Source organism: Trematomus bernacchii, unplaced genomic scaffold (genome assembly GCF_902827165.1).
Source record: "Trematomus bernacchii unplaced genomic scaffold, fTreBer1.1, whole genome shotgun sequence".
Taxonomy (NCBI): Eukaryota; Metazoa; Chordata; class Actinopteri; order Perciformes; family Nototheniidae; genus Trematomus; species Trematomus bernacchii.
The window spans coordinates 2080638-2152726 of NW_022987739.1; the positions used below are offsets into that span (position 1 = coordinate 2080638).

The 72089-nt window shown below is 40.4% G+C and overlaps 2 protein-coding genes across 2 annotated transcripts; both read right to left on the minus strand.

Moving 5' to 3' along the window:
* Positions 1-4311: 4311 nt before the first annotated feature.
* On the minus strand, positions 4312-28354 carry plpp2b (phospholipid phosphatase 2b). Its single transcript, XM_034146376.1, has 6 exons — positions 27878-28354; positions 13703-13854; positions 12716-12978; positions 11315-11372; positions 9823-9999; positions 4312-7965 (listed from the first exon to the last, which is right to left on the minus strand). The coding sequence occupies exons 1-6, from the start codon at positions 27930-27932 to the stop codon at positions 7801-7803; spliced, it is 870 nt and encodes a 289-aa protein (XP_034002267.1). The 5' UTR covers positions 27933-28354; the 3' UTR covers positions 4312-7800.
* An 8785-nt stretch (positions 28355-37139) lies between these two features.
* mier2 (mesoderm induction early response 1, family member 2) lies at positions 37140-55387 on the minus strand. The gene is made up of 13 exons (XM_034146383.1): positions 55313-55387; positions 53101-53295; positions 51632-51745; positions 51411-51534; positions 49939-50018; positions 47460-47529; positions 45633-45784; positions 44937-45018; positions 44708-44802; positions 44278-44408; positions 41746-41873; positions 41094-41196; positions 37140-39585 (listed from the first exon to the last, which is right to left on the minus strand). Exons 2-13 carry the CDS (start codon positions 53155-53157, stop codon positions 39159-39161), a joined length of 1563 nt encoding a protein of 520 aa, XP_034002274.1. The 5' UTR covers positions 53158-53295; positions 55313-55387; the 3' UTR covers positions 37140-39158.
* Positions 55388-72089: the final 16702 nt, after the last annotated feature.

Below are 72089 nucleotides of genomic sequence, written 5' to 3' on the forward strand. Positions count from 1 at the left end.
TCTGCGATTCCAAGAACACTATCCTTCAACTTTTTACTGTTTTTAAAGAGGACACATTATGTCATTTCTAGTTTCATATTTGTATGTAGTGTCTCTACTGTGACATGTCTCCATGCTTTAATGTTCCAAAAGCTCTTTATTTTTCTCATACTGCCTGTGCTGCAGCACCTCTTTTCACCCTCTGTCTGAAACCAGAGCCCAGTCTGCTCTGATTGGTTAGCTGGCCGGCTCTGTTGTGATTGGTCAACAGCTTGGAGATATCCCGCCCCTTAGCCTATCACTAATAATGTGTTGGATCGCTAGACAATATAAGCGTAAGTGTTACATAGCCCCTTTCTCATTATAACTAGTGTACTAGTTAACGCCTAATTTGCCTCTTTAATCAATATAAGTATGGTAAAGGGTCTGTAGTTCCTGAAGCTGCAGTTTAACTATCTCTGTCACTGTGGGTGTGGGACTGTGAAGCACTTAGTGACTTTCTCTTGAACAGCTTCACCCTTTAAGCGCTGAAAACTGGATGTAAACAGTTCCAGCTCGATGAAAGCCACAAAATAATAAAGTTAAATTCAACACAGGCTGAGGAACAAGACCATGCCTGTGCTTCCCGTTTATCCACTTTTAATCGTGTAAACCAGTCCAGCTCTCCTTCGTGTCTGTTTAAGTTTTACACCCTGACTCCCTACACGTCTTATATTCACTCTCTTCCTCTCTGTCAGTTTCTACAGGGACTTCAAGGAGAAACTGCCCTTAGCATGAATCTCCTGATTAATTTGACTGTTATGCTCACTAATTTCCATCCATTTAATCCTTTACTCCAACATCCATTCAATGTCAATGAATTATTAAGCTATTTCTGATCTGTTTTGCACTCTTAAACAAAGCAAAGAGGAAGTCAAGGAGTTGTCTATAAGGGAATTGGTAAACTAAGTTGGAACATGCCAGAGAATACAAATATTCATTATTTTACAAATCAGCTTTCAAAGCATCCCATGTTGTTTTGGCTGAACCCTTGTCCCACATTCTCCTGTTTCTTGTCCAGTTTGAAACCATAATGGCCGCCCACAGGGACACAGACCAAAGTGGGCTGAACGGTCAGAATATAACATCCAGCGCCGTCCACCGCAGCATCCGAATACTGGCAGTCGACTGCTTCTGTCAGGCTTTGCTGCTTCCAGTCCTGAGGTTTCTCACAAACCGCTCATCTCCAGAGCCACTTCCCAGCAGGCTCCGGGTCATTCACAGAATCTCATCCCTGCGGACCGAACCATTGATGATTTGTAAGGGTTTCTAAGGAATTATCTACTTCCTGCAATGCCAAGCAGAAATACCACATTATTTTGATATAAACCTGTGTTTATGTGGGCCTAAAACATATCTAAACTTTCTTGAAAGATTGTAAAGTGTGCTGAAAGATATTTCATGATAGAATATGATAGATATTCAGTATAACCAACAGGATGACATGATATATGGAGATAATGAGCTCATCTACTGTGAACAGGTTGCCTCTCCAAGTATTTGTTATGATTTGTAACACAGCTAGTTTAATATATAAATATTCAACAAATTGTGCCGTTACCAACATTTCTGAAAATGCAAATTTGTTTTCATCTTGTACTTACAAGATTTGGTTCTGTATAAGTACAAGTTAAAAAAACTAAACAATTGTTCGAAGCTACTTTAAGCAATGTATATGACATTTGACTTATTACTGTATGCACATTTTGCTGCAGCACCTCTTTTCACCCTCTGTCTGAAACCAGAGCCCAGTCTACTCTGATTGGTCAGCTGGCCATCTCTGTTGTGATTGGTCAACTTCTTCGAGATTTACCGCCCATTAGCCTATCACCTTCAATGTGTTGAAGGTGATAAAAACCTATAGAACACACTAGGAAAGGGAAAACCCCAAAAAGCTTAAAGTGTAAAACTTTGAGCAGCGGTGTCCTGCTAACATGTCCCGCTCACAGTGAGGCTAATAAACAAGTGACATACAAAAGAAAGTGGAGAATGTATCAAGCCAAAGAGATCATATTTTGATAAGAAGGTGGTGAAATAAAGGTGTTATTCAAAATCTCAGGGTTATGCTGATGATTTACCAAAAATATAGGAATCTATCTATCCACCCACTGCAGGTAGAGTATCTATTTCATCTGCCTCATTAACCCTCAGGAAGATAGAGGATGTGATATCTGTAAGGGTTATAGATAGAGAGATAGTGTGTACAACCAGGGGCGGATATGCTGTTTAGCAGCCTGGTTACCAAAGAGATCATCTTTCATACTGCAAACAAGGTAAATTAACTGTTAGACATTAAGTATAATATATTCAGCCATATTATGCATCTCTGGAGAAATGAATGAGAATAGCTATGTACTCACATACTGTAAATCACCCCGAGGAGGAAACAGCTAAAAGGGTGAATAGTCACGTGAATAAAACACCTTAATGTTGCCGGTTGTTTTGACATCACGGTAAAAAATAGCCCCTCGTGTGCGACAACTTTCACAACGTGCGAGTGAGTAATATTGTTTTAAATGAGGGATGACAGTGGTTTCCATACCGCTGCCATGAAACTCCCACAAACGTCCCCATGAGTCCAATGTTTATATCGTTATAAATATGTTTATTTTTATGGTACAGTAGGCTTCATTCTCCTGCCTCAACAATTCTCCTGCCCTTAATTAACCCCTCCTGATTCTCAGCTCTTGGTTTGAATTATTCTTTATACAAAAATGTCTAATGCACAAGAAAGTCATGAATCACTTAACCAAGTCTCCAGAGGTGAAACTGTAAATCTTTAAGCACTGCACGAGTACTGAAACATTCACTACATTGGAACACTGACATTTTTATTATCCAATGTTCTGTGATGGATATTGATTTACATACAATATAATCTCTCATTCAGAAGAGAAAAACATACAATCCTCAGAGTTAAAGGTTTACAAATAAATTGCCGCATTTTGCCCTAACACCCTATTGTCAGGTTGCTCACCATCCTCTTTTGAAATCAATAAAGATTATTCTGGTTTGTAAAATATGGCCTGCGGGAATGACCGCTTAAGCAAAGAAAATAAATCCCCAATTTTACAATGTTACGGCCCGTCCACACAGCAGCGTTAAAAAAATCTTGAAACGCTTCTGCCCATTCACTTTGAATGGGGTGACGTCACTTTCCCTCACTTTTCGCCGAACTGCATTGTGGGCAGGCAAGCGGAGATTTTCAGGATTTTCAGGATTCAAAGTTGAACAATGTTCAACTTTTGAGGCTGAGGTGGAAGCGTCAGCCAATCAAATCCCGTGTACGCAAATCTGACAGTTCAAGCTCTAGCCAATCAAACGGCGTGTAAGCTGGGAGAGACATACCGCAGGTCATTTCCTCATATTCCAAAACATGGAGGAGAAATTAGCGGTAGGGAATCACCCGGTGCTTTATGACCAGTCCCTATTTACCTACCGGGATATAAACCGGAGGAGCCAGGCATGGAGGGAGGTGGCAGAGACAGTGGTAGGTTTTCGCCTGTTTGGGGAGTTTATATCAGTTTACTTCGGGCTTTTTGGCTTCGTATGTCGGGGGCGGGAGATTCATGTGATTGGTTGTTGGTGCCTTGCTCGCAAAAAATCCCCAAGCTTCAGATACGCCCACCTCCAAGATTTTTTTAACGCTGCTGTGTGGACGGTCCGTTAGGGTCAGTCAGCTTAAATAACAAAAATGTGATCTGTGGATCCACCACAGGAAGGTTGACAAGACAAGGTTTCTGAAAAACCAAAATATAAAACCAATACAACATTGTGTTTACCTTCATTGTAGTAGTTTGGATAACGTTTTTTTAAAAAGGTGGATATTTCAAAACTTGTGCGGATAAAACCAAGTAAACATATTTTTTCCATATTTTTTTTAATCTGTTATTGGGTTTCGAGAACACATTCCAACATATCATTCTGCTGGTTTCACTATGCGATAAACTACCTTCAGATAACGAACACTAAATCAAACTGATAGTGTCATCCGCCCTTGCTGCAGCACTGATTTCAAGTGTTTTCTGGCTTGTGGGTTGAATCATTTTGATTGTGCATCATTAAAAATGAAATATTGCTAGCAATCAGGGTTACAGTGAACTCACCAAGAACATCTTGAAATCTCAATGATGCAACAATGTTGTTTATGACCTTTTATTTCTTAAAAAAGGGGGAAATGATGTTACTGCAGGACATGTGTTTATCATCACCATCTATTGAGCACTGTAGATATGAATGCTTGATGAAATGAAATCCATCATGAGTGACATGTATAAATTAAGACAAAATGACTGAACGTGGATTATATCTTTATTTAAAATGATCTGCTTTAGAGCCTGTAGATACAATCTATATACAAAAAGCAAACAACGTGAATCATACCTGTGGACACATAAACAGGAGATTGACCAACCAGTGCCAGGCACTAATTCAATAAAGCGTATAACACACAGATGTGAGATGGAAACGTGGTGGAGGTGCATCAAACTCCGTGAAGTCTCTACATTCTCATCCTTATTTGTGTTATTAGTCTGGCTGCAGTAATATACAGATGATTTAGATGTAGGGGAGGGGGCTCACACAGCACTTCACCACAACCAGATCCAGCTGTTTCTAAATCTGGGTTTTTAATGTGTAGAAGACCCCAGGGACTAAAGTTCACCACGGGATACCCTCCACCCTCTAAAGAACCCCACCCTCTCCAATCCCAGCTCAGAGTCAGGACCTCACAATCACTTCCAGGTGAGATTCTCCCGTCTTTCTGCCCCCATCAGGTCTGTGGTCTGTCTGATCTGGTGTCAGTGCTTCAGGGCTCTGCATGGTGCACAACAACTGTACCTTACTCACAAATTAACCCCATCCATCAACACAGGAAGGGGGAAAGGAGCAGAGACGGACCTTTGAAGTGGGAATGGAGCGGCTTCAAAAACACAGTTGGATATGTAACCCCTTTATCATTACAGCAGCGCCGCCAAGGCATCTGGCTTATGTTTGGACCTGGAATTGGATCCATTTGTGTGGCAACTTCTACAGTCTTAAAAAAAAAAGAACGGGTGAACGCACACTGTACAGGGGAAATTAAAATCGCACCTACATGCGAAATAAAAACATACAAGCACATATATATACATCCTTCACGCAACATGAAACATGTCTCATAGCATTAGTACAGTATTTGTGGCTCATAGTGGCAAGCGGGGGGGGTGATTGCACAAAAACTTTAACAGCGCTGGCATTTCCAACCTTGTAAGAGTAAATAAAGCTTTAAAATAAATTAAACACCATTTTCATAACGGTTGTCTCATCCTTCTTTGATTATACGTATTTGAGAAATAAAACAGAACAAGATAGAGGCCAAATTGCTAATTTAATTGATTGGCAGTATAGTAGTGGTATCAGAAATTAAAGCAATGGTTTCTACGTCTGCAGTCCATTTTACACAAACAAACATCGTCCACAAACTCCACAATTAAAGTTGTAATTTAGCGAGAGCCTCACTACGGTAGCCCTTAAGGGAAAATGAGAAAAGAAGGGTGATCCATTTGCTAAGTCTAATTAGTTTTCTATCTTGTGCTAATGACTTAAAACAGGTTTAAAAAAGGATTTGCCAGGATAATCTTTCCTTAATCCCACCCCAAAACATTTGTTTCCCCCCCCCATGTAACAGGGGGAAAATAGTTTTGCGTTGGTGGTAAAAACTGAAATTCTGATAATAAAACCCTTTGTTTCTCACCATTTGTTAAGTAATAAACACAGGAGTGGAAAACATTTAAGTCAGACGTAGAAAATGCATCACCAAAACTTTTTTCAATCTTAAATTTGATCTCAAGGCATCTGTACTGTACGTCACCACCGTTGAAGGTACATCCGACCAAGTTTGGACATAAGATCTGCCTTTAAATCTTAGTAAATGTCCTGACCTTCATTCAGATTCAGACTTATCTGTGCACACTTGGGCTCTGATCCAACATGAATCAGACGTTATCAATGTGCTGTGAGTCATCAGGCATGAAAAGCCTGTGTTGCCACTTTTAAAACAGTATATTGTTTCTCATAGTTACCCAGACCTGTTTGTGCGGCAGTTAGAAAGCTGGCAGAAATGTATTGTCAGCTGACTTCAGATCATCGGATTACCTCTACACCATGATGTTTGATATACATCCTCTTTCAAAGCAGCTTCTGGGTGGTTCGCAGCTACAACATATTTAGTTTGTGAGCCTTTTCTTGCCAACAGGGTGACATTAAATATGGAGAAAATGAGCTCATCTACTGTGAACTAGTTGCCACCCTCAATAAATGTCTTATGATTTGCAACACAGCCAGTTTAAGGTGCACTAAAATGAAGCGATTCAACAAAATGTGCCTTCACCAACATCTCTAAACATTCTTGTCTCTCTTCCTCTCGTTCTTAAATTTCATTTCATCACAGCTAACTCATTTGGTTCTCTACAAATAGAAGTTAAAAAGATTAAAAAAATCGATAAAACTACATTAAAGGTGGGGTAGGTAAGTTTGGAGAAACCAGCTCGAGTGCGCTAGAATTTGAAAATACACAGCCGGAAAAAATCTGCCACTACCTTACAGAGCCCCTCCTCCAACACACACGAACGCGCACATGACCAATGAGGGCACGAGATAAGTGTGTGCCCCGATGGAAGGCTGACAGGCAGGTAGGCCATCCAGTTATTTTAGCCGGGCTGGCTCAGATGATTGGTCGTACTTTTTACAGTACTACGGCTTCCACAGATGACATTTTTTTATGGATTTTTTGTCAAAGCACTTAAGATATTCATTGCTATCGGGATGTTAAGAGCATTCCATGGAATACAACAAAAAGTGTATCTCGAGCCGGTTTCTCAAACTTACCTACCCCACCTTTAAGCGGTGTATTTGATATATCCATAAAACCAAAGAACTCCTAGTAAGTAAAATGTGTGAAATACAACTAAAAGATATTCCCATTTCTGCAGTTTTCAGGCTGTTTTCATTCATTTATCCACAAAGAGGGGAAACTCAACTCTCACTGACCCATTATATAAAACTGTGTGCAGCTGTTTCCTCCAAACATGGCCTGAGAAACAGACTGTAGCTCATTAGGAAACAGTGAGTCTAAAAAACAAGTGACGAAACTAAAGAAAGTGGAGCATATGAGAATATGGTGGCATAAAGGTGAATAAAATCCAACTTAGATTTGTCAATTGGCAGAAAATAATTCTCTCTATTGCGAGCCCAAGGATCCTCTGCATGTAACTTGATAAGAAAAACGTGGCCAAAAGCACTTATTAAGGCATTGGTGTATCATAGCTTCGTTGCTGTGGGTGTGGAGTCATTCACTTAATGCAGCTTTAAGCACATACAACATCAACAATGATGTGTTAAAAAAAACAATATGCTCCTTTTTCTCTTACAAGAGAGAAGCAGGTCATCATGGAGTCTTTGAGACGGGGCTCGGGCACCCTCAGTCAGTCCAGTGGTTGGAGGGGGGGGGGGGGGGGTTGTGAGTGGTTGACACAGGGGGAGTGAAGAGGGTTTTGGAGGCTGCACGCTACAGACCTGAACCTTAGCTTTCTCCTTCGAACAGACATGCAAATGGAGGGTTGCAGCATTCATAAAGACAGCCTGGGGCTTCTCACATCAGCAGCAGGCAACCCACAGAGTCAGGACTAACCTAAACCCTGCATGCAGGCTGGACATTTAAAAAGGTAGAAGCCCCAGTTCTGGACCCTATCTCACAGGTTTGAGTCTGCAGGCAGCAGCCCCCGCTCCTCATCGACCGCCCCCTCACACGGGACCACACTCAGTAGTGTGTCGATGATTGTAATGGTTGCTGTTCTCCGAGTCTACTATCTGCAGGCTGGGTTTCCTCTCCGGCTCCTCGTTATCGGCCGTGTCTTGCCTCGTGCAACGCGGAGGACGCTTCTTAAAGAAGTCCGACACGTAGCACACCTGCAGAGGAGAGGAGAGGATGTTAGATGTGGTCACAACGATCTATACAGGAAGGTTTTTGTTGAATTTAAACTCAATTTAAAGAGGCCCTATTATGCTTTTTGGGGTTTTCCCTTTCCTGTAGTGTGTGTAGGTTTCTCTGCATGTGAACGGTCTGCAAAGGCTAACATCCCTGTTCCCTCCCGAGGGAGTTTCTCTCCCCCACACTCACCCCCCCCCTCCTTCCTGAAACGCCTCCATTGGACTCCTTTGTTTTCCGTAATATAATGACATCATTATGTACTCGCACTTCTATAGGCTAGCGCTCCAACACATTGTATGTGATAAGCTAAGGGGTGGGACATCTCTATGTGGCTGCCCAATTAAAACAGAGCAGCTAACCAATCAGAGCAGACTGGGCTCTGGTTTCAGACAGAGGGTGAAAAGAGGTGCTGCAGCACAGGCAGTATGAGAAAAATAAAGAGCTTTTTGAACATTAAAGCATGGAGACATGTCCCAGTAGAGACACTAAATATGCCTGAAACTGAAAATGTGCATAATAGGGCTGCTTTAAAAACTGCAATTACTTTGCACACTCTCATAATGTATCCTATGTTTATATTTTGTTGGTAGTAGGTTGGTCTATTATAGTGTATAATATCTTATTGTGTATCTTTGTATTGTACATTCCATAGAAATAGCTTATCTATTTTTTAACTCATGTACAATTTCCCCCAAAACTGAATCTAATCTTATGGGAAATACCTTTCCCATAAAAGATTGGAGCATGTGATGGCTTGGCTGGAAACTGTGATTGCAAACGTCTGGACAGGTCTGAGCACAGCTGTTTAGTGACACACACACACACTCTCACACACATGCACACATCTGAGAGGAACACACAGAGAGCAGGCACATGCACTGAAGGCCATAAAAGCCTATGCCCAGGAGGGGCTGTAATTGCGCACAACACTGTGAAGGCCAAAAGAGCGGGCTCACTTCCCAATTATTCACACACACATGCACAGCCACACACTCCAAAACACACTCGACCACTGCAGGAGTTTCACCGTGCTGACAGTGGCTCACGCTAAACAGGGAAGAGGCCAAACAATAAGGAGTCCAGCTGGATGAAGAGAGCACAGTATTGCATGAGAACCTGCCAGTGTGAGTGTGAGTGTGAGTGTGTGTGTCAATACACACTCTTCTGCTGTCACACCTCACTCCCCTCATGCTTTTTCTGTCTACATGGACTTTTACTGCCTGATTGAAAAAAAAAACTGAACTATAGACTCTTCAGCGGTTGCTCTACTTTAAAAAGGGAGTATCACTAACGGAGAGATTTCCATGAAATGTCATTTTTATGATCTGCACCCACCCATGTTTACTTAGCTAAGAGCAAGAAACCACAATAGAAAGACTCAAAGTTAAGAGGTCATCAGGTCTGAGGCTGGAGCTACTTTATAGAAAATTAAATGTACAAATATATGAGCATTATTTCTACTGTTAAAGAGGCCCTATTATGCTTTTAGGGATTTCCCTTTCCTGTAGTGTTTATAGGTTTGTGCATGTAAATGGTCTGCAAAAGCTAAAATCCCAAAGTTCCCTCCAGAGGGAGTTTCTCTCACACACAGTAAAGGCAAAAAATTAAAATATGAAACCTGAAAATAAGTATATTAGGACCCCTTTAAAAATGTGTAGCTCTGAGCTGATGGGCTGACATTATTGTCAATATTCAATTTCCTCCTCTTTGTATATCCAAACCTCAACACTAGACCATTACAGGAGTTACGACTGTATGACATGATGGAAATATAACACAGGAGTTATTAAACTTCGCGATGTTTGGCCTTGAGAGGCGTTGCCGTGGCGACTCACATTAAGCACAGCGACGAGCGCTCCCTGCAGCAGCCCCACCAGCACGTCGCTCCAGTGGTGCTTGTAATCTGAGACGCGGGTGTAACCAACGTACACCGCGAAGGCCACCAGGAAGAACTGGATGGTGGGCCGGAGGAGGCGGGCCCACTTAGCCACCAGTCTGGCCTGCACGTACAGCTGGGGGAAGAGGAAGAGGAGGAGAGGAAGGGGGGTTTGAGGGGAGAAGAGACAGGAAAGAGATGTCACGAGTGGTTTAACATAATTATTGTTTTTTATTTTGCGTAAAATTAATATTTCTTGCACATATTTTCGGATTCTATAAACGTTTTTAGAATAATTAAAAATTAAAAAAAAAAAATTAAAATAACACTTGCAATATACCTGATTGTGATTCTAAAACTTTAGTCTGATCACAGCAGAACAAAAGTTACGATAATGTAAATATAGTATTTACACTTGCATAATGTAAAATGCATATAATGTAATAGGCAGCAATGCAGCAGTCACATGTATGTTGTGCATGTTAACTTTCATATTTGCTTAAATATAGAGCCGGTCATGCTGTAATGTTAAAAGCTGGATGAATTATAACTCAAAAACACCCCTAAAAAAACAGCCCATTTATATGAAGCGTGATTGTGTCCCTCTTATGCAAACAGTTGCTGGTAGTATGTCTTAAATTGGATTTAACTGTAAAAAAAAGTGTTGAGTTTGAATCAAATGTATGTCCACTATGGACTGAAACCCCTTTTTTGGGGTGTTGGAAAACAGCAAATGCCAAAAAAATTACGGACTTGGCACCAGTACAGTCTTCTCCTGGGTTTTACTGGGCTGCTGTTGAAGGTGCAAACATTGGCATCACACTACAGCCCCCTCCCCCCCCCCCCCCCCCCCCCCACACACACACACTGCAGGACACAGGCTGCATATCACAGCATTTCCTAGTATTTGCCTGGCAAGAATAAGAGCGATGTCCAAACCAAGGACGGGCATTGACACTAGCTGGAGATTTTCTTTGGATTTCTCTTTGAACTGAACAGTTTTGCTTCGCTTGGCCTCTTGACGCCCTGCTGTCTAGCACTGCTGCCTGGCTTCTAACACAAAGACAAGGCCAAGGGTAATGAACTGGATGAGACACAACACAGGACATGCTCTGCCTTCTTCATGGCTGGAAGAAAGTCAGCTGAGGCCTCCAGATTATTTCTCTCAGTATCCTCATTCTTCCTCTCAACGGTTGCCTTGTCCTTTTATGTCCACAGGCACAAACTGTCTCTATGAGCTCTTTCTCTTTCTCCAACATGAGCCCTCGAGTGCAGATCCAAATTCAAAAGCCTGTTGTAAGATGAGTCCATCTGGGGGTCGACTGTGCCTGATTCACACCGAGATATCAGCATGCTGATCACATGGAGATGTTCCCATGTTTACAGTACACAGAGAAGAGTATTTACACTGTGTTTCAGGACTTTTAGTCATGGGTCGAGGATGTACTTACCGCTAAGAACAACATGCAGTACATCCCGAAAGAGGAGTGACCGGAGTAGAAGGACAATCTGGAGAAGAGACAGAAGCAAATTTAAAGTGTCACACAGGATATTTAAACTGTAGAATACTGTTGGCATCATTATTGTGCAAAATCTGTTAAAATATTATTAAGTATGAGATAATTAAAGTGTCAATTACAGTTGTTTATTTTTCTATTCATACTTATTTCTTTCTCTAAGGATAATTACTAATTCATACGAGGAGAAAGAAGTACTCAGGTAATTTGATTTAACAAAAATAGCAATAATACAGTGTAAAAATACTCTGTTGCAAGTAAAAGTCCTGTATTCAGAATTATACTCAAGTAAAAGTACTTTCCAAACATTAACATCAAAATATAAGAATTCAATAAATATTTTGAAGTATTGTTTTATAAAAAGTGATGAAGTAACGTGTTCATGCCAAACTTTTGGGGGGTTTATTTGTATTAATATATATACTGCCGGGTAGCTCAACCTATAATAACACAGCATAATCTATAAGTTGATTTGCAATAAAAATCAATAATCATAATTGAAGTTGTAAATAACATGTAGTGGAGTAAAAAGTACAACATTTGCCTACAAAATGTAGTAGAGTAAAAGTCTAAAGTGGCACAATGTATACTTAATACAAATAAGTGAAGTATAAGAACTTCAATATTTTAGGTAAGTACAGTACATGAGTGAATGTAGTTACATTCCACCATTGCATGTATATTACTTTAAATACATTATATTTCATTTAGCTGACACTTTTATCCAAAGAGAGTTATTGCAACCAAACATACAAACTCAAAACAGCAGAATCCTGCAGGTACAGTAGCTAAACGTATGTTAAAGTGGACCTATCATGCTATATTTGAATAATATAGTGTAGGACCATACCTATATAAGGCATATTTATACTTTTTTTTTTTCAAAATACCAAACAGATCATGCATTTTAGCCATGCCTCATTTCGCTCAATTTGAAAAATGTTAGCTCTGTTTTTGCAAGGGCTGATTCTGTGAGCAACAGCACCATCTAGAGGCCTGGCATATGTACTACAGCGTCTCCAGCGCTTTCGAACGGCAATGCCGTGGCTGTCTCCTCCTGATTGGTGGAGTTGGCCCAATAGCCGTAGCGCCACCGTCCTGACGTCAGGACAGTGTTCAAATCTGGATCAGTTTTTATCAGATCCGTTGCAGCCCCTTTTTTAGAGATTTGGGTATGGAGGAAAATAGAGAGGGTTGTGTTTTCTGACACTTGGTGAGTTCCCTGGAACACCGGGGACACATATTCATGTATAAAAGACGTACAAAAGTGCATTTTGCATGATAGGTCCCCTTTAAGCTACACACAGAAATAAGACTGTGAGTCCCTCCTCGTACCTGGACTCTGTGACGTCCTCATGGACCCCGGTGCAGTTGATCACCTGCATGTACCCGGTGCAGACTTTAGGATTACAAACGGACATGAAGTTGGGTCTCGGGCGGCCGATGGTGAATTTGGCGAGGTCGGTGAGCGACTGGCTGACAGACCCTCCGAACAGGAAGGTGCCCACCACCTTGTAAAGGGCCGCCACGTACTGGTTGAAGTCAGAATTGGAGTAAATCCTCTTGCTGTAGACCAGATAGGCTTCTCCGGAGGAAATCTGAGGAAGAAATGGCAAAAAGTTAAAACAGAGAAGACGTTTTTTATTTCATTTTACGCATCAGTAGAATGAAATGACTTTTCCTCCTCATACATCTGAGCTTTGTCCAATTCCTCAGGTTAGTAATGGAGCAAACAGCACATACTTTTATTAAGGGGGGACGGTTGGGTGCAATTGCAAATGAGGCATGATCTTGTTGAACATGTGCTAATATGAAATCATTTCCAGAACTAAATCTGAACTATCCCTCACTGTTAAGACCTATAGAAAATAATATAGGAATGAATAAAACGGTGTACGTAAATACTGAAAGTGGATATTTCTGGATCAGAATATGAGATTTATTTTTTAACTATTTAATATCACCATGAAACTTACATAAGGTTAATTATGTTTTGCATCACACATATTTTGAAAAGTTGTGTTTAAACAAATGAGGCATTTCCAATGTTTACTTTTGGTGACTTAAAAAGAAATCCAAAGACGCAAGTGGCCAAAGTCAAATCAACAGCTAAATGTGTATTTTGGATAATTTCTCCCTAGTCATTAAGAAGAAATATTATGGAAGCATAATTAACCATTGCATGAACAACAATGTTTTTTCCAGTAGTGTCGCGCCATACATGAGTGAAGTCTTGTTCACCTCGCCTGAGTTTGGCTGCACTGAGGTGAGACGTTATACAGCTCCCTGTGAGAAGAGAGTAAATGATGGAGTTTAACTCACGATGATGACGGTGCAGGAGATGGTGACTGCCGCCAGCATGCCGTGTGTGATGGTGTCGGGTTTCAGGGGGTACATGATGCTCTCGTCATCGCAGTAAATCCCTCTTTGGTACGGCTTGAAAATGATGGTCATGACGATGAAGGGCAGTGCCGCTGGAGCAAAACAGAGCAGGAGAATGATTGATGGGTTAGATTCCTTACTATATTTGGAGTGTTTGTGCTTTTGGAGAAATTAGATAACTTGGCATACAGCCTGGGAGCGAGGTTAATCAAAGTTAGTGGACATAACTGTTGAGAAATTGTTTTGGTATAATGTATTTGCCCTGTTTTATGCAGCTTTTCAGACATGACATCACTTCTTCTTTCGGGGAAGTAAAAATGTTTCTCCAAGGATAGCTAAATTGTTTTCTCTGCCTGTGCACCTCAAGGTCTAAAGTCATAATGATGAAAACAGCCCACAAGGAGAAAGAAACATTCAGTCGTTCAAATGTCAGGGTAGAAAATGCGCGACAGGGAATTGCAAAAATAAACAGAGCAACACAGTATTTATATACACAGGCTTGTGGGCATATGTAAAAATTACACATCACTCACATACTCAACAGACACCAGAGTGTACACACACTTACGAGACGTCACACAAATTGCTGCTGCAACACACACACACACACACACACACCCACACACCCACACACCCACACACACACACACACACACACACACACACACACACACACACACACACACACACACACACACACACACACACACACACACACACACACACACACACACACACTTTTGACTGATGTGGCGGTGTGCAAATAATAAGACCAAATATAGCTGCTCAAGGCTCCTGAGCGCACAAGTTATGTCCTTGAGATGTTCGTAAACATCCATCCCAGAAATAATCACTCACCCTCTTCCTCTTTCTCTCTGACGCACACACACTCACTGCATTTGGTAGATGTACAAGTACGTGTAATATGAGTAAAAGACTCTTCAAAGGGTTTTATTAAAAGGTATTATGCTCGTGCTGATGAATACATTATTCATGTTTGATCTTCCTCTTTAACCCCTCCTGGAATAAGGAAGGTTTAAGTAAAAAAGACTGTTCTGAGCGTACTGAGGTAGTAGATGGACACTAGAGAAGTGATAAATGTGAATGTTACTAGTTTTCAAGTTTAATATAGATGGTATGATACTTCCCCAGGATCAAAAATGTTTCACCTTTGTTGTCCTTTGTAACAGACTATGAACTGTAACTTTTTACAAACTTTTTTAACCCTACAATGGCGTGTGTTTCAAACTGAACAATTGTGGGTGCAGTAAGACTTGAGTAGATATAGTATGCATTAGTTAGACCTAACTTGATTGTACAATTGTAGAAGTGTTCTCCATTGGAATCCATTGTTCCTGACCTTAACCTCTTACTTGTATTTCCCCTTTTTTTCTAGTCTAAAATGGTGTGTGTGACATACTCAAAATATTTTCAGTGGAGCAAGTCTTAAGTGTGTTTAAGAAGACCTGAATTGATAGACTAAAGGGATATACTCGCCACTTCTGTCTAAGTTAGCTTGAAAGAATAAAAACAATGTATTCGTTAACCTTTTAATGGCTCAAACTTTTCACCATTGTAACTGACCTTAACCTTAGATCTTAGAAATCGATAATACATTGCTCAATTAAAAGTTTACATTTTGCCATGAGAATACATTGTAACTCTTAATTTGTACTACGCTTATTTAATGGTGTGTTTCAGAATAAGATATAGGGTGGAGTAAGACTCCAGTAGATTCACCATGTGTGAGGAAGATCTTACTTGACAAACAGATATCGCTCATGTATCCCTTTATTCAAAGTTACTTGAAAATACAACAAAAATGGTAATAAAACTCTAGAATGGGTAATTGATTCACCATCGTTGACACTTCAGATAAAGTAAAACATTAATAACTAGATGAACAAATCCTGAATAATAAGTTGCAGCCCTGCTGAGGAATGCACTCTCCACCCTGATATCCATGACCGCTGTATAATGGGTAGACAGACAGGCCTGGGGCCACTGTGGAAATGCCTTACAGCCACATACTAAACGCAAGAAAAACAGCCATGAAAAAACACCACACACTCTTTAAAAGTACTCTCACCAATGGTATTACATTTCTGAGTAAATGAGCACTGCACCCCTCCCATTCTTTAAAAAAAAAAAGGGCTGCAGCTGACATAATTCAGGACAGGACTTCGAGCGAGACTGACTGATGAGAGACCGAGAGTCCACACACTGAAGACTGAGACGAAAAGGAAAATATACAACAGGACGGTGGATCAGGATTCAGCTGAGGTGAACACTCTGTAACACCCAGTTTAACCCCACCCTGAAACAAACAGAAAACTACATCAGCGTACTGTAAAGCAGGGTTGGGATGGTTATTTTAAACAAAGTAATCTGTTACAATTGCAGAGAAACATGTATTCAGTACCCTAATCTAAGTATGACAATACAAAAGTAATGTTACTTTACGTTACTTCTGGATTACCTCAATAATCTTGTAAATAATTACATGAAATATCAATACAATTGGTTTACTTAAAGGTGGGGTAGGCAATTTTGGAGAAACCAGCTCTAGTGCGCTAGAATTTGAAAATACACAGCCGGAAAAAATCTGCCACTTCCTTACAGAGCCCCTCCTCCAACACACACGAACGCGCACATGACCAATGAGGGCACGAGATAAGTCTGTGCACAGATGGAAGGCTGACAGGCAGGTAGGCCATCCAGTTATTTTAGCCGGGCCGGCTAAAATGATTGGTCGTGCTTTTTACAGTACTACGGCTTCCACAGATGACATTTTTGTATGGATTATTTGTCAAAGCACTTAAGATATTCATTGCTATCGGGATGTTAAGAGCATTCCATGGAATATAACAAAAAGTGTATCTCGAGCCGGTTTCTCAAATTTACCTACCCTACCTTTAAGTGTGTTATGTAAGAAAACGGAACAATGCAAGATTAGAAAGGAGGAAACCTGTTTTAGTTCAATACAAAAATTCAAAGCAAACAATGTATTTGGTCCAACAAAACATACCTACTGCATTTAGAAATGGTTGTAATATGTAAGCATATGCTTTGTAATATATCATTTTGTATTTTAAAATATATTTATTGTTGACACTGTGATCCTGAAAAGAATCCCCTTTTTTTAAGCACTCTGATTACATATTTTTCTTTTATTCAACTGTAAGGGTATACAGTTACCTTTTTTTTTTTTTTTTTTAAACCTGATTATAGAATTTGTATTTATTGCTAGGACCTATAGGGCTGAGCAGTTTCTTTATAAAATGACCTTTTAACCTCATTATAGGGTGTAAAAAAAAAGAAATTGACACCCTATAATGATTTAAACGGTTGTATAATAAACCACTAATTGACCAATGTAGAAGAAAAGTCCCCTTAAAAGATGCTGTAATTCACATTGAACAACAATACACAATGCCACCTGTACAAAGACAGGCAGTGTGTCTCTGTATCACTGCTGTCTGACATCACATACTGTATATCCAAAGTGACATGAGATGAGTTCAGACATTGTATAGAGACATGCAAACTGCAGACATGCTGCCCACGAAGACAAAGAGTCTTATTGGCTCAGGGAGGAAGAGAATGAGGTAAAATAGAAGCTTTGTGTTGAGAGGAGAATAAACAATAGATACACCCGACCCGACCTTGGCGAAACTAAGTGTAGACTAGACAAAAACAATAGAGAGATACTAATTATTTTCAACACAGTATACACAGATATCTACTTATGTCATTAAAAGGAGGATAAATCACATCTCCCTAAAGTGCAACTGTCTAAATGAGCTAAAGTTTTACCCCAACAAACTGAAATTGTGTTGTATTGTTTCAACACTTCACCACAGTTCGAACACCAAAGTAACAAACCATATCAAATGCAAAATGTCTATGAATACTGTTCAGACTTAAAGGAATGATATTCCTATTGCCTTCCTGGCGGTGTTTAAAAACAGCCAGGTTAATGTGATTGAAGAAGCCTGCCAGAAAGCTCTAAACGTATCTCACTTAGCTCTCCTATTGATACTGTTTCTCTTGTTTATTTAATCAGTAGTTTAAAAGACAATAAGTAAAATCAGCAGTTTGACATTTTGCTGAGGTTAAGTGCGAGGATATTGCTTGACGGTTCTGATGTTAGGAATAATCAAACAAAATGTAACAACATATTAGTGAGCCTTAAATCTGCTGGTAGGTACCTTTAAACAGAGCCATGCTAGCTGTTACCCCTTCGTTCCAGCCTGTATGCTAAGCTATTAAAGGTGGGGTAGGTAAGTTTGAGAAACCGGCTCGAGATCGCTAGAATTTGAAAATACACAACCGGAGAAAATCTGCCACTTCCTTACAGAGCCCCTCCTCCAACACACACGAACGCGCACATGACCAATGAGGGCACGAGATAAGTTTGTGCACAGATGGAAGGCTGACAGGCAGGTAGGCCATCCAGTTATTTTAGCCGGGCCGGCTAAAATGATTGGTCGTGCTTTTTACAGTACTATGGCTTCCACAGATGACATTTTTTTATGGATTTTTTGTCAAAGCACTTAAGATATTCATTGCTATCGGGATGTTAAGAGCATTCCATGGAATATAACAAAAAGTGTATCTCGAGCCGGTTTCTCAAACTTACCTACCCCACCTTTAAGAGAAGAAAAGTGGTATAAATCCTGTCATCTAACTCTCAATAAGTTAATAAGCATACCAAATATTAATGTATCTTAGTCTCACTCCCAGGGCTTCAAATACCGAGCCTCGGGCAGTGGGCGTTGGCCTCTGGGTTTTTAATTAATCCAATTTAAACACATCCACGTCATTATTAGCCGCTCAGAGCTACACTCGTAGTGTTAAGTGAGCTGAGGGTGGGAGTATTAGGGCTGGGTCAAACAAACGCAGGAATTTCCCGCGTGGGACCTGCTTTGGTGTCCCGTGTGAAACAAAAAGTTAAAAGAAGTTCTGATGCTACGCTCAGAATCCCATGAGGGTGAGTCTGTGGTGTATTTTTTTCCAAACCTAACCAAGTAGATTCAGAGCCTAAAACCTAACAACAAAGTTATGACACATAAAATAACCTCTCTGAGTCACTACAGTTAAGCCAAGGACTCTGCTCCGGTGCCAACGCTTCATGTTAGATAATCTCACATGGTATTTGACTCACGGTCTCACTATCTCCTGCTTCCTGCCATTGGACAGATCCATTTGAGCTGAATCATTATAACCTGGAGAGCAAGACTTCTACACATAGAGTATATTGTTAGTTTTAATGGACACATTTGATTTTGATTTGATTTGATTTATTTCGAATGTGTAAAACAATAATACAAACATTTAACATGAGAATTATTATATAATACAAAATTAAGCAATGTAAAATTGATATACAAAAATATGACTGATTCTACAAATTATATATAAACAAATAATCTACTTAATTACACATCCGAAAAGGGGTGGGGGGAAGTTTACACTTATTTAATCCCACCCCTTCTCCCAAAAACTAAATTATTAACATATATATATATTTTTTCTTAAAGAAATACATTTGTTATTGAAAAACAAACAACAAATAAATAAACAAATAAACAAACAAATACATAAACAAACAAATACATAACAGAGGTAAATGGTAATCAAGAAAAGATAATTGTAATATAAAAACGTTAACTTATTTTAGTACCTGTAGGCAATTTCCCCAGCCGACACCCGTCTAAAGCATTTATTCTACCTCCCCCCTCCTGCCCACACCCTGTCTCTGTGTAGCAGCAGCAGCTGGAGCACACCTGTCGATACACGGCACCTTCCCAGCGGCCGACCACCAGACGCTGGATCCCTGTTATCACATCCACCAGCAGTGTCAGGACGTGGTAAATAGGGTCTATAAAAAGGCTCACTCCACATGTTTTCCTCTCAGCACCACCACAGTCCTGTTTGTGACGACCGCAGCACAATATATGTTCTTTAGCATTTAACTAACATCCTGTCTCCTCGGGGGAGCGCCCTGATATGGATTTACTGATGCGGCTTTTTAGTGCCAGCTTCTGTATCCTGCATCCTGCCTCCAGCTGGCAAGAAGCTGCCACATGTCAGGAAACAACTGATTTACCATCTCTGCATCACTGACAACTGGTTGAACACAAAGAGGCACTATTATACTATGTGGGGGTTTCCCTTTCCTGTAGTGTGTCATATAGGTTTCTGTGCATGTAAATGGTCTGCAAAGGCAAAAATCCCAGTGTTCCCTCCAGAGTTTCTCTCCCACACACTCCCACCCCCTGCCTGAAACGCCTCCATTGGACTGTTGTTTACTTTTGTATCATAATGACATCACTTTGAAAACACTAGCGCTCAATTGGCTAGCGCTCCAACACATTGTACGTGATAAGGCTATGGGGCGGGACATCTCTAAGCGGTTGACCAATCACAACAGAGCCGACCAGATAACCAATCAGAGCAGACTGGGCTCTGGTTTCAGACAGAGGGTGAAAAGAGGTGCTGCAGTACAGGCAGTGTGAGAAAAATAAAGAGTTTTTATATTGTACTATTGAACAGCTCTGATACAGTTGCTGTACAAAAACTACAGAAAGAGAATTCTAGTTAACTCTGAATTTACACTTTCTTCTAATGACCACTTCAAAAAATTATTTTACACATTTCCAGACTCCTCCTATATATATCCAGTAAGGCCAAGATTAAAATGTACACAGCATGTCAGATACCCTATCTAAAAACATAATACTATCACGGTATTTGCATCTCCAGACATAAAAACAAACATTTGTCTTTGCTCAGGGAGACATGGTGAGGGATTAGACATTAGATTACATCGGTTTCCACTCTACATATTATGTCGGCCAATACCAACTTGTTAAGTAAAGCAAATACCCCTTAGGCTGGATACAGAAAATAACATATTTTAAAGGTTTTTGTAGGATGGGCCTGGATAAAGTCAGGGGGAATGTTTATTTTCTTAATACAGCATGGTCAATGTCACAAATGAAAGAAAGACATAATTATTTCTACATTGCAGTTATTTGGTGTATTAACTTCAAACTCCTTTATGAAACTTTTAGCACTTGCCAGAGCGGAGCCATTAATCACGGCAGCGCGAGGAGGGGAAAATGAACTGAAACACTTCAAAAGAGAAGCCAGCAGCTAATGAAATACACTTCCTTCTCCAAATTAGCAAGCATTAAAAAGTCTAAATAGCTTTTGGATGTACATCAACAACGGTACGTTTGAAAGTGTCATTTGTATTATCTGCTTCGCCATATGTCTAGGTTTTAACGAGTGTTTTTTGCGCCTACTAAATCCTCTTAAACAAACTAAAATCATGCCAGTTTGCCACAAACTTCATGGACCGAGTGAAGTCAGCACACCTGGCCTTAAAAAACCCTCCCCTGGCTTGTAAAAATAAAGTATAACGTTTTCATTTCTGTGTTCACAAGTAAAGCACTTATTCAGCTGACACATGATTTTACTTGTCATAAATTACAAGTTGGATGAAATGAAAAGCGCTGAACTCCAAGAACATAAACAGTCTGGATTGTGCAGAACGAATGGTACATCCTGAGGTGAGTGAATGTGTCTCATGAGCAGAGCCTCAGTGGATTATACATGCAAGAAACAAACCAGCCACTCTTTTGAAAAGCAAACACACACAGCTCACAAGCAGAAATAGACACTTTGGCAGACAAAGTATGTCTCCAGGATACCACGAGACAACCCCGCAACCCAAGCTGACCCTGCTCCAGAGCTCCAGGAGAAAAACAGCACATACATGGAGGAGGGAAGGTAGAGGGGGGGTGGATGTACTGACACAGGATACAGGAGAACCTTCTTTTAAAAAGACACCTGCTTTTTACGGATGGAAAACGCTGCCAGTTTGAAATGTAGCCAGGAAGCTAATCTCCAGCTGCCAGTCAGAAATCTCCTGCCTGATCCCCAAATGGCAGCCTGTTTTGAAGTAGCAGGATACAGAGCTTGAGCTTTCCTGTGACAGATTAAGAAAGGCCCACTTTAGAGCTTTAGTTCTGGGAATTTTATGAGGCTTCTCATTTACCTGGCCGCAAATTAGCATTCTTTCGCAGTAGCATCTCTGTTTCTGCCCCCTGCTGAAATGGGCATTATTGCGACAAAAAGGATGATGATGACGACGACTGCATGTCATTAAATAGCACCATGGAAAATGTGAGCATGAATTGATACCACGGACAAACAAAGATGTCAGTGTAAGAAGGGATTTGCCCTCCATTCCTTCCACCACTGCTGATTCACATTCTCCATTCGTTTTTTTTCTCTTATTCAAAGTCATTCATTCTTCTCCCTGGAGCTCCATCTCCTTGTCTGTCATTCTCTTGATTGCAGCGTCCTCCCACACAAAATGGGATGGTGCTTTATTTAGCTGACAGATGTGCAATTACGACGGAGCATTTGGACCACAATCGCACTCTGGGGCTGAGATTCGAGGCTCGTCATGTCCTCTCGCTCTGCCTTTTTTTGTTATCTCAGTTTTTCTGTCTGTCTGTCTCTCTCCCTCTCTCTCTCTCTCATTTCCACCTAGAGGAAAGTTGACGCCTCTATCATCTGGAATTCGCTCCAGCGGTTTGAGAGAACCTCACACCTACTTGCCCTGGTTTCCCTGACACAACCTGCTGCACCTGCAAAACCATGTGGACGGACAATTATTCTCTCAATTTGAAAAACATACAGTCTGGGTTTTTGGTATGCATATTTTCAAGGCCTGTTAAGCCTATATGTGCGTGTGCGTGTGCGTGTGCTGCCCTGTTTGGTCTCAAACTTCCCTTCAGGGTCACAGCTGGAACTTTTGCCTCTCCTATTTTATTCTACTCTAATTTCTCGTCATTCCAGTGGAAGTTCAATAAAGTGTGAGTTCTTTCTTTATGTATTTTTCTCCCCCTTTCCAAACCATCTTTCCTTCTGTATTGAAACCTTCCAAACATGTTAGTTTAGTGGGGTTTAAAGGGGCCCTTTTATGCTTGTTGGGGTTTTTCCCTTCCCTATAGTGTTATATAAGACTTTGTACATGTAACAGTAAATGTAAATGACATCTCGAAGCGGTTGACCAATCACAACAGAGACGGCCAGCTGACCAATCAGAGCTGACTGGTTTCAGACAGAGGGTGAAAAGAGGTGCTGCAGCACATGCAGTATGAGAAAAATAAAGAGCTTTTTGAACATTAAAGCATGGAGACAGCAGAGGCGCAAAATACAATTGTGAAACCTGAAGATTAGCATAATATGGCTTCTTTAAAAGCTCTTGTTTCCTCTTGCATTCATGCTATTCCTTTTCTTTATTTTTCACCCAGTGTCACCCTTAAGTGATTTACTCCATCTGTCAACTATCCCCTTACAAATTGGACGAGGAAAGAGGAAGGCATTTTTCCTCTTAGCTGCAGTTTCCACTTTTTTTTCCTGCCCTGCTCTCTTTTGTTCCCTCCCTTCACTCAAACATGCGTTGTTGAAACGACAGCAGGAAACCTATTGCAACAAAGCTCGATCAACATGATGTTAAAGTCCTTGACATGATGGCTCTCGGTACAAAAACAACTCAGCGCTCCCTCTTTCTGACTGTCTCACCCCAAGCCGGACTGACTAATGTGGAAGGTATGTGCTGAGCCTACAACCTCTGCCGGCGTTGGCCTCTGGAATTCTAATTCACACGAGGAACGCCCAACTTCACCAGTCACACCGAATCCTGCTGCTGCTGCCCATTCTTTATTTTTAATCCTGCTGTTTCGCTCCGTCCATCATTTACGCATGCTTAGGTCCAAAGCATCGCAGAAGGAGACACGGTGGCAGGAGAGGTGGTGGGAGGGCGGATAAATCTGGCAATCAAAGAGTCTGGGTTTGGAGGGGATGAAAGACGTGGGCCACACAGGTTTAATCCTCAAACCCACAAATGTCTGCAGAAGGAGTTTAACTGTAGAAATATCATGAATGGTGCTGAGCTCCTCTGACAGTTTGTCTGCATATCATAGCTAAATATATAGTCATTCTTCTGTATAATTACTGAATGCAAATGGATCTATGTTTATCTTCTGTCTAACCCCAGTGGTATTGTTAGCGTTTCTCCAAATTAGGACCACATTTTCCAAAACCCTGTTCCCTGGCTTCACTCTCTATGCTTATGTGTTCTGACTCACTTCACTGGGAAGAATACAGATGTTGGCATGTACTTGTCCAGCAATTTAATTCTGCTTTAAAATATGACATATTATGCTCATTTTCAGGTTTATTTTTGGATTTTGTGTCTCTACTGTGACATTTGTACATGCTTTAATGTTCAAATCATGCATGTTGTGCGGGAGAGAAACTCCCATTAGAGGGAACTTTGGGATTTCAGCAGAACATTAATGCACGAAAACCTATACACACTAGGGGAAATGGGAAACTCCAAAAAGCATAATAGGCCCCCTTTAAAAACTAAAATAATTACATCTGCTCTTGTCTTGAATTTATTTTTGGGGAATGTGGCTGTAATGTCTCTAAATCAAATGTGGTTATGATTGTTATTTTCAAAAGACCACCACAAAAGATCCTAATCCACTTAAGACTGATGACTTAAAAGGATTTACCAGAAATCCTTGTGCAATTACAATCAATCAAAAACCAACAATAAGGAGTAGAAGAAGAATAACAAGCTCATATTTCTCAGTGGGACGTGTCTGTTTGTTAAAAGGTCTTCAGTTTCCATGACAGAGCTCTCCTGAGGAAAACAATTCCCATCAAGCCTTTCACTGAGAACTAGGGACGATCATTCTTCCCAACGCGACCGCATGAGAGGCCAAGCTCCCCGGAGACAGCGCTGACAAACTCTCACAGACATCAGCGAGGTCAGAGAACAGAGCGTGGGGATGTTTACATGTAAGCAAAATCTACTAAGAGGAAAATAATGCAAGGAAAAACGTAGCAACTCTAAGATTTCAAAGTTTTACAGCTGTGTGTTTTGGGATGAGCATCGGATAATCATTCAGTCAATAATGATGTGTGGATACAAACTGTATAGAAGGCTACGAGAAAATTACTTCTTACTTGATTTATTAATTCAAAATACATTTTACCAATGTGTTTTTTGGTCAGAATCGCTTGTTTCAGGACTTTTTTCTTACCTTATGATGTTAATTTTGTAAATTAAAAAGGTATAATTTAGAGTAAAACGGACGATAAAAGCAGCACATGTTTTAGGGCGGGGCTACATTGTGATCGACAGGTCCATACTACGTGCTTATTTTACAACTTCAACCCTTCACAGTTTTTCAGTTCTTGAAAGATAATTGTAAAATGTGTAACTTTATAGTCATTAGCTTGTGCTTCGCTTCACCCTCTATGTCGTATCTGGTTGACAAAAAAACAAGATGGCGACGATCAAAACACCAAACTCCAGGCTTCATCAGCGTAGTTTTAAAACCATCGGGTAACTTCACAGTGTCCATCTCTTACTGTATAATAAGCCTATTGTTTATACTTTCTACTAGTATACACAAAACAGATGCATGACATACTAAAACCCAGTCATATTTCTGGCACGGCATCTTTCAAATAACAAAATATCACATGACAGGAAAATGGTGTTGTTGCTGTCATGAGTAATTGAAAAACACTTAATAGACATTTGAAAAAAATTGTTTTCATAACCTACATTACAGCACACAGGGAAAAACAAAGTTGTGTGTGAATGCCTTGCCTCGAGGCCATCTTGAAACACAGCAGGCTCCTCCTCCTGAACAACCTGCACCTGCAGAACTACACCTATGAGTGTAAACGGTTGTAAAAGAAAGAGGTTAATATTAGCCTTTCCTCTTTGCTCTCGGAGCCAACACCCATCGTCTATTTGTGCTGAGTGTAAGCTGACAGAGACAGAGGAGGAGAGAGGAAGGGAGGGATACAATGGAGAAAGAGGAGATTTTTGAAAAGCAACTCAATGCCCTCCATGGTGCATCAGACAAGACGGGAATAAGTAAACAAGGACACTTTTTGGCTTTCAGCAGCCATTTTGATTCACATCGATTGAGAGGTGAAAAGACAGTGTTTGATACTGTAGAAGGAGGAACATCTCAAGTGTTGTTAGTTTGACCTGGGCAGGGCAGGGTGTGAGTGACGGAGCGTGAAGGAAATCCCTCAGTGATCGTATCTACTGCTTCTAGCATTTGAATGACATAACAAGAAAGAGACACATGCACGCTGCATATCAGGAGATTAATATTTCAGAGTCAGAGGATGAACGTAGTGCAGATAAAGAAATGGGCCGTGAGGAAAAGCTTAAGAAGATAAAATAAGTTGTAAATTAGACAGGATTAGAGTCAGCGTTGGTGGAATCACACGTGAATTTTTCTACTAAGAAATGTAAATAGTCTCAAAATGCAGACAAATCCCAAGTCCAAACTGTTTCCGTACGGGCTAATGGTGAGCATAATTACAAGCCCTATGTTGTTATTACATGGCTTGGGCAACCTCATATAAGCTTGGGGTTGACTTGACGATTATTTGGCGGGCTGACGTGGGTGGCAGAGGGGAAGGGAGAGGCACTGTTTGGTGGGATGCAGTTATCCAGACCTCAGCCCAACTCAGACGTCAATCCCAGACTTGTGACAGCGAAATGGTGAGGCTTATCAACTTCAGCAGTCTGTGGATGTTCCCACAGACGGAAAAAGTACCCCTAAGCTCTCTGAAAATCCAGAGAGGGGCTGAAACTGCACAACAGAGCAGATCCACACATGCGTCCTTTTCTGAGTTTTCTCTTTGAATGCAGACACAACAGGGGATGAGCACGCCGCCAAACACCAGACTATTACACAACACGTCTGCAAATGGATTGTTGCGATAGTACAGTAAAACCAAAGTCCCAGCAGGGTGCTACATTCCACATACATGTAAAATATCTGAGGCAGAAAACGGCTTTTCTGAGAGTGATGGTGGTGATGCCTCTCACTTTTGCTGGTATTTGTGATTTCAATGTTTTCTTAGTAACTTATAACGGAGGACCAGGACGGTTTAAAGCATTCAGATGTTTTTATGTTTTAAGCTGTAAGCTGGATTTTTTTAAATTATGCATTTATTGATTGTTGTATTGTATGACATATCTCTATACATATTTATTTAAATGTTATATAAATATTATTAGTGTACTGACTTATTTAAAAAAAAATGTTTTATTGCAGATAAGGTAGATTTAGACAAATGAAATACCTAGAAATTAATGTATATATTTGTGAGTTTAATACTCATTTAGTAAAATATGTTATTGATTCCTGGTTAAATGTCCAAATTCTGTACATATATGTTAATGGGATATTTTATAAAAATGTAAATGACACCTGTGGTCCTCCTAACCTCATATTCACATCCTTTCATCAAATCTGGACAGCAAAAGACACGTGTTAAAAACTTTAACCACAACATGGCATTATTTGTTCATTGTCCAAAGAAGACAAAAACATGAACACAATGATGTGAACTAATGGTCTGTGGAGCACTGTTGAAGAAACATCCTTTAGAAATGCATGTGGGAAGTTGGGGAATTCAAGACAGGATTCCTGGCAGACAAAATATTGAAGAGAAAGAGGAATGAGCTGGGCACACACACATATCAGATTTCCATAAACAAACAGTGAGCTTCCTGAGGCTCTGTAAAGTCCTGCAGGGTTTCAGTTGAATAGTTTGGGGCATGGAGCAGCATGTGATGAGAATAAGAATGATATTTCCTCTTGTGTTCCACCATGGTCATATTTTAAAGTCACATTTCTGCCTGCACTAATATATCGCAGTTTGGATAAACACACCGGATGACAGGCTGTTCTTTTACAGTATCTGACTCACGCATGCAAACACAGTGGCTTCATTTGCCTTTTAAAGAGAGATAGCTTCTGGTGTCTCTCATTAAAAACCTCTTTGTGTCTTTTTAACGTGCACATACATTCCTCAGTTGCTGTCATGAGTGCAAAACACACAAGCACAGAGAAGAAACTGCTGTCAGCACACAGATATATCTTCATGCTATCAGCTTTCCTGCTGACAACACTGATGTGCAATTCCTAGATAAAAGGCAGATAATGCTGAAGAGGCTAGTACTTAGTGTCCATAACTTACCAACTACAACGCACATCACGTCCACCAACACGTACAGCGTCTTCTTCTCCTTCATCTTGTCTCCGTTTATACACTTCAAAAAACTTTAAGAAATAAAAAAACTACTTAAGCAAGGAGGCAAACAAGTCCATCGGTTCTCGCTCGCTTTGGATAAAAAGCGCAGGCTATGCAAACAAACTGGTAACCTGCACTACGAGTTCTTCCGGGATCCTCTTCCCTACCTGCGCTGACATTGACAGCAAAGGTGTCTAGCTTTCTTACAAAGACTGCGGGTTAACAAGTCGTTTCCGAGCTGAGAAGCAGGAGCTCTGGAGTCTCGCGTGCTGTTGCGCGCATTACTGCTTTGGATACAAAATGAGAAGTGGAGAGATCCTCCGGTTTCACAGCGCTGGAGGCGTCAGGAGAATCCAGTTTATAGTATATTCTCCGCACAAACCACGCCACCAAACTGGTCCCTCCTCCTCACTTCCTCGTCTGGCTCCAATGTTTTTTACGCACAGGCGTGACAGAGCAAGAGCAACAACTTCTCAGAGGCTTTGCTTGGTTTTTTATTCCCTGCCTTGCAAACAAACTTTTTATGAATGTCTTTAAAGTAGAAAGGACTCAAACCCTTTACAGATCAGACCAGGAGGAGGTGCCTGACAGGAGTACCTCTGACACAAACTACTTGTCAAGTCAAAAATACTAGAGATTCAAGATTCAAATGCATTTTTGTCATATGCAGAATAGCAAGGAACATATTAAAGGGGCCCTATTATGATCGTTTTCAGGTGTATATCAGTATGTAGTGTCTCTACTGTGACATGTCTCCATGCTTTAAAGCTCCCATGTCATGCTTTTCCGGTTATTACCCGTCCCCTTGTGTGTTATGAAGGTTTTTATGCATGTAAACGGTGTGCAGAGTCAAAACCCTCAAAGTACACCCTGTAGCGAGTAAAACTCTAACACAGAAAATACCTCCCCAAAACGCCTCGTTGGAGATACGTCACTGCCCATTTGAGTCTTCCATTTAGTTCCGGGTACCGCCTGATGTCATGCGGTACCCGGAACGAAATGGACCAATCCCGAAGAGCTATGGCCACACCAGCAGCGGCGTGTTCCTCCTCCAGAGGTTCGAAGAACCGGCATTTCACAGACGAAAGCTTCCAAAACATTGCCCAGTTTGAGGCCGGATATGCACAGCTTGTTTGGACCGTTTGGAGCAGGGGAAGATCTGGGTATACAACCTGTAAGTTTGCATTGTTATTTGTGTATTTATCAAACAAGACTGTTTAAATGTGTAAACTGTGTTGGACTGCTAAGCCATTGACACAGTGCTAACTGTGCTAACTAAGTTGCTAGAGTTTCCATATATCAACTCTAATATCAGCAGATGGCCTTGCATACATGTATCTCATAGCAGGAGAATGTCTGCATTCACACACAAAATACCTATTGACAGTATACTGCGGGTGATTTGCCGGTCAGGTCGCGAAACGTAATTACATTATAGCTGGCGTAGCGATCTAACACACGGAGCTTGAGCTAGTTTTGGTCAGAAAAACATTTTTGTGATGCTACGTTGCTAGCGTTTAAATATATCAACTACAATGTCAGCAGATGGCCTTACATGTTTGTCATGGCAGGAGAATGTCTGCAGTCACACACACGGAATACTCATACAGTATACTCCGGTTTACCGTACATTGTGACCGTACATATACTGCATGTAGCTAACGAGGCTAGCTGTATGCTAGCGCAAAACAATGTATTCATGCAAGTTACATTGTATGGTAGCAGAATACCCGTATACGATTGCAATTATAAACACGTTATTGCTAGCCTAATATGAACCACTAGCTTTTGTTCATAGTAGTTTTATTACACTGCATTATAGTTGCCTTTCCTCCAAGCTAACGTTCATATCGTGTTAGCTACCAAGGTAAACAAAGCTAGGTTAGCATATTAGCAGGCAAGCTGTTCATTACACAACTACTACTAACGAATCTAAAACAACTAAGTTTCTCTAATATTTTGTGATTTGCATTTGATTTCGTCCAGCCAGATCCTGGCGGACAATCCATGACGGGGAAGGGATTCTACTACTACTGAGGCCTCGTGCTAAAAGGCACCGCACCGCACCGGCTGTGCGCAGGCAAGAGGAGGAGGAATGGATGATATACCGTGTATATATGTATATTTATGTTCATTTTGTACATTTCTAAAAATAAAGTTTAATGGAAATACTTAGTAGGCCTATCCTTTCTTCCCTGAATTCATATATAGCAAACCATGATTTGATTTCTCATCAAACAGTAGTAGTTTATAACGGGTAAAAATAACTTACTCTTTGTTATGAGAGTAGCTCGTAGGCCACAACGGAAAGACAAGGAGACATACACGAGTTTACAAAACCACGGCACATTTATTGTGGTAAATGCAAAGATAGGTGGTTGAGAGGATCGCAGAGTTAGTCTTCCTGCAGCCGCTTTGGAGAGAGACTGGGGCCGTAGTGTCCGGAGGTGTCCGTGATCGTGCTGATTAGCCGCTTCAGCTCCACCCCATCGTAAGACAAAGGCCCTGGGGCCGTCACACTCTTCTATAACAACAGTTAAAAATATATATGTATATAAAATATACCGCTGTACCGACGCCATGATAAGACTGATGTTACGCTGAGAGCAGCCGGGAAAAGCACTGACATGGGCGCAGCCTCTCTGGTGGTTGACTAATCAGAACGAGTGGCCGAGCTGACCAATCGGAGCACACTAGGCTCACAGGGAGGGGGGGGCAAGAGCTCCAACGAGTCGTTTAGTGGAGAAAGTGAATACTGCTGAATACACATGCTTGACAGAGATGCTGTATGCGAAACCAATGTGAGTTTGGAAAATTGCACAGTATAAATCTATTTTAGTATACCTCAACAATGTAATTATGATCAGTGGAAATGGCCATGACATGGGCCCTTTAATGTTCAAAAAGCGCTTTATTTTTCTCATACTGCCTGTGCTACAGCACCTCTTTTCACCCTCTGTCTGAAACCAGAGCCCAGTCTGCTCTGATTGGTTAGCTGGCCGGCTCTGTTGTGATTGGTCAACCGCTTAGAGAAGTCCCGCCCCTTATCACGTACAATGTGTTGGAGGTCTAGCCAATAGAAGCGCGAGTACATAATGAAGTCACTATGTTACGGAACTGAACAAACCAATCCAATGGAGGCGTTGGTGGGTGGGTGGGAGAGAAACTCTCAAATGTTGAGATTTTAGCCTTTGCAGACCATTTACATGCACAAAAAAAACCTATATTACAAACTACAGGAATGTGATAACTCCAAAAAAGCATAATAAGGCCTCTTTAATTCCCAGGCTGCTCCAACAGTGCAACAAAAATAAAGTTATGACGTATAAGAAAAAAGTAATAAAATAGTGCAAGTGACATTATTGTGCAGGATAAGTAAGTAAGCGATGTACATAAGATAGATCAAACAGAAAGTACAATCAAATAACATATAGTTGAAAATGTAATGCCTTTTGGAAAAAAATATGAAATAAAGTAATATCCTGAAACAATTGACCTCATTCGTGATCTGTATTCATAAGGTTGTGGCTTTAATTGAGGACTCATCTCTGCCCCTTTTCTGACGTCCTCACTTATAGATGAGAGCCCTACATAATCCCCTCCCATCATGCATTGCAGTTCCACCATAACAGCTCCACAGGAAGTATAACTCTTTAACTTCTCAGTTTTGATGAGAACTTAACCTTTTCCCAGAGTGCACTCTTCTCCCAGATATGAAAGAGAGATTTAATCAAGGCTGACTAGAAAAGCAAACTGGTCCTAAGGTGCAAACATATTAGTCAACACCTCCATGTCACTGGGAGCTGTACTCACACTGAGCACACTTGGTGGGTGATTAAAAAAATATATAGAGGACAAAACTGCTGCCTAACAAAAGCAGGGAGACTTTAATAAGCCCTGCTGGGACTGTAGCAACATTAGCATGACTTTACACCAGCATGACTCCAAACAGAATGCTTTACTTTGCCCCAGGCGGTCTGGATGTTTCCCCCACAGCACTCAATACCAGACCACCACTTGTATATGCTGGCCACATTATATCACTTTGCAGTCATTTGTGTGTAAGAGTTCATTCTGTTTGCATGACAAGCACCACGTTTAACCCCGGGTCTATTAGCTCAGCACCCTTGAGTTCAATTGATTATCTTAGGTGCACAAAACAAGCTTTATTTGACTTTCTGTATATAAGCAATTGGTAGAATATAAAGAGCAAGGGATATTTGATCATGGAGATTTAAAAGCTACAAAGATCTGGAAATAAATGTACATCTGTAATACATCATTAAAATAGAGAAGAACAGATCCAAAGCTCTTCTTCTCAGTTTTGAAATTTTTAAACTTCTGATATATTCACCCAGAACAAACAAACAAACAAACAAACTGCAGACATCCACCACTTGGCCAAATGCCATCTATGAAAACCTCTTCACTTGTATGCACGTCTAAAATAAATGATCTAAAGGGAAAACAAAAGTAGTCACTATTATAAGATTCTATTTAGTACTGTGCAACCATCAATTCAACGTAATAGTGTGAAAATAAAATCTATCTGGGAGGAAAAAGGAAACACCATGGAGATGTCAGTGTAAAATTAAGGGGAACATGTTTACAGATGAGGTGTTTCTGCCCCCTTCTGGCTATTTCTGACAGTGACACCTCATCTCAGTATATGCCTCAGAAGAGTGACATCCTCAAACATATACTTTTATTATTGCTTTCTCAGTATAATAAGGAAATGCTTGATTTTGCAAATATTGCATAAATGTCTCTCCAAAATTCACTCTGCCATGCTGGGAATCAAACCAGCAACCTTCTGACTCTCAGACATCTACTTAGCCTTTAGGCCAAAGCATGCTGGACATGTACTGGTATGATTTTACGAACTGGTCTTCTACTTATATTAGGGTTAGGGTTATAAGAGGACTTGTCAGAGGAGATATTGTAAAAACAGTTGTTGAAACTCATCACAGGAAATGGTAAATAGACTGTACTTATATAGCGCTTTATCCAGTCTTTACGACCCCTCAAAGCTCTTTACATACTACATGTCATTCACCCATTCATACAGAGCAGTGTACCTTACTCTAGGCACACACACACACACACACACACACGCCATCGGGAGAAACTCAGGATTAAGTATCTTGCCCAAGGATACATCGACATGTTGGCTGCACAGACTGGGATCGAACCCACAACCTTCTGGTTGAAAGACGACCACACTCCCTTGCAGTCGCAGGAAGGCCAATTTTTACTGTTTAGAAAAACCTAAGGCTACCAGGGCATCTGGGGTCAGGTTTCTTCAATATGTCCTTTAGAAACAATGTAATTAAGCCTTGGTCTCTTTCTCACTTTTTCTTCCCATTTAAAAAAACCTCCATCAACAAAACGGTTATCTCGATTGGGATAATTGCGGCTATGACGTCATTATTTCTGAACAGCAGCCCATCATTTGGCTTTGGCAGAGAGGAAGAGCTGTTGTCTTTGAGTCAGGAGAACATTTGAAAGGAAAACGTTGAACTTCAGAGTTTTCTCCATACAGTTCAATCAGGAGAGACTTCATTTTGTTAAAGAACATTTATTAAAGTGGACCTATCATGCTATATTTGAATAATATATTGTAGGGCCATACCTATATAAGGTATATTTATACGTTTTCTTTTTCAAAATACCAAACAGATCATGCATTTTAGCCATGCCTCATTTCGCTCTATTTTGCTCTCCTCCACCCCTGTCTTTGCATGCGCTGCAGCTGACCACGCCCCCCTGCAAAGGAGGGGGCCGAGTTACGAGCGTCGTGTTACCATGCTGTTACCATGCTGTTACCATGCCACGGCAACCTCTCATTCCCCTGATAGGTCAGCTCCGCCGTCCTGACGTCAGAGAAATTTTCAAATCTGTATCAGTCTTTATCAGATCCGTTGCAGCCCCGTTTTTAGAGATTTGGGTATGGAGGAAAATAGAGACGGTTGTGTTTTCTGACACTTGGTGAGTTCCCTGGAACACCGGGGACACATATTCATGTATAAAAGACGTACAAAAGTGCATTTTGCATGATAGGTCCCCTTTAACACATGTCATATGATAAATGTTAAGTCTTTGGCATCTAAACGGGGAAATGCAGCCGTGAGCATATAGGGAACCCCCCGGGGTCTAGACACTGGTGATGATGCTGAAGATCTGGATTTGATGAGGAGAAGGGATGAAGAGGAGGTGTGATGAGGTCTTTGGGTTAGCTCTCCTGGCACTGGATATGATGAAAGGAGGTGGATGGGGAGGAGGCGGTCGGCAGCATGAACACCTGAAATCACAGCTGACTGCAGGAGAGAGGAGAACCATTTTAAAGTTTGGCTGCAGCACGGTAATTGGCTGGATGAGGTGAAATGTAATAGGTTAAAGAGTGATGAGCTGATTATAAGCAGCTGCGGAGTGAATGTATATATATACCCAGTCTTCCTGAAAGAACTTGCGCTGAGCTCCATTTAAATAGTATTAAAGGTTAAAGGGGGACATCCAGGTGTAAAAGGTCATCTTTACATTCTAACTTTTGTTCAGCAGGCCAATAATTGCATTGTGATAAGAAATGTTTCCACATGTGTTTGTTCATCTCTGTAACCAGTGGCCATCTATTGCTGAATGCAGATTATCTAGAGAAGACATTGCTTAACCTGAGATGTTCTTCTCCTAACTAGTCTTATTTACTTGAGTTAACTGAAATGCAAAAAAAGAGCATTTCTCCTGATTAATGAATGTACATCCTCAGTCACACTCTAAGTGGAAACAACCTTGATTATTTAAGACAATAAATCAAAATGATATCTCACAGATTGCCTTTTTTAGTGAAAGAAAACTTGTCATTTGGTTATTGGTCTTTTAAGGAATCCTTCAGTTTTCTATTAACTGACTGCAGAATAATAAAAACACTTCACTTTATTTAGCTGCTCTCCCAGAGGCGTCTTTCATGGCCACTTGACATTTATTCTCCTCAAATGAAAGGCTTGCGTAATTAGCAGCGGAGCTCCTTATCTGCCGCTGAAAGCTGCCCTTGAGAACAGGAGGACCAATGAGATAAAGAGAAACAGTTACCATGACGTCACACGAGGGCATTTCCTGCTGCTGCTCTCCACATTCACAGTACAGCAGATATACTCACTGTACTACACACAGTACAGCAGATATACTCACTGTACTCCACACAGTACAGCAGATATACTCACTGTACTACACACAGTACAGCAGATATACTCACTGTACTACACACAGTACAGCAGGGATACTCACTGTACTCCACACAGTACAGCAGATATACTCACTGTACTACACACAGTACAGCAGATATACTCACTGTACTCCACACAGTATTGCAGATATACTCACTGTACTACACATAGTACAGCAGATATACTCACTGTACTACACACAGTATTGCAGATATAGTCACTGTACTCCACACAGTATTGCAGGGATACTCACTGTACTACACACAGTACAGCAGATATACTCACTGTACTCCACACAGTATTGCAGATATACTCACTGTACTCCACACAGTATTGCAGGGATACTCACTGTACTACACACAGTACAGCAGGGATACTCACTGTACTCCACACAGTACAGCAGGGATACTCACTGTACTACACACAGTACAGCAGGGATACTCACTGTACTACACACAGTACAGCAGGGATACTCACTGTACTACACACAGTACAGCAGGGATACTCACTGTACTACACACAGTACAGCAGGGATACTCACTGTACTCCACACAGTATTGCAGGGATACTCATTGTACTACACACAGTACAGCAGGGATACTCACTGTACTACACACAGTACAGCAGGGATACTCACTGTACTACACACAGTACAGCAGGGATACTCACTGTACTCCACACAGTATTGCAGGGATACTCATTGTACTCCACACAGTATTGCAGGGATACTCACTGTACTCCACACAGTATTGCAGGTATACTCATTGTACTACACACAGTACAGCAGGGATACTCACTGTACTCCACACAGTATTGCAGGGATACTCACTGTACTCCACACAGTATTGCAGGGATACTCACTGTACTACACACAGTACAGCAGGGATACTCATTGTACTACACACAGTACAGCAGGGATACTCACTGTACTACACACAGTACAGCAGGGATACTCACTGTACTACACACAGTATTGCAGGGATACTCACTGTACTACACACAGTACAGCAGGGATACTCACTGTACTACACACAGTACAGCAGGGATACTCACTGTACTACACACAGTATTGCAGGGATACTCACTGTACTACACACAGTATTGCAGGGATACTCACTGTACTACACACAGTACAGCAGGGATACTCACTGTACTACACACAGTACAGCAGGGATACTCACTGTACTACACACAGTACAGCAGGGATACTCATTGTACTACACACAGTACAGCAGGGATACTCACTGTACTACACACAGTACAGCAGGGATACTCACTGTACTACACACAGTATTGCAGGGATACTCACTGTACTACACACAGTACAGCAGGGATACTCACTGTACTACACACAGTACAGCAGGGATACTCACTGTACTACACACAGTACAGCAGATATACTCACTGTACTACACACAGTACAGCAGGAATACTCACTGTACTCCACACAGTATTGCAGGGATACTCACTGTACTACACACAGTATTGCAGGGATATCTGCTGTACTACACACAGTATTGCAGGGATATCTGCTGTACTTGCTGTGATTGAGGATAAGGGAGACATCTCATGGCCACAGATAACTTTCAGTTACAATAATGCATTGCAGTGAAGTTAGGAAGGAGTTTCTAAATGCACGTTCGATATTTTATAAACAAATGAACAACATCCAAATATGTTTGAGATTTATTTAGAGAAATTAAAAAAATACTTTTACATTGTTGATTTCTAATATATATATATATTCAAAGAAACACATAGTTGTGGCTGTATTTTTTTACATGTGGATTTTCATTTATAGTATGGCGACTATTCCTGTGTACATTAAAACGTGTGTTTGTGGATTTTAAAAATATATTTTTGCAACAAGAAAATAGTTGTGTGTGTATTTGTAACATGTGAATGTTCCTTCTATGTGCACTTAATATTGAGACTGTGATATACGACACATCTATCTCACAAACAAGACACTTTATCAGCTTTTAAAATAATTTATACAAGCACATAGCATTTCAACTTGTTCATTTTAATAGTTTCTTCCTTTTCTTTACAAAATATAATAATTATAAACAAACATAACAGAAGCAGTAAGATGTATAAATTGCTAAAATGAAATAAATGAATTAAAAGGCAGTGATTCAGTGCCTTATCCTGCCTGATCTGGAGCCTCTCCCTCATGTAAACAGACACTAAACAAACATTGATCTGAAACATGGCGTGGCTTTAACAGGGATATCAAGAAGAGCTCCACCATTAATAGACAGAAACAGAAATCAATAGGATAGCTCAAACCTGCGACTAGAATACACTCACATGCTGAAGAAACAACACGTATGTTTGAACGGATACACAAATCAATACGTGATTTTGTGAAATTATGAAAAAGTGAATGCACATTTTCTAATAAGTGGCCTCCTAAAGCTCATCTATCTATCCCCTGTAATAACGCCTAATATTAGCTTCGTCCACCTTCATATGCATTTATCACATCTATGCCATCACACCACGGTTCAGTCTTTATTATTCTGCAACTAGCAGATTTATTTAGAGAAATGACACTGTAGGTTGAATATGATCAGATTTACAGATCTCATTGAAGGGGAAACGAGACTTTTTGGATACCGGTAAGAAAAAGTGGACATTCTGTATTGCGCATCCTAAGTGGAGAACAATATGTCATTATTGGAAATGTTAATGCATTCATATAAAGGGTGCCTTCTGTTTATTTCAATATGTCTGGCAGAGGTGGGTGAAAGACACATTTTAGAGGAAAAAGAGACTTTCTGTTTGTTCAAATATCACTGATGTGCCTTTGATCAACCTTGTTCACTGCTCAGATCTCACTTAGACTAAAGAGGCAAGCACGAGTTGCAACACATTTTATATTAAATATTCTAGTTATCTTTATACCCCACCATCTTTTGTATCTAATGTTGATACAAGACAAGATGCATCTCAATCCAATTAACATTTAATTGCTCTCTTTTCTGATCCATTTGTCCAAATCAATGGTAACTGACTACGGGTCATGGGGATCATCAGTTGGAGATCCTGAGGAAGTGTGATCGCATTCACTTACCTATGTTTCCATGTACTGTACACCGACTTAACACAATTGATTTGTATGGCTATTATTCATGTCAAACCGCCTCCTAATGATACAGAATATGCACCGTGTTTTTTCAGAAATGACAACAAAGCACTGCGCCTTTATAAATCTCAATGTAATTCTTCAAAGGATGAAAAATTCAACAAATCGGAAAATAAAAATAGATCCGGAAAAATATGAAGCATCTGTTTTAAGCTTTTCGTATATAAAACTAAATTGATGAGATTGACTCTTGTGCCAAACATGTTCAGACAGGTGGAGTGGAGGAGGTTGGAAATACAGACATTATCAACATCAGGGACAGAAGAGGGAGAGCTAGTTACAAACTTATTAAAGTTGACATTCAAACAGAATGTTTAAATAAATTATTTAGTTTTGAAGGGACACATTTTACTCCGTGGTCAGATTTCCAGCACCGTGTCACTCATGAAGATCTCAACCGGCTGCAGAACTGTTGAAAAATATGCAAAACAAACCTAAAAAAAAATGATTGGATGAAATCTGAGCTGCAGTTAAACTGTTCCACCCTGATAAATAAGAAAACAAAGAAACAGTGGTTAACATTGTAAATAATTGATCTGTTTAAGAAATGACTGCTAGCCACTGCAGTTCATCACCTGCACTGTGCTTCACATTTATACATAACCAATGTATCTGCCCTGGTGCAGGTTGTTGTAACAAACAGTTCATAAACACATCCTCGACACCTGAAGGAGTGATTAACACTCGTCCTTCCACAATGGAAAGAGGGTTCAAGTGTGTCAGCTTCAAAAAAGAGAGTTCAGACAGCTATGGAGGTCCGTCCTTGTTATCAAAGTTAAGGAAATGCACTTTGTGTCCTGGTTTCTCAACGTCCGGTGCGAGTAAACACCAGCAAACATCTCATGAAGAGTACCACTCAGTTTCCCCATGTCCCATCACTGTGTGAGAGGGGGGAGGGGGGGTGCTGGACGGGGGAGGTGTGCAGCAGGCCGCTAAGTGTTTGGAAGTGTGATGGGAGGACAGAGGAGGAGGGGGGGGAGGCAGAGGGGAGGCTGAACTCCACCTGCAGCCCGTGGGGGGGGGCCGTCCCTCCGCCCGCTGCATCTCCGTCCTCAGAGACAAAAGGTCCACCACACATGTGCAGCTGGTAGAAACAGGGGCCGGAGAGACGGGGGTCCTCGTGGCGGGACGGAGGGCTCCACTGAGGTGGGGGCTGGAGCTGAGCTGAGGGACAACAACTGCCGGAGCCGGGGTCCCGCAGATCGTCCAGAGGCAGGAGGGAGAAGGGACAGCCGAACTGAGGACATCCGTCTCCACACAGGTCTGACACCAGAGCACCGTCTGAGGGAGACAGATCAACAACACGTCTGAAACTCACGTCAGGTAATGTTGCTTCATCTGTTCCAGAACGGTTCGATTCATTTAAGTTTTCAATTAAAGGTCCCCTATTATACTGTTTTTCATCAATATATTATAGGTCTCAGAGATATACAAAACATGTCTCTGAAGTGTTTGGCTGAAACACCAAACAGATCATTGCAGCATCCCATAATCCCCTCTGTTTCAGCCCTGTTTCAAAAGTGCTGATTCTCTGTCTGTTACTTTAGATGAAAATAAGGAGCCCCTCCCCACGCCCCTCTGAGAGATATTTGGTTAAAAAGAACACAAAGGTGCTCTAGGAGGAGATTCAGGTGATAAGGTGAGGGGGGGTTACCTTGGTTGCTGATTGGCTAATAGTTACACAAGCCAAAAAATCGTTATGACATCACAAAGTGGCGAAAATCTGATCAGCTCATTTTCAGACAGGTTTTTATATAAATGGATCAGGACAAAAAGAGAGAGAATCTTTTTTCCTGAAACTTCCAGAGTCTCTTTTCACAGAGGGGACACATGTTGATGTAGAAGAGACATGAAAAAGAGTGACATATAGTAAAAACAGCTGCTTGAAAATGATATTTAGTCTTGATACTGAGATGAAAATGCTTGAATAGAGGTTAGATAGATATTAGGAATCTTTAAGCACCAGGAAAAGCACTTGTAAAATACAATGTATTATAATGATTATCATTATTATTATATTGTTTATACAGTATATTGTTGCATAATGAATGACTTAATCTGTAAACTATCAGCAGTGAGTTGTTCTTAAGGTGTGGTTATATTTCACAGAAACATGTATCACAGTAACATTTATTTCAACACTTATTATTCTTTTTTTTGCATTAAGGATGTATGCGTTTCCCTCTCTTGCCAAATGCATGTAAATAGTTGATCTGTTTAATCGTCCAGCACAGGATTTGTAATACGTTTTCCTTTAGTTTTGTTGATTTGCATTGTAAGAGTCCTTATACATTTGACTGTTGTTTGTGTATGCTGTCGATAAGCCCTGCTGCCATTAGTACCAACCAAAACTTGTCCTTAGTAAATACAAGTTTAAATTTGAATTCGAGTTATAGTTTTTCCCCACAAACATGTAGTTGGAATTCAACTTCCATTATGACCCCTTCATTATGACCGAAGATTTTCATTGTCATAACTACACTGGAGCTACTGTATGTACGTATGACTAATACAAGCCTTGAACCTTGACCCAACATGGTTACACTTGGACCAGATTTGACTACAAATATATAATAATTTTTTAACCAACACAAAAGTCAAGTAGGAACATTTGAATGTATTCTTGAATGACTCATTATATCTGACATAGTTTACTGAACAGCCAGGTGAGGCTATACGCTATGTAGCTTTTGGATCTAATTAGCGTTGAATTATCTACCACAAGCAAGTTTTTGAGATCCGTTACCAATCAACACATTATTTAGAGTCTCTAGTCTCTACATTTCTCTTGTGTTTACCTGCAGGCCCGGCCTGCGTTCTGTGGCCTGCCTGGAGCGAGTTCATGGCTTTAAGAGAAAGCGGGGAGTTCGTCTGCGGCGGGGTCTCCTCTCCTCCTCTGGAGTACCATGACAACGAGTGTACATGCAAACACATACACATACACACATGCACGCACAAACACAACAACACAGGACACACATGAGGAAAACAAAAAGTTGTGGGAAAAACAAAAAAGGGTGAGACTTGAAAAATGTTCATAAAATAAGATAATGATAATGTGATGTTTGAAAAAAGGCAAACAATGAACTCAAAATAGGACATTCAATAGACAAAATGAAATCTGTAGAAGTGTATGTACAAAGAAGATGATGGATATGTGCCTGACATGGTATGCAAATGGTTTTTATAAAGAAAAATGCGCAGCTCTTTTGGATTTCAGTGTCAATTAAAACCACAATAAACCGACTCAAATTCAACTCACTTTTCAATTGATATGTTTTCTACTAACTTCTTTGTGCTTGTTTCAAAGCGGTTCTGTCTTGCCTTAACATGAGATCATAGGAATAATAGTTTAGGGTCTTAGGGCTGAAACCCTCGCTTCACTATTAGTTATGGCCTTCTGTAAGAGAGTATTTGATCCACCACATCCTGTGTTTGTTTACCTTGTTTGTCCAGTTCCAGGCTGGACTGTGGAGGGACCGGGGACTCCAGCTGCCGCGTGGAGCCCCGAGACGACAAGCCTGAGGAGGAGTTGCTTCCCTCCACCTCCCCGTCCTGCTCTCCATCCTCTCTGCAACACACAAAACACTGTTACGGCCCGTCCACACAGCAGCGTTAAAAAAAATCTTGGAACGCTTCTGCCCATTCACTTTGAATGGGGTGACGTCACTTTGCCTCACTTTTCGCCGAACTGCATTGTGGGCAGCAGAGCGGAGATTTTCAGGATTTTCAGGATTCAAAGTTGAGCAATGTTCAACTTTTGAAGCTGAGGTGGAAGCGTCAGCCAATCAAATCCCGTGTATGCAAATCTGACAGTTCAAGCGCTAGCCAATCAAACCGCGTGTATGCTGGGAGAGACATACCGCAGGTCATTTCCTCAGATTCCAAAAAATGGAGGAGAAATTAGCGGTAGGGAATCACCCGGTGCTTTATGACCAGTCCCTATTTACCTACCGGGATATAAACCGGAGGAGCCAGGCATGGAGGGAGGTGGCAGAGACAGTGGTAGGTTTTCACCTGTTTGGGGAGTTTATATCCAGTTTACTTCGGGCTTTTTTGCTTCGTATGTCGGGGGCGGGAGATTCATGTGATTGGTTGTTGGTGCCTTGCTCGCAAAAAATCCCCAAGCTTCAGATACGCCCACCTCCAAGATTTTTTTAACGCTGCTGTGTGGACGGTCCGTTAGTGTAAGCATCAATGGTGTACAGTTATCAAGCAACAATAACAGATTAAACACACAGCGCAGGAGAGTTACACACCCTAATGCACACGCCCTGAACTCATCACATTGGTCACATGGAGGGGAATGGAAACTCATTTCGTACAAGAATTTGAGAAATGGCACAAAGAAACCTGTTTCTCTGGATAATAAAATAAACATGAATTCCAGTTAAAAGGCATTACTTCATCGGGATGCTTTGCAGCAATGCTTCAGCTTCAAGAAGTGCAGGATAAAAACACATTTTCATGATTTGGATACCCAATGGATTCCTACTTAGAATAGCTACAGCTAATGGGAATAAATAAATGAACAGCTTTAAAAATGGTCTGGTGTTTCTCAAAGAGGTTCTGGGAACAGGACTGTTATAGATTTAATGGGAAGTTATTTATTTATTTAAATCGTTTATTTGGCAGGGACAATGCACAGTAATGAACACTTAAAACATTCAAATGTGTCAAGCGTAACAATGCCAGATTTAGCTTTGAGCTAGTTTCCATCCGCAGTCCATCACTGGACAAGTTCAGATGAGAACATGCAGGAAATCCTCACTGCAGGAATAAATACAATAGAAGCATATTCTGGGAAACAGAGCAGAAGAAATAAGCCGTACTCTTCTCTAATATTCTGGGATGTCATTCAACTGAATAGCAGAAATGAGAAAGGGCTCATGTGCATGTTCACACAACATGTATGTATGGAGTCAGGCGTGATCTCTTAGTCCAGTGGTTCTCAACTGGTGGGTCGCGACCCAAAAAGGGGGTCGCGGACCTGTTTGAAGTGGGTCGCATATGTGTGAGTGAATAAAAAGAAATTGAAAAAGAAAAAAAAACATTTTTTATTTTTTAGGAAAAAAGGCAAACTTTTATTTTGAAGGCCCGATTTTCTAACGCTGTGCATGCAGGCGTTGGACTGGAAGTACCGACCATAAACGGTTTTGAAAACTTCTGTCACGTAGCATCTTCTCAATAAAACATCTTTGCTGATGTTTTTTCGAGTCTTCTAGCCAATCAGAATCAAGATTGTTGCCAGAAGTCCCCACGGAGAATAACTTTGCGGTAGAACTACTCTTTATACATCCATGGGTACAACATCAGATAAAAATGAACACATAATGAAATATGACCCCCGGTTTGATGATTGACAGGTCACAGAACAATGGGGGCTATCTACCCTTACCCACAATTGAAAGTAATTCACACAGACTATCTACTCTTTGCTCTTCTCTCTGTGTGGAGCAGCAAGCTGTCAGAACTAAGTGAAAAACAAACAATGGCATAAAATATTATTAATATGTCGGGTAGCAATAGATTTATTTATTTTCCTCTCAGAGTGTACCAGAATGTGTAGTTTATATGTTAGTATTTCAAAAAATCTCCTGGGGGAGAAACCCCCCAGACCCCCCTTTGGGCGTTGGGTTTTCAGCATGTTATACAGTTCAGCTTTGATTCCATCATCTCATTAAACCTTATTTAAAAGCATTCTTCAGTTTAGTGAAGGGATATATGCACTGTACTTCACTTTAATAATGTATGCTGAAAAGCGTATATATTACAGCACGATTTTTTGTTGAATCGATTTGAGTGGTTCAAAAATGTCGGGTCGCGATTGATTGACAAAGGAAAAAGTGGGTCCCGAGGCCTGACCAGTTGAGAACCACTGTCTTAGTCTATATACTTAAAGAGCTCATGGTTATCCTCCATATGAGGCTTTGATAGACTTTACATTGTGTCATTGTTGTTGCAGCAGTACTCACATGCTCCCTGACTGCAGGCTGAACTTCTTGCGGCTCAGCCTGGTCGTCTGCTGGGTGAAGTACTCGTGGCGCTCAGACTTCTTCCACATGTAGTAATACTGCACACACTCCCCAACGGAGCGCGTTCGTACCTGAGGAGGAGGAACACGTTACCTTTACTTCCCACCCAATAACAATTTAGAATACTTAATTTTATCCTCTGGGGGAAAAGGTTTCATGACAATTGTTCCATTTAAGAAAAAACAAAAAAAAAAATAGGAATATTTAAATCGACAAAATAAAATAAAATAGAATACAAATATTGGTACAAAAAGGACATTTGAAATAATACTAAATAAAAATGTAAATGAAATGAAAAATAACATGTTTTTTATAATAATTTAAAACATTAGACACATTGTACTACAGACAGATAAGACTGAGCTCTCACCTTATTCCCCTGGATGAGGTTGAAGTTTTTCCCGTAAACCCGATAGCCGTGCTCGAAGCTCCTGCACTCCTCCTCGCTCCAGGCACAAAGCTCTTCTACAGAGAGGGAGGCGAATTAAGAAACACTTGTGAGTTAAATTAAATACAATTATTTTTATATTAGGGAGGATTTCATTATCACGGTCTTGGTTGTGAGTGCATTGTTAATAAGTATAATAGCAGTTTCTTACCACTGAACACTTTCACATTGAAGCTTACTCGTCTCAGTGCCTCTTCTGCATTGAAGTTGCATTTCACTAGTTCGTACAGAGCCTGAGGATCAAGAGAAGGGGTGAGAGAAAAGGGTCAGACTGTCACAAAGAGAATAGCTGCAGAACCTGATCTCTGTTTACACTGAGCTGATTACAGAAGCACTCTTTCAGTAACACACCAACTGCATTAGGTTAGGGTAGGTAGAAGTTCAAGCATGTGATTATTGTCATATACATTAAGTTATACATTACACCAGTTAATGAAGAATTTTCCTACCTTGAGAAAATGGTGACATGTTTTGCAAGGAAACGAGTCTAGAGTGTGAAGTGCATACTGTAGTGTAGATTTCCAGCATGAGTCTTATTCAGAAATGTCATTTGGTTTTGTTTAAGATGTTATAAGTTTAGTCACAAACCCCATTCTCTTTATCTGGACCACTAGACAGAATGCAAACAAATACTCAAGCAATAATCAGAGCAACCATTGAGAGACATAAAGTATTTCAGTGAAATTAAGATACAATGTGAAGCCAGCTACAAGAAAGTATTTTACAGCCCAGTCCCAATAATCAAATGCAAATCCCAATAATGTTTGCCGAAACCAAATTCTAAGATCATTAGAGTTGAATTGTTACCCCTACATTGTCTTATGTGATGCAGTATGAAGTTGCCTACCTGTTGGTTGTCCCGCACAGTGTGTCCTTGTGTTTGTGTGCACGCTGCCCCCTCCTGGTTAAACGGCCTCTGTGCATTAAGCAAAAATTCTTCCACTTCCTGTACCGGCAGAACGCCCGGCTTCCACAACAACTGGTCCTCCCCACTGCAGGCTAAAAGAACAGAGGAAGGTAAAGAGAGGCGGCAGAGGAAGAAGAGCAAAACAGAAAAGTGTTTTGCAGTGACTTCTTAAAAACCTTTAATCTCCTGTTCTGGCTGCCTTACACTGGCTCCCTATAGAACACAGGGTAGAATTTAAAATGCTTCTTCTCGCATACAAAGCCCTTAATGGGCAGGCGCCATCTTACCTTAAAGAACTCATTATACCCTACTGTCCTACTAGGGCATTGCGTTCCAAGAATGCAGGGTTGTTGGTTGTTCCTAGAGTCTCTAAAAGTACAATGGGAGCCAGAGCCTTTTTTTATCAAGCTCCACTTTTGTGGAATCAGCTTCCAGTTTGTGTTCGGGCGGCAGACAGCCTATCCGTTTTTAAGAGTACGCTTAAGACCTTCCTTTTTGATAAAGCTTATAGTTGATAAAATAATCTAATAAGAGTGCATTGACGTAGACACGTTGTGCCTCTTCACCTATACATTTGAGTTCTTACTCTTTTTCCTTACTGATGGTATGTAATTGGTTGTGTGTGTAGACGGTGGAAGCAGGGAGAGGCATTTACGCGCCTTGATCCCTGCCGAGTCGACGCACAACTGTTGATTGGTGTCAGTGCCAAAAAACGTTTTAGGAGCAATGCGCTCATGGTATAGATGTGGCGCATACATCTTAATTCCTACTCTTTTCCCTCACCCTATCCTAAGGGAGTGTATGTACGTAGACACGTTGTGCCTCTCCACCTCTGTTCCTTACTTCCTACTTGCTACCCCTTTCCCTCAACCTATCCTAAGGGAGTCCATGTACGTAGACACGTTAGTTTAGCTGCTATAGGCTTAGACTGTCGGGGGACACCTTACTTCTTCTGTCTGTCTGTACCTGTGTACTCTCATGTTCCGAATAACCCAGCTTCCCCCAAATTTCTTTTTGGTGTCTATCTACGCCGGGATCCTGAGTCGTGGCTGATCCTGTTGCGGTCCTGTGTCCTGGATCCTCTATCCTGAGTTATAATAATAATAATAATAATAATAATGGGTTCCATTTATAAAGCACTTCGTATTCGAATTCAAATCCCGAAGTGCTACAGGCAGTGAGCAGGAACAGTATAAATAGACATGACACAACACGGAGTTCTGGATCTGAGTCCTGGACTTCGAGTCATGGCTGAACCTGTCACTGTGGTCCTGCCTGACTCATCATACTACTTCCCTGATGGCTCCCACAGGATTGTTGACATCCTCGTGGATTCATCTTCTTATTATAGACACATGCATTTCCAAACATTTGGACTACCTACGCTGTAAAATGTATTATCTCTTTGATTTACACACGGCATCTATTGCACGTCTGTCCGTCCTGGGAGAGGGATCCCTCCTCTGTTGCTCTCCCTGAGGCAGAGGGTGTCGTATTGTCATACTGATATTCTGTAAAAACTGTGAAGTCCACTGAGACAAATGTAACATGTGTGATATTGGGCTATATAAATAAACATTGATTGATTGATTGATAATCTATTTCTTTTCCAACTTCTACACAGAGGCTTTAAAACCCTGACATGACTTAGTTATTGGGACTGTTTCATGCACAGTTCATGAAACATGTTACATTTATTCTCTATACAACAGCAGTTACACTAGTTTCTAACCATGAAAACATCCTCACATCTTGTCACAGGCTTACCTCTCTTCTGGTTGGTACATGAACTGAGTGGAGGGATTTTGGCCTGGTACATAGAGCCAACCATGATCTCCTGAGAATGGAATCAAAGGCAATCTGTCAAAGCTCTCAAATGGGTCATACACACCCAAAAAGACACTCTTTAAGACATGATGTGTGGCAGGCTTCTTCGGGGAGACCTGACCAGGTCTCAGATCAAAGGGACGAGGCTACTTTAGATTTGGAATGGAGGGGTGTTTTTTCTGGCTTGCATGAATGAAAACATTTCTAAGTGCTGCATTTTATTACCATTCAAGTAAGGCCAGCAAGTAAGTGACGACTACGGTTGAGTTGAAATCTTGTCCCATGTCCTGGGATGTTAGTTTGGGCTCAGTCTGACTCATCAGATGTAGACTGTGGGTATAAGTCTGCAATCAGCCTTGTATCTCACGCTATGTGCACTTTCTATTTTGCAGGAATACAAAAAAGTGTTTCCCCCCCCCCCGATACCAGAATGATTATTACGTGGAGCCAGTCCTTTCTGTACAATGCTATTTAAGTCCGGCAATGTGAAGCTTAGTTTACGTTTAGGTTGGGATTTTGGCCTCAATCAATCAATCAATTTGAATTCAGAAAGTCCTGCAGTCAATGATTTAAACTCATGACAAAGTATAGGAGACACAGGAACATCTAACGCTCTGCTGCTTTAAGGATTAAGTCTAAGACAGACACATTATTGGAAAGTAAGTCAATCATTACACATTATCTTAAGCCATAAGCCACAAATAAATATTCCTGGCTCAATAGGGCATTGAGAGAGTAAAAGAGAGAGAGAGAGAGAGAGAGAGGCGTTGGCTGCGCTCAGGGGCAGACAGCTTTGGCGATTGGAGGGAAGAATTAGAAGTGAAGTGGTGTAGTCACAGTAAATGTAAGCAAGCAGCAAACACCAGGTCTGAAGAATAAAGCCAATTCAGAAGTGTCTCAAACTTGTGCTCTCTGGAATATCAGAGGGACTTCTCTGGTTGTCGATGAACAGTGGCGGCGCCAGGGTATGGCTGGGGTAGGCTACAGCCATACCAAGAAATGGCTTAGCCCCACCTTAGCCCCACCATGAGAAATGATGTTAAAGTAAGCAAATTAAATTAAATAATAAGCAAAATGCTAAATGTTGAGAACACGGATTGCGAAAATATACGAGTCGTGTCCACAACACACAAACTGATCCTGCTGTAAGTGCACGTTACTGATGCAATATGGTTGAGACCATTCGGGCTTATGCTAGAAGAGGGGTGCAAGGAATAGTCTAAGTAGTGGGGGAGTTTTATACACTAAAAGGTGTGGAAAGACGCGGCCGCGGTCAGATCAAAATGCCTCTGAATGCAATTTGAATAGACCTACAGCCAATCAGAGCAACGAAACGTTGGGTCTGCGTCATGCATTACTGATTGAGATCAATCGGAACCGCCATTCAGTATCCCCATTGGATCTTCAACGTGTACTATCATACGTCACGTGATCCCTTTTTATTTACTACAAGACAAATGTGCCGTTTTATTTCAAACAGTTCCATTTTGATTGAGACAGGGAAATAATCTAGACCTCACGCGTGGCGTTAATCTGTCAAGGGGGGGGGGGGGCGATATAGCGTGTATGTAATTACATTGAGAATACTGACTTGAGCCCCACCACTGTATGGGTTAGCCCTACCATAGATTACCCAACAAAGATACTCTGGCGCCGCCACTGTCGATGAATAAATCAACTTCTCACTTGAATTATTACCTCAGTACATTTTTCCTGCTGAGTTTATGGTCTTAATCGTTAGTTTCAAGTCTTCTCCATAAAGCATGATGATCATTTCATAAATTATGGTCACATTTACAATAATATGGATGATATAGAAGCGAGTGCTTTATGGTGGAGGTTCCTAACTGGTTGGTTGCAGTCCAAAAGTGGGTCTTTCTGAAAGGAATCATCAGAAAGTCAAATTCATTTCCAGGTCTAAGCTTATATTTTGAAGTGCCCTTTCCTGCTGTAGAGTTTTGTTTGCATACTCACAACTTGACAGAGTAAGAACCTCCACTGCCAGGTGTGTGTGCACATAACAGCTTGACTTACACACACAGACCAAACCCTGCTTCCTGTGGATTGTGTGCGTGTGCATGTAAGGGTCCCGCTTCTCTACCTTTTATTTCATTTTTATTTAAGGCTTTATTTGTGGAGTTTGAACTACGTAATAGGTGAAATTGTTTGTGATTGAGAGGTTTTTTGTCTCTCAGCACCCGATGCAACAGGATTACAATGAGTGTGCGTTCCTTGCGTTAGAGGTGTGAATGAAAAAAAGCATCTGACACCCTTGCGGTTAAGAAAGGGGGCTATACAACTGTGGTTAGTATTCATTCTGTCAAACATTACAGCAGTGGTGGCAACGAATCTGCACTCTACCGATTTTTATAGTTTCCTATTTGTTGTGTTGTGTATGTTTTTGCCCGGAGTGGCCTACCTTGTGCTCTTCTTTGGAGGGAATAGAGGCATCATCCGAGTCTTCATCTGATGAGCTGACTAATGTGTCTTTGTCTCCACCTGAAAGACAGAATATTTGACTGGATTGGATCATCTTTTCCTGATGAGCAATTCGGTTTGCTAACAGAATTCAACACAACCAATACACATGATACAATATTTTTTAATATATATACATTAAACAGTAGACAAAAGGGGGTTTTCATTATCATAAATTGCAATAAATGAACCCAAGAGTCCATCAGTCCTTTCGGAGTGGAAGGGAAACTAGGTCTATGATCTCAGATATCCTTTTGGGGGCCTCTTGAAAAAAGATGCTTCCTTCCTGATGGCAGGAGTTATGATGTTGAGGGTCTGCCTGATTGGCTCTAAGGTGATAAACATGGCAAGATCATTCAGGGTATTGCTGATGGTCCTTAAAGTTTGAACAAGAACAGATAGATCTGAAAACCCACAATCTACCGTTTAAATGATTTTACTGCTGCTGTGTGTGCACTTCTCTCTCTTCTTGTTATTGCTACATTACATTGAGTCATCCAATCGAACTCTGGGATGTCAGTCTCCACATTTGTCTTTTGGCTAAGATTACATATCTGTCTTCGCATATTTCAAAATAACAAATTGAGGGATGTGTCATACTGTTTTTTTTTTTAATCTAATTTATCCGGCCTTTTGGTTTTATTTAAATCCTCAACAGTAACTGCATGTCCGGAAATTATCTCAAAACTCTTGATCCAGCAATATAACTTTTTTCGAAACCTCATTTGCAAAAGTCTATATGTAATTCTTAATTTTTTTTAACCATTATTCGACAAGTGAAGCCTATTGAGATAATGAAGCAGAAGTGGGTAATACTGGGATTTATAGAGAGAGAGAGTGGACTTAGTGAAAAAAAAAAAATGCAATACTTTAAACTCTGTAAAAATACAATTCAGGATGAAGAATCAAAGAGGCGAAAGGCATCTCCTCTACTATGGCTTTAGAGAAACAAACAGACAAAGCTGCATACATGCCACATATTTGGTTTTCATGATATTTTGTGGACTCTGCAACAAAAATGTCACTACAAAGTTGGACAAAGACACATAAAGCAGAACATGGTCGCATACCAGGAAGTTCTCATATGATATTATACAGAAATAAATGTAATTTCCTGGCACTGGTGGCGTGTCATTTTATTGATTTGTACTGCCTAGCTGTAAATAACACGCTGCAATCTCAGCAAAAGCACTGATTTTAAATCTAATGTTGGAAAAATATACCACAAAATCAAATGTTACAAAAATTGTGCTTTCTGTTATTACTACCATAAAGGTTTCATCTGAAAAGATCATCAATTTGGGTCAAAAGCTGTTCCGTTTGAATTGAATTTATGACGCAAACCCACAATTATCTTTCCTTTTATTCTGCGCGATATGGTGATGTAAATGTGTACGTCTATGTGTTTGTTACCTTGAAGGCGGCAGAGCAGATCTGAGGTGTTTGAGGTGACGGAAGGGGTGAGATAATCAGCTGACGACTCCTCCTCCTCCTCCTCCTCCCCCTCCCCAGGAAAGAGATCCTCTGTAATCTGATCCTGTCAAATACAACAATGGAACAGCAAATGAAATCAAAGCACAGAGGAGAACACAGAATTAAGTAATCGCATTTCAGTCATTCACGTTGCATCTCACCTTGTCCAGTGTCATGCCTGGCAGGCTGGCAGTCATGTGACAGGTCTCCTTCTCTGGGTCTGACATGGTGTAGCCGTACAGAGCCAGCAGCTCCTCCAGAGGAAGCTCCCCAGCCTTCAGACACACAGTTACAGAGGGAGAAGATTACTTCCACATTTTCTAGACTGTCAGTTCATTAATGATGTGTATATGTTTTCTTTTTTTTGCCCAAATGTCTCCCGAGCTTTCACTCAGTTTGCAGAGTCCCTCTCAAATGGGAAAGACATTTCCAACTCATAACAAATGGAGAATTGATAAAGGCAAATGGACAAAGGACAAACCGGAATATCTTCAAAGTTAAACCCAGAAAAAGCCTTCTTCATGTCAGTCACATTTAAGGAGTTAAAGGTGGGGTAGGTAAGTTTGAGAAACCGGCTCGAGTGCGCTAGAATTTGAAAATACACAACCGGAGAAAATCTGCCACTTCCTTACAGAGCCCCTCCTCCAACACACACGAACGTGCACATGACCAATGAGGGCACGAGATAAGTTTGTGCACAGATGGAAGGCTGACAGGCAGGTAGGCCATCCAGTTATTTTAGCCGGACCGGCTAACATGATTGGTCGTGCTTTTTACAGTACTACAGCTTCCACAGATGACATTTTTCTATGGATCTTTTGTCAAAGCACTTAAGATATTCATTGCTATCGGGATGTTAAGAGCATTCCATGGAATATAACAAAAAGTGTATCTCGAGCCGGTTTCTCAAACTTACCTACCCTACCTTTAAAGATACAGTTGGTAACTTCATTTGTAAACAATGTTTTTCCTCATATTCGCTGAAACCAACACTATATCCCGGCAGATCAAATCTGTAAGAAAAGTAGTTCCCTCTCACTTCTAATAGCGCTCCAAATAACTTTTACAAGATTAAACCACAGGTAGAGAAAACGCAGAAAAAGCTAAAATATCAAATATTAATCAAGATGTGGTTACTGCATTGCTTATTTCTCGCCTATAATGTTTTCAGAAACAAATTTCAGTCTACTTTTAGCTAAAGTAGACTGAATGCACTGGGCTTGGTCTTGGCCCAGAAGATTTCAAGAAGGTGACAGGGTCATTGCTCATTTTAGTCTGAGGGTTTTTTGTCAACAGTTTACAGAAAAAAAGATGTGTGAATATCTGAACTTAATCTGTTTGTTTATTTTTTCCATTTAGTTACATAAGGTGATGAATGATTTTGGTCCTCTGATTTTAAACGGTGTTGTTTACATAATATTTCTGGGAATAATGTATAATTATCTTGCAAACCAAACTTCAGATACATTTGGAAACAAACTCATAACACCATGGTCAATTGTTAAATTATGAGTTTAGAGATTTCAATCAAAGCATACATTTTGAATAGTAAGAATAATGTGACTATGGGTTTGTTAGTGATGCAGTGACGTCTGCAGAAAGTGTCTGTGGTGTTCATACAGTTACTAACTTTAGTGTAGATGGCTGAACTTGAGCGTACAGTGTGGGACTGCGCGGCCATCTTCATGGGGCGAACGTCCTCTGAAACTCCTCTAAGGCTGGTTAACACTTCTGCTTCTCCTGCTGAGGGTCTTCCTCACAGTTCCTCATCCTCTCTCCACTAGACCACAACATGCACACTTCTCTTTAGGGGCTTTTCACCCACCTGCAGACACAAACAAACACCGAGTTATTTGTACTGTCACGTAAAGCAGCATGCAAAGGAATTACAACATGGAGGTACATTCCTATACATTCCTGCCACACAAACAACATGAAGAATCAAATGGCTGATCCCTGACTTTTGAATTATTATTTTTTGGCACACACTTGTATCTCCACTTTATTGATGTGTTAAGTTGTATCTAATTATATAAGGGTTATCCTTTTATATTTTTCTTATTTATTTCAAACTTTAAACTCTGCTTTTATAAAAGTGCGAAAAAGTCCTTCTTATTTTAAACCACCATTTTGAACTCAAACTGCGACCTGCTGTAGTTGTACGAGTTGTATTATACATTGTAATCTACGCGTGGCACTCAATTGTAGCTTTTCATCTTTTGAAATCACCGAAAATAAACAAACCCACAACAGTTGTGGTTTTGGTTTGATAAAAGGGCCTACTACTTAAAATCAAAACAGCTAATAGTTCTTCATACACATTCTCCTACATGTTTTCCAAAGTAGGCTTTGGCCTAAAATAAGAAGGTCAAAGTGGAACAAATGTAATTAATGCAGCCATAAGAGGTCAACACAGAAGTGAAGAAACTTTGTGCAGCAGGCTACAGGACAGAGGATGTAAAAGTAGGAATACTCTGTTACAAGTAAAAGTCCTGCAATCAACATATTAATCAAGTAAAGGTAGATAAGTATTGGCATCAAAATATACTTAATGTACCAAGAGTAAAAAGTAGTCATTGTGCAGAATTGCCCATTTAAGAATAATATATATTATATGTTTTGATTATAATTATTGATCATTAAAGTGTTATCAAAGCTGGTAAAGGTGCAGCTAGTTTGAATGACTTTGTATACTGCAAGGTAGCTTGTGAATTTACTCCAGGTGGAACTAAAGTCTGATTTAAGAGTTGAATACATTTCACATCATTAATCCAAATCTGAAAAGCAACTAAAGTTACTTAGTAAATGTAGTGGAGTAAAAGTATAGTATTTACCTCTGAGTTATAGTTGAGGAGAAGTACAAAGTTGTAGTTGAGTAGAAGTACAAAGTAGCAGAAAGTGGAAATAGTCAAGTCAAGTAACTCAAAACTGTACTTAAGTACAGTACTTGAGTAAACGTAGCTAGTTACTTTACACCACTGACTACAGCTTTGGTTTTGGTGTGATACTAGTACTTAAAAATAACACACATAACAGCGAATAGTTTTCCATATGGGGTGACTACACATTCTCTTACTTTGTCAACATGTTTTCTATACAGGCTTTCGGCTAAAATAATGAAGTCAAAGTGGGACAAATGTAGTTGAAGCAGCCATGCAAGTTGAGGCCACATAAGAGGTTAACACAGAAGTGTAGAAACTTCGTGCAGCGGGCTACAGGACAGAGGATGTAGCCCACCGTAGTTCAAACAGCGTGCCACCACTCATTGAATTACATTAAACTTCTTCACACACCACTTCTTGGTAAATTAGATAAAAAAGTCCAGTGTAAAATATAAATATAAGGTGTGTCTGTAGCATTGGGTGCCTGACCAGGGGCGCTTTCCTGTGACTTGGTGCTGAACGTCTCTTCCTCCCCGGCTACACAAGAAGGAACTAGTTTCTCAATATTTCCGAAAGGGACGTTTTGGAGTTTACCGCCGACAAGTCGTGACATCCCTCCCAACTTTTTCTACTCACTTCGTCTCACTTCGCACCTGAAACAGTTCAGCACCACCGTGTTAGACCCCTGCCTTTTGTTTTCTGCGGATTTACTATCAAGGCGGAGGAGGGAATGGCTCTTTAAAGCTAAGAACGCGGAGAGAGGCGATTCGCTGGAGAGCTTCTCCATTTCTCCCCCCGCTTTTTCACTTAAAACACCCCCGTAGCCCCTCTTTGAACCGGGGTTTCCCAGCCGCTGACACCGTAACACTCTTTTGTGCCCCACGACGTGACAAAAGTGTTAAATTCGGTCTATTTATTCTCTAATTTGACTCGTTACATTCCTCGTTTTCGCTCACTTACCTCCGCCATTCCGTTTCTGTGTAAGCTGAGTATTGCCCGGATGTTGTAGCTCCTCTACTGCTCCGTTTATTGCCGCAACAGCGACTGTGCTACACTTAGTTAGGTGCACACTTATATCCACTATTTCCACGTAAATCGGCTATTTTTGAATATCTTGACAGCTGGCATTTGAAAAAAAATCTCCTTTAGTTACAAAAAATATCGCTCCAACTTTCGGTATCAATTCTGCTCTTATTGCAATGCTTTTAGAAGCAATCTACTAAAAGCACAGACAACTAAATACATGAATGTTACTGATGGCCATTTTTTATTTGATTGGCTATAAATATTGCCCCTTTTGCTACAGCTTTGGAAATATTAATATATCAATAATATTTTTTTTCACCTCTGTTTTTGTTATGTTTTGTCTAACAGTTAGGCAACTTTCAACAAGTCCTAATTTCTGCTTTTATTGCAATATTTTTAAAAGCAAAAGCACATACAAATACAGCATGTTTATATGTTACTGATGGCTATTTTCAATTTTACTGGATATATTTTGTCCCTTTGCATGTTTGAACAACATGTTTGAAAATAATACACTTTTTACTATATTTTTTGTCTTTTTCGTTGGTTGTGTGGCCTTGTTTTGTCCCCAAAGTAGGTCTTGTTTTTTTATTATCATTTTTTACCGTTGAGAAAATACGATTGTAAAGATAAATATCGCCCCATATGTTGAACAGGCAAGACATGGTAAAAGCAGATACAGATATAGGTCTGTTTTCTCAGCCACTGAGTGCTTACATTTTCTCAAGATAGACAGGCAGAGTTAATGTATGGTGTCAACGTGTGACATTATTGAACCACAACAAAGTATATCATATGATGATCATTCAGTTAATTTGCCTTATGTACTGTTGCCACCAACTAAGCTTGATATCAGTCTCGCTCTTCATGTGTAAAAGTCATATTAGTCAAAAGAAAATAACACATGGTTGGTATGTATTTGTTTTTAACAGATTGCTTGCGTAACACCCAAAGTCTTTAACTGATATGAAGATGTGTAACAGGGGACCCAGTGTAAACAAACTACACATTGATATTTATTTCTGGTGTATATATTTGTTATGTCAATTGCCAAAGTGAACTGATATTCGTATGTTTTTTTCTGATTTATATGATAATATTTAAAAAAGAAAAGGATACTCATGGAAAGGATACTTAACTAGCTTTGCCCAAGGTCCACTTTTGCATAGAGACATCATTTTCTATAAACAAGCTCTACTAGTCTATGTTAATTCTTTGGATGCACTAATTTCTTGTTATTTACATTAAAAATACTACAAAGATATCCCATTGTTAATACATGTATTTTTTATTGTCAATCAGAAAATGCAATATTTGGCCCTTGTGATGAGGTAGAAAAAGCAAGAAAAGGCCTCAAACTGATCTCGTTAGTTTGGTTATATATTATTTTAGAGGCACTAGCCTTGTTTTTTTCCCAATATGGATCATAGTTCAAGCCTGACGTGAAAAGCGTTGCAATATTCAAGTAGATGTAGCATTCTTTCACTTTAAGTCAATGTTATTGAACTATATATACTATATATACTGCTCCTAGTACTAGACTCCTTGTACTAGGATGGGTTAAAAGCAGAGGCCAAATTTCACTGTGTGTGCTGTGTGCTCTGCATGTGTGACCATTAAAGAGGGTTTCATCCCTCCCTATTCTATTCTTTCTTCTTCTATATAGATGTAGTCCGCTTCTAATTCAACTTGATGTGTTTGATTTCAAGTGTTTCTCTAGACATTTAAGTAACAATACAGTGGGTCACTATGGAATTTCTAAAGCCTCAAATAAAAAAAGGACTTTGTGCGCTTTATAAAACAACTTAACACCCACGCTTTTCTAATTAGGTTACTGTATGATTATGTATCAATCAATCAATCAATGTTTATTTATATAGCCCAATATCACAAATGTTACATTTGTCTCAGTGGACTTCACAGTTTGTACAGAATATCAGTATGACAATACGACACCTTCTGTCCTTAGACCCTCACATCGTACAAGGAAAGACTTCCAAAAAAGGAAAAACCCCACAGTTTAAAGGGGAAAATGGGAGAAACCTCAGGGAGAGCAACAGAGGAGGGATCCCTCTCCCAGGACGGACAGACGTGCAATAGATGCCGTGTGTAAATCGAAAAGATAATACATTTTACAGCATAGGTAGACCAAATGTTTGGAAATGCATGTGTCTATAATAAGAAGATGAATCCACGAGGATGTCAACAATCATGTGGGAGCCATCAGGGAAGTGCAACAGAGGAGGGATCCCTCTCCCAGGACGGACAGACGTGCAATAGATGCCGTGTGTAAATCGAAAAGATAATACATTTTACAGCATAGGTAGACCAAATGTTTGGAAATGCATGTGTCTATAATAAGAAGATGAATCCACGAGGATGTCAACAATCATGTGGGAGCCATCAGGGAAGTAGTATGATGAAAGTCAGGCAGGACCACAGTGACAGGTTCAGCCACGACTCGAAATCCAGGACTCAGATCTAGGACTCAGGATCAGCCACGACTCAGGATTCCGGCGTAGATAGACACCAAAAATTAATTTGGGGGAAGCTGGGTTATTCGGAACATGAGAGTACACAGGTACAGACAGACAGAAGGAAGAAGTAAGGTGTCCCCCGACAGTCTAAGCCTATAGCAGCAAAACTAGGGGCTGTAGTATGCTTACTCTTGTGTCTATGTATATTATTGGGTTGAATGTGTGTCACAATTATAAAACATCCCTAGAATGGGCTTAGGACTCTCCTAAAGCAAAATGTGATTCCATACGTTCAAACTCTCCAGCTGTCAACATCACCTCCGTCAAAAGGTACTGCAGAGAAAATAACATGTTTGTGTTCAACAAAGGGCTGAAAACTGAACAAAGCACATGTGTTTGAGGGAGAGTGTTAATGCATGCTCTGGGTTTTCTAACTGTGTTGAATTTGTTCTAGTTTTAGACATTTGTATGAGAATGTTTGTACCTGAGCTGGTTTTCTCTCATTCCTCAAAGCAATGAATTTAAAGAATGTTTTGACATTTGGGGTATTCAACAATAAAGATTTCAACACTAAAGGATGAACAGGATGTTCTGCCGGGAACAATAGACGTTAAACTACTGGAAGTCAATTCAGAGCCACACAATCGTCCTGATGTATAGCGGTCAGGATGACAAAAAGTTGCTGACCTTTGTCAACATAGTGGAACAAAAATGGACTTTTAGAAGTCAACATATGACCCACATAACTGCTTCTTTAATTTATCTGTGTGTGAGATGAGGGTTTAATGGCTTTTTATTGACCCTCAGTGAAAGGGTTTTATTGTGGTTTTACAACAAGAACACTCTGTTGTGTCCCCTGTTTCTTCAGGGTCTTTAACGCTGGGTGTTTGTTTTGTGTGAAGAGCAATTGAATGTTTTTGTAGAGCTTTGGGGGGTGGTTTTTATGTGTTTTCATGATTTACTTCATGATTTATTTTTGTGTCATTTTGTTGTACAAATGTGGTGCAAAAATCGAGCTTACCATTAAACTATAGGCTTGGGCAGAAAAGATGAACAATTTCCAGTTAAAACAGAGAATAAATTACAATAAATGTTCTTTATTTTTTTTACTAGTTACCTATTCAACAATTGCAGGAAGCTGACTAAAACAATTAAGAATGAATGGTTAAAAATGTGGAAGCGATAATGAGAAGTATTGAGAACATTATACAGAGGAAATGTTTAAATCACATGTTTAAAAATTACATTATACTTTAAAAAGGAGGGGAAAATAGCTTGATAAAACAATCCAGACTCAAGGTCCAACAGCTAGCTATGTCTTATGCTTCTCATCAGTCATTCAGAAGACAGAGATATCTTGTCTATATTGGCTGTAAATTAAAGGATTGACCTCGAAGATAAAAGTTTGACAAAATAATATAAACTGAAGGTCCTTACAAGAGCCTTCACCATTCGTAAACGCAGATAATAAGTCCTACAAAATGCATTGAAGAAAATCATAACAGCTGAGATTTTTTATAGAATACAAAGTGCTATGATTGGGAGCTCCAGAGAAAGCAAGTTAGCGAACCTTGAGTTGGGATTGTTTTGTGGAAGTGCTGTTTTTTAAGGTTGGGATCAACTTCAAGGCTTTCCAAAAAAGTTTTAGGAAAAAAATAAATTGTAAAAAGTTCTGGTGAGAAGTGTAAATATGAGTGGTAAATAGATTTGTCCGTGCATCATAGAGCAGTGTCACATCTATAATAGAACTCAAGTTAAATTAAATGTCAGATTGTGCAGTTATTAAAAACTGCAGCATATGAAAACATCAGTATTGAGAAAAGACATTGAGTTGGTGGTAAAGACACAACCATCATGAGTTAATTCAAATGTCTTTAAGGGAAACCTTGCATTTACGTCATATTAAAGGAATGCTTTTCTACCATATGGTTTTTCAATATGCCTTTTTCAGTATTGCTGGCTATGGATACCAATCTTTTTCCGGATCCAGTCTTGATTAAATGTAACCGTGCACTATAGACTAAGTTCTCTTAAAAGGGAAGATGTAGCAGTGCATCATGGGAAACTGAGAAATGAATGCTGACCCATGATAGCCTGCTGTGGTACCTGTTCTTCCAGTGATGATAAGCAGAGATTCTGCCCAGTGGCTGATGGCAGTGCTCTTAAATTCAATTCAATAAACTTTATTGGCATGAGCCTATAGCAACAAAAACATTAAATTAAGTAGAATTGAGTACAATCGGTCATTCTAAGAGTGAATCATTATTCAAAATGATTGCAGTCTTTTTTTTTTATAATCGTTACACCAAAATGCTATATAGCAACATGTATGAATCCAGCACACATATTGACTGTTAAAGTTATTGTATTTTGGACCGGAAGGTGACACAGATGTCACATGACATTTAAATGTTCTGGAAAGTTTCTTATACAGCTTTTGCCTTTATGTTATCTCATGAAGTCCCTACATAACACACCCTGAACAGTCTGGTGGGTCCTGGGCCAGGTCATGTGACTTTGTGTTCCCATAACAACATGTCCAAGATGTCCATGTGCCAGGCTAACACATGTGACAGAACTAGCTACATTTAAAAAGCTAGTTTTTTGTTGCTAAAGGTAAGATTCAAGCCATTTAAGAATTAACATGTCCTTTATTACATTTAATCTGTTTTGAAAACATTTCTTGATCAAATTGATATGAAACAAATAAGATAAATCTTGCTGTGAGATTAATGTCACATCGGGACATTAAACTTAACATTTCTCCGAAAATCTGGAGATTACATATATGTCACAATTAGAAATACTATGATCTGCTCAGTTAAATTACCTGATTCAATGATATTTAGTTAATATATTCTAAACGTTTCAGTTCAGAGAATGTTAAAAACTAATTTGAACCAAAAATCATCCTCATTAATTACGTTTGAATAAGAATTACTTTACCATTAACGCCCAATGTGACATATATGTAACTTTTCAGATCTTTGCCATCTTTGCCATTTCCTTAATGTCTTTTATTTTGGTAAAGCACTTTGTATTACCTTGTGTTGAAAGGTGCCATATAAATAAACTTGCCCTGCCTTGCCTTGCCTTGCCTTGCCTTTGACACTAGGGGGGGTTACTTGTCAGAAAAGTGTTCTATGTGGTCTATTTGGTCTAAATATGTAGAAACGGGTCGGGCTCTTATGGGTTAAGACTGTTTCTGTACCCACAAACAGCACATTCCTTCATGGCTGTCCTCATTATTCAGCCTGTGCTTAACGCCACAGACCCAGTGATAGTTACATTCCTGTGCTGTGTGAACTCTCTTTGCTTAAGATAGAGCAGAAAATGGAGAGGAATGCAGATACACACTGACACACTGAAGATAATACAAACTGTAAACATTCAGACCTTTAACAATATGTGTGCAGAGGTTACTCCTTTCACTCTTATATGCTTTTTTTCGCCCTCAATATGCAGACTCTTGGGCTGACAGATAAATAGATGTTTGTTTGATGAAAAAAGGAATGTCCAGATGGGATTTAAATGGGATGAATTATGTTCATTTTCAGGTCCATATTTTTATTTTGTGCTACTGTGACAAAAAGGTATTTATTTTTCCTTTACTGGCTGTGTTACTTTGGATTAAGAGCCAGTCCTTTATTTATTGACTTGTGTTGGTATTTTTTTTATCACAAAGTTACATTTGTTTTAGTTTTTTGTGTTTTGTTTGTGAAGCCTTTTGTGTCACCTGTTGTCTATGAAACGTTCTATTTAAATACATTTTGATTTAATTGAATTTTTTCCATTTTATTCTTATTACCATTGTGTGAACTCTTCCCCATCCTATGCTGTGCTTCACTTGTATCTCCTCTGCTGCTCTGACACCTGAATGTCCCTACAGTGATTCAAAGGGGGCTTTTTCTAAATCTTGCAGAGTTGGTGTTATGGCTGCCGGATTTGGCACCCCCTCTGTAACTTTGCCCAGGATGGTCATAATCACACCAAAATCACTCTGGTGTTAGTTATTACCCTCTAGTTTAAGCAAACAAAAGCAATTTACTCAGAGCCTTTCAGGTGAAAAATTAAAGAAAGGTTTATCTTATTTTACGTTATCTTATCTTAAATCCATGAGCAGATTCAGGCTTTTGTTCCAGGACAAACACAGTTCCACTATTTGAGTGTTTGCGTGGGAAGATGGTGGTGATGTAAGAAGTTTTAAGATTGCTATATGAGTGTGTGTAAGATTGGTGATCATTCTCCCTGTATGCAAATTAAAAAAACGAATTATTATTAAAAAAATAAAGAATTATTGAAATGTGCTAATGTTATTGCCAGGAACAATGAAGAGTTTTTAAACTTGGAAAGCTTCCTGTTCAGTGTGAACCTGATGGAACAAGAGGTGACCTTTCCAGAAAGCCATCTGTGACTAATGTCACAAGGGTCTGCCACAAAATGTCATCCATATGTCACACATTTTGATACCATGGGACACCATACATGCCACCATGTGACAGTTATATGACTGTTCATGGTTAACGTATGTTGAGTCATTTCAACAAAATAAAATGTTTGTGTTGTTGAATATATGTGTGGTAATAATGTTATTTAGTTATGCAGTTCAGCTTTAATCGTGTACCAGATGTCCTTTATTTATTTCTAATATGATGTTTTCTTATGATGTTTTTACAGTAGGCTGTACCATGTACCGTGTGCTGATATAGATGTATTTATGTGGTTGTTATATGCTTCTTTTGTTCTTTGTGCGCAAAGCAAATGTTTCTATAGGGTGAATAATACATTACATTACATGTTACTTGTTAGATGCTTTTATCCAAAGCGACTTACATACTCAATACTGTGGGCAATCCCCACAGGAGCAATTTGGGGTGAAGTGTCTTGCCCAGGGACACAACGACATGTTGACTGCAGTGGGGTTTGAACATGTGCTCCCCTGATCTGAACACCAACGCACTAGACCACTGCGCCACAGCCTCCTCATAATAGGTGGTATTCAGTTCATGAATCACTTTGCTGTACTGCAACACTGATATGAAATGTTAATACTCTTCTTGAGACAGAAGAGGAATAATCAGCCATTTCACCAAATGTTGTTTTTCAATGGAGCAATGAAATACCATTGAATTGATTTCCTTATGAGACAAACTATTCATAAAAGATTGGAAGGAAGGAGCTACTTCCTCATTACTCATGTTACTTCCTGAGAATGACTTTGCATAATCAGTGTGCTCGGCTGGACAACATTACTTTCTTTTTCATTTTGTCACAGAGCACATGGTCATCAGCCTGAGACTCACCACAGCAGCTCACCCGTGATAACAAACCAGAGGAGAACAAAGACACATGTTTTTTATTATACAAACTTGAATGAAATGCATGTGAAATTAAAGTGGACCTATCATGCTATATTTGAACAATATATTGTAGGGCCATACCTATATAAAGTATATAAATATAGTTTTTTTTTCAAAATACCAAACAGATCCTGCATTTTAGCCATGCCTCATTTCGCTCTATTTGCTCTTTCCAGCCCTGTTTTTGCAGGGGGCTGATTCTGTGAGCTGCAGCTGACCACGCCCCCCTGCAGGAGAGGGGAGCGTGCTTTGAGATCAGCTGCTATAGGCTGTCAGAAGAGGGGGAGAAAAAGAGATCTCCGTCCTCCGTGTTTTATTCTTATATGATTATATAGAGTCGTTATTCATTTGTTTTAAAGCTCAATAAATAACAAAGAAGACCTTTGACCGGCACTTTTCTAATTTCTAAAAAATCTAACTGAAACTCTGCCGCACGGTCCCCTCGTTCCTTGGAAGAGGCGGAGAGGTGGGTGTTTGTCATCTGCTGGTGGACTAACCGGAGAGAATTACAGTGCTTGCCTCGACGGGGAGGGATTGCATTGAATTAAAGCAGCAGGAGCAAACGCTTGCCTCGGGGAGGGAGAAAAAGAGCCACAGCGGAGAATAAACAGAAAGGCAACCATGGTAACCATGCGAGGGAAGTCTTCTTCGCTGCTTTTGTGGCAGACTACAGCGCCACTTACAGGCCTGGCATATGTACTACAGCGTCTCCAGCGCTTTCGAGCGGCAATGGCCGGCCGTGGCCCAACCCCCCATTCCCCTGATAGGTGGAGAGTTGGCCATATAGGCGGAGCTCCTCGTTCCTGACGTCAGAGGAATTTCAAATCTGGATCAGTTTTTATCAGATCCGTTGCAGCCCCGTTTTTAGAGATTTGGGTATGGAGGAAAAGAGAGAGGGTTGTGTTTTCTGACACTTGGTGAGTTCCCTGGAACACCGGGGACACATATTCATGTATAAAAGACATACAAAAGTGCATTTTGCATGATAGGTCCCCTTTAAGACAAACTTGCACTAATGCTTTTAACAAGGACAACTTCACTGCTCCTCCTCAAGATGTACCTCTTATTATTTATATACATTTACTGCATTCCTGTTTGTTTCTATCGTTTAACTTGCACTGTTTTATGTTTTAGATTTGCCTTTTTCTTTTACTAGCTTGATTTTCCTTGTTATGCATATTTAATCAGTGACTGTGGTATCGCTGTAATTGTTGTGCATATTATAATAAAGACCTTGAAACTTGAAGTAAATTAGCTAAATTAGACTCAACAGTGAGTGAGATGCTTTTGGTTCAATCAGAGGGTGGGGAAATAATTGAGTCATTCTGCAGTCAACACATATTATGCATCTGCATCTATTTTCCTGTTTCTGGATCAGTGGCTGTAACAAAAACAAACATCCAAATGTAAGTGTCTTTTAAATTACAGTGTCTTTGAAATCACAGTTAAAAGACACTTACAGAGAACAAAAACAGCTGTTAGAGTAACATAATGCACTAAGAACAAAATGTAACGTCTGCTTTTTAATTTCTTTTTGGGGTAGCAGTAAAGCCTGGGGTTGATTTCAATCTTGGTCATTTTTTTTTACAGTAATTGTTTATTTGTCCTCTAAATGTTACCAGAAATACTACAAAGGTCTTAAAGAAACAAGAACACAATACTATACGGTGAAACAATGCAACACATTTCTTGAATGTCTATTTTAAAGACAGAGAAATAAATAAATCAAACACATTCTGTCATAATCAATAAGTTGCTATCTTGAAACACTTGTTTTATTTTTCTTAAGGCAGTACTTCAAAACAGGAACAACCTAACCCACATCCATACACTGTATACATGTGTCCTACATGCTGTTCCTGCTGCGTGGTTCCTCTTGTATGATATGTTATTTGTTCTATATGTCATTTATATGTTTATTCTTCAGTCTGCATTTTTGTTTTATGCCCAATTCAAGTAAAACTGTATATGATTTCAGTTCAAGCTCTGTATCTACCATTCCACAAGGGGGCAATGCTGTCCTGTGCATAGGTCGATTCAAAAGATGCAAAACTTCAACAAAGCAACAACCAATTCTCCTATATCTCCATTTAAAAACGTTGCCAAGTTGCACCCAACATAATCAAGTGTCAATATGTTAAAGCTAATTAAGGACACATCAGTTTATCCTGAGGGTATTTTCCTGTTGGCTCCTTATTTGGTGCATGTGTTTTGTGCCTCAGATTGCACATGAGATTACCAGCAGTGCAGTGGAGTCATAATTGGGCTAATGTTCAGTCTGCCGGCTGCTCTGTTTGCTCTCGGGTTTCTGCATGCATATTAATATGACTCACCATGTTTCACCGTCTACACTCTGCATTTTCTGCAATGAAAGAAATTAAGTTTTAATAAACCAGTGAGTAAACAAACACCAAATCCAAATAGTAAATTCTTGTGAATATGTGCACCTTTGAGTCCTGCATAGCATCTTTTTTCCCAGATGTTCCAACACCATTTCTAGTTCATTTACAGACCATTTACGCTGGTATTTCTCTTTCTGTCTTTCACCCACTCCCTCTATAAACAGGATGTTTGTGTGTCAGCGGGGCGGCCGACAGCAGCACAGAGATGATGACCAGATAGCCTGGCTGTGGAGTGCCCAGTTCTCCCTGCGCTGTGACAGATTAACTGGGATTTAGGGTTTCTATTCGGATTCCCTGCTAAACCAACACACCGCCAGAGACACAGGAGGTCATGCAGCCGAAAGCACGCTTCCCCCCTGGGCCTTCACAGCAAAGAATATTTTATTACAATTTGTTTCCTAGCCTCACAAGTACATACGCAGGATAATAAGTCTTTAGGAAAAGCCGTGTAGTGTTGAATATGACAATACGTGCCCCATTTCTCATCTAAAAGAGACACTAGCTGGTATGTTTTATGTGCTGATGCTCTGTCACACAAGAGGAACCAAGCCTGCAAGTGCTGTGCTTTATGGTCCCTAATAATTCATGCTACAATGATGGTTACATTCAAAGGTGATATCATGGGACTCAGGAGACTTGGGTTTCCGTGTATTGTGCTGCTGTGCGTGTGAACTCACCACATCTAATATCAGACGCCTGGCTGGGCTGTGGTTTGTGGAGCACAGGATCTGAATCATGGGTACAAGTTGTTTCATGGCAAAACAATGTCACAAAAGTGTGAGCACATGGTCTTATACAATAGTTATTCTCAGGAGTAAATTGCGGAATTCAAATTTTCCTCAGCTATCTCAGATAATCATTTATTGGAAACTTACCTAGCATCCCCTTTTTATAAATTATTTTGATGGAAAAATGTAGTTGCTCAAGTCATCCCCTAACAGATGGTTCTGTTTGGTTCTCTTGTATTTATTAATAGTCTGCCTGCCTTTTACCATAGAAGAAGAACAGGTTTTCGTGGAAAAGGTGGAGGGCATTTCCTGTGAGACGCAAAGAGCTCGAATAAAAACACAGGAGTGGAAAGTTGTGTGCAGCTCTGCCATGTCCTGATTTAGTCTCTCTCTCTCCCCACCCTTCAACCCCCTCGTTTGGGACTCTCTGGCCAAACCACTCCTCTACTTACATTTACCATTTTAGGACCTAATTCACTTCATGTAGCTCAAGAGCAAAGTAGGGTTGGAAAATATTCAGGTGTTGCTTTCAAATTGCCGCTGTGAAAACATGCCAAATGGTGTCTGCGGGATGAAAGGAAAGACAGAACTTTATTTTGACTCAGAGGAAGCATCAAACCCTAAAAAAAGCATTCACCTTCAATCTGACTGACACAACTGATTCTCTGTTGATGGGGTTTCCTCCGCATGATGTTTTTTTTCAAATATGCACAAGAAACTGAGTGTGAATTAGGCCAGTAAGTGGAGTCATTAAGTCACCGACGCCCATACACACGCTGCTTTCACATCCAGGACTCACGGCTGCGTACACACATGTGCCATAGATACAGCACACAACCAGTCCACTGTTTGAATCCACGGTTAACCTGCGATCATGCCCAACCCCCTTTTACCTCCACACTCTGGGATACGGGCTGTTTGAAATATTACATCACGACTCAACGGTCACTGGTTTTCGAGGCTTTGAATCCCATAAATCACAAGATGCGACGAGGTGAAACATGCTGTACAGTTTGATTTTCAACTGCCAGATTTCTTAATGGAGTCCTTTTATGCTGATTCTCAGGTTTCATATTCATATGTTGTGCCTCTACTGTTTATACGCTTGTGCTGCAGCACCTCTTTCCCCCCTCTGTCTGAAACCAGAGCCCAGTCTGCTCTGATTGGTCAACTGATCAGAGATGTCCCGCCCCTTAGCCTATCACGTACAATGTGTTGGAGCGCTAGCCCATAGAAGCGCGAGTGTTACATAGTGATGTCACTATGTTGCGGAAGTAAACAACAGAGTCCAGTGAAGGCGTTTCAGGCAGGGGGGGAGTGTGTGGGAGAGAAACTCCCGCTGGAGGGAACACAGGGATTTTAGGCTTTGCAGACCATTCACATGCTTAAAACCTATATAACACACTACAGGAAAGGGAACCCCAAAAAAAGCATAATAGTTCCTCTTTAATGACTAATGTCATATATTCATGAGGCAAGATTGTTCTCAAAGTACATTGTAACAACAACTGTGCCATTCTTAAATAATACATATCCATTTACACAAGCTCACTGTGAGAAAATCAACCTCCGCAGGCTGTGATTTTCTTGATTATAATTTTCAACAATACTTTTCTCTTCCAACCCTCTATGGCTATATTTAAACTGAAATGTTCCAAGGCAGCAAGAATGCCAAAGCGAGCGAGTGCCTTCAAGGTGACGGTCTCGTAGAGCTGGCAGTCCACTGATAGGTCACGTCTTTATCTTTTGGTCTGCATCCATAGAAAACAATCCATCGGGGTGAGAGCTGCAGAGAAAACATAGAAAGTCTAACCAGCCCTGAACTCTTTGGGAACATGTCTAGATATGTTTTTGCTCGATCCATCTTGATTAAACGTTGTCCTGGTGATGATGTAGGACCCATAATGTGCTGGTGAATGTCACAGAGTAGCGTATGTGCCGGAGCCAAACACATACCTAAGTCCACAAGATAAGATGCCCATCTCATTTGCCAGCTCTTGAAAATATTTTAAGGATATTATCTTGAACATGCATTATGTTTGAGAAATGTTTAGCAAAACAAAGGTTATAGCAGTTGTGTGTGCAGCATGAGTCTGTGCATCTGTTGGATCTACTTTTAAGGGTAACTGTGGTATTTTTCCATGTTTGTCCATCTAACTTACTAATGGGAACAACATAATTTGGAATTGGTCCATTATTGAGCAAGGACGTTGCAGAAGGCAGTTGCTAAACAGGTTGCAGCTTAATCGCATTGGGCAATAGCGTCTGATCAATGTGCGTCACTAACTAACTACATCATTGTTAGGAAAATATCACTCGACACCAGGTTGAGAATCAATAACCAGGTACTAATTCATTCTTGCAAGAAGGAGCAGAGTTAAATCACATATAAAGGATATGGTTGAACTCACACACATGGGGTATGTTGCTCAACGGAGCAGGAAAAAACATCAGGCTTATATAGTCCAAAATACAGGAGATAACAACAAAGTCGTAAATCGAGGTGGCGCTAATATCAGCTTCGGGTGTCGGAAAAGCGTCGGGTCATCTGCGATGGGCCATCTGTGACGTCTTCTGGACTTCCTTCACGCCTCATAGAAATTAGATATGTAGGAGACAACAAGTATGTGTCTGTCTCCTCATAAAGATCAACAACCTGAAATGCCCTGCCTCCTCCTATGCAGCTGCAAGGTCGTACACAGTTCAGAATCACACATGATATCAGTGCATTAAAACAAACCCAAAGAGGAGACAACAGTATTTTCTCCAACAATCATGGAGAAAAAAAACAGATTAATACATTCTTCTTTATTTCCCTATGTTTGTTTTTGTTTCATGTGACTTGTTGCCGATAGTGAGATTTGGAGAGAGTAGTGTTGAGTTTGTTATGTTCGAATACAGAAAATAAGCTTAGTGTCATGTCTGAATATTAAGCTGCTTTAAACAACATGAGTTTGCAGCAGATGTCTCATTAAGTAAGACTTGGTTGGACCCAATAACAAACAGAATGGATACGCAAAAGGTAAACAAATGTAACATTTCTCTGCAGAGTACATTCTTAATGTGATATAGCGAAGCACTTTTCGGCAAGTGTGACGATGCTCTTGTTTATTGTAGCTATTTAGCGTTTGCCATCTGCAGCACAATTCTATGTCACCATACAGTAAGTCAACAATAAACAAAAACATGGCAAAATAGGGTCTAGGTCAAAAATACTAAAGTTAACCTTTACTTCTGCTGGAAAGATGTTGTGGAGATATTTGGCTTTTGGTGGTCCGACCCAAAGGCCTAACTGTTGGAAAGGATGATCTCAGAAGGCAGACAATTCCTCAATGTTTATACAAACGGCCCATAAACCTTAGCCAGACCTGGATCTGACACACCATTGTTGGCACCACTGTTTGCTGCCCTCTTCGCTTATTTTCACTCCACATTCCCTCCATGTAACCCTCCATCGACCTCTACCACCCTCTCACATCTCCCTAGTTCCCTTCACACTCCGTCAATAAACAAACCATGGCCATCACCCCTCCGGATGCTTTGCCCCAATGAAGCTGCCACTGCACTGACAAGGGCAGGAGGACAGATGTGGTATGCCTGTTTGGCTGGGTGGGAGGTGAGTCTGCAGCAAGGTGCTGGACCATCATTTTAGACTTATAAACACATGTGGACCGCAGCACTACAGGCCAAGGACTCTGGTGTGTGTGTGTGTGTGTGTGTGTGTGTGTGTGTGTGTGTGTGTGTGTGTGTGTGTGTGTGTGTGTGTGTGTGTGTGTGTGTGTGTGTGTGTGTGTGTGTGTGTGTGTGTGTGTGTGTGTGTGTGAGCAACATATGCCCCGCAGATGCCCTGAAAATGTCCAAAATACTGTGTACAGTGGTTGAAAAGAGGATTAATTACTGCCGTGGCCGCTTGTGTAGATGATAATTGCATATGAGGAACACTTTGTAGTCCGTAGACTGAGATCATCCCTCAGTGACAGAAAGAATTTTTAATGGGATTAAAGGATTCTGAACATTCCCTTAACGAAACAATATGTAGTGATCTGTAGTTTTTTCTGTAGTTTCGAATACAGTTCACTTTATACACAGCTGTTGGGAATATTGGACAACTAGTCACCAAACGATTGAGTCAACGACTTTGCTAACAGCAAAACATCAAAAAAGTGAAACAAATACTTAGATATACATAGCAAGCCAGGTAAAATTACTTACTTGTGCAACAGCAAGAAGGCCAGCTCGGCGTCCGTCTATTCTCTTATTTCACAAAGCTCTTGCAAACAATTTAAAGCACCTAGATTAAGTCTTTCTCCGCCGACCTGTAGCTTGGAAACTCACATTTTCTGTTCTTAGTTTATTTCTTCAGCGTCCTCTTTGTTCTTTTTGCTTTTGCCATGATGTTGGTAGAGGCTGCTAAGATTGCTCGTCTGGCTATACGGTTCCGACCCGGCCCAAACCAACACTCCCCCGGTACTCCTTATCCTGGCAGTATTGCTTACTGTGCTAACGACTAACTAGCTAACGCCAGCAACTGTTAGCAGCAGTTAGCTTTCTTCTGCTTTCTGTCCATCAGGAAACTCCATAAATGATAGAAAGCAAGACAGAGCAGCCAGAGGAAAAAACGTTTATATGAAGTTCATGCAAACGACTTGAGACAAGTCCAAGATTAACTCTTGTCCGGCGGCCTTTTGCTCGGTCAATCTCCACTTCAGTCTCTTTACTTTTGCCACGATGTCCGTAGAGGACAGACCCTGTGCTAGTGGTGTTAAAACCAACACTTCCTGGTGCTTCGAGCTCCTTATCCTGGCTTACGGGGCTAACGACTAACTAGCTAACGGCAGCAACTGTTAGCATCGGTTAGCGGTTAGCTTTCATCTGCTCTCTGTTCATCAGTTAATCACATAGAGGCCAAACAGAGCAGTCGGAGGACATAGGAGGGAAAACCCAAATAATTTATTTTTTACATAAAATATGATTTCGGTTAATTTAAATCAACTATATGCCATAATGCAATCTGCCTAAGAGATGGTACAACCCGCCCATCCAGGGTCGGCTTCATGGGGGGTCATTCGCGGTCCATGCCCCCCCAAACGAGTCACTGTACCCCCCCAACGCAGGGCAGGCAAGCCCTGCCACTTTGCAGTTTTTTTGTTTTGTTATTATATTATAAGTGAAAACGTTTCCACTAAATGTTTTTTGTGTGAAATAAATCAGAAATAAAGAATACAAATAAAAAACACAGCCTGAGGTGTGCTCACTGCTGCTCGTTGATTGGTGTGTTGCTTGACCAATGACCCCCGACCTTTGTTTTGTTGTCATTACGTGGCTGACTGTTTAGTTGTAAGCCCAGTGGCGATCTGTTCATCTGTTATACTGATTATACAGTAAAGCCATCAAAAATAATATGATACAGTACTACAAGTGCTTCTGGGTCTCTGTGTTTCATTCAAGCTCCTCCTTGCCTTACCACAGCATCTGGACAGGGCCACTATGTTAAATTGTTTTAATGAGCATTTTGTGTCCTGTGGCTCTCTGTTTGATTCTGTTTCTAACTCTGCTACTGTGAACACCACAGTCTGTGACTCTGAAAAACGTGGTTTGGAAAACCCTTTCAGTTTTTCTCCTTTTTCTATTGAAGTCGTTCATGAAGCTTTAACCAAGTTAGATCCTAAACAAAACGGCTGGTCCGGACAACTTAGAACCTTTCTTTTTAAAGATAGCTGCAGATTTTATTGCACCACCTCTTA

What these genes read in the sequence shown, in the direction of transcription:
- plpp2b (XM_034146376.1), bottom strand. Translation starts at nt 27,932, where the DNA reads ATGAAGGAGAAGAAGACGCTGTACGTGTTGGTGGACGTGATGTGCGTT. An exon ending in ACTGCATGTTGTTCTTAGCG is followed by an intron (nt 10,000 to 11,314) that starts GTAAGTACATCC and finishes CTCTTCCCCCAG; the next exon opens with CTGTACGTGCAGGCCAGACT. An exon ending in CGCTCGTCGCTGTGCTTAAT is followed by an intron (nt 7,966 to 9,822) that starts GTGAGTCGCCAC and finishes TCTCCTCTGCAG; the next exon opens with GTGTGCTACGTGTCGGACTT.
- mier2 (XM_034146383.1), bottom strand. Translation starts at nt 53,157, where the DNA reads ATGAAGATGGCCGCGCAGTCCCACACTGTACGCTCAAGTTCAGCCATC. An exon ending in CCTGGAACTGGACAAACAAG is followed by an intron (nt 41,197 to 41,745) that starts GTAAACAAACAC and finishes GGTACTCCAGAG; the next exon opens with GAGGAGAGGAGACCCCGCCG. An exon ending in GCCGGGCCTGCAGGTAAACA is followed by an intron (nt 39,586 to 41,093) that starts CAAGAGAAATGT and finishes TCTGTCTCCCTC; the next exon opens with AGACGGTGCTCTGGTGTCAG.